Source organism: Epinephelus lanceolatus, chromosome 9 (assembly GCF_041903045.1).
Source record: "Epinephelus lanceolatus isolate andai-2023 chromosome 9, ASM4190304v1, whole genome shotgun sequence".
Classification (NCBI taxonomy): Eukaryota; Metazoa; Chordata; class Actinopteri; order Perciformes; family Serranidae; genus Epinephelus; species Epinephelus lanceolatus.
The window spans coordinates 8,861,670-8,933,758 of NC_135742.1; the positions used below are offsets into that span (position 1 = coordinate 8,861,670).

Sequence of the window (72,089 nt, forward strand, 5' to 3'; positions counted from 1 at the left end):
ACCAGAAGTGACCATACCTGGGCAAGAGATTGGTGTTGTGGAGAAACAAGGGGCTGATCTGACTGAGAAGCCAGGGACACTATCTACACACACCCTGTCACTCAAAGCAGCCGCCCTTAGTTATACTTAACTTTAAGCCTTAATAAAATGTAAATGGGTGATTTATACAAAAATTCACCCCCATACAGCTGCCATGAATGTTGATGTTCGCTATAGAGACCGAACTCATTTTTGTACCAGGCTGTAAATGTGTTTATTTCTGCTGTAAAGTTGGACATTTTACCATGGGGGTGTACACTTTTCGGCCGGCCACTTTATCAGGTACACCTGTTCAGCTGCATGTTAATGTTAATAGCTAATTAGCCAATCATGTGGCAGCCACTAGGCATGGTGAAGACGACCTGCTGAAGTTCAAACTGAGCATCAGAATGGGGAAGAAAGGTGATTTAAGTGACTCTGAACGTGGCATGGTTGTTGGTGCCAGACAGGCTGGTCTGAGTATTTCAGAAACTGCTGATCTACTGGGATTTTCACACACAATCTTGTTGATGCCAGAGGTCAGAGGAGAATGGCCAGACTGGTTCAAGATGATAGAAAGGCAACAGGAAGTCAAATAACCACTGGTTCGTACACGTCCAACCTTGAAGCAGATGGGCTACAGCAGCAGACGACCACACCAGATGCCACTCCTGTCAGCTAACAACAGGAAACTGAGGCTACAATTCACACAGGCTCACCAAAACTGGACAATAGAAGATTGGAGAAACGTTGCCTGGTCTGATGAGTCTGGATTTCTGCTGCCACATTCAGATGGTAGGGTCAGAATTTGGTGTAAACAACATGAGAGCATGGATCCATCCTGCCTTGTATCAACGGTTCAGGCTGCTGCTGGTGGTGTAATGGTGTGGGGGAGATTTTCTTAGTACCAACTGAGCATGGTTTAAACACCACAGCCTACCTGAGTATTGTTGTTTTGTTAAGGCTTAAAGTTACGCATATTTAAGGGCAGGGTCGCTTGAGTGACATGTCTGTGAGGTGTCGCTACAGTCTATAGGTCAGATCGACCCTCGCTTCTCCACAGCTCCATCCTCTTGAGCGAATAGTGTCACTTGTGGCTAAAAAAAAAAAACAGATGACAACAGCCGAAATGCTGAACTTCAAAACAGTCCACAAACCAACGGGCAGCGTCACAGTAGCTATGTCCAACATTTTATACAGTCTTTGGTGCAAACACACTACTAAAAACCTGCTTATCAGTGTGTCAACAGGTGGATGTTAGCATTTAGCTGAAAGCTCTGATGTGTTTTAGTGCAGCCTCACAGAGCCATTAGATGGCTCTAGCTCTTGTTTAGGCATCAAGGTTGCATGCTTCTGTTGTTAGGATCTGCTTCACAGTAATATATAGTCATTTAAATGCTGTTAAAACAATGTTATATGTAACCAAGATATCTCATAACCTCTCATCAGTTCATACTGAGACTTGTGGAGCGGGTATTTCACAACTTAAAAAATAAAGGATGTGGAAAAATTTACTGAAATTCCTTCCAGCACAGTGGGTCAACTACTTTTCCTGCCTTAACTGGAGAGGAGCCTCCTGTGGGCCACTGTTGTTTTCTCTTGGAACCAGACAAATGGACTAATTCATTTGGAAACAAGAACCAAGTCCTCCCACAGTCAAGATTTAACAAAACTTGCTGCATTTACCAGAATCTGCAGCCACAAACAAAGGAAACCAGGAAACCTACAATCACTAAATGAGACAGTTGAGAAATCTTATTAGTAATACAAAACAGAGAGTGAGTGGGCCGTGATGAATGGTATAATCGCAGACCACCTGAGAAGTAATGAGTTATGGCACTTTGGATTCCACAGCACAGATAAATTAACTATAAAAGTCAGGCTATTTGCTGACTCGTGTCAATGTCGTTTCACAGAGCCTGACTCTTTATATACCATGTGAATCCTGAGGCAATACTAGGAAAGACAGAATATGCACTTTCTTCAGCATATTCAGTTGCCTCTGGCTCTTCTCCCAGTTGGATGTACCCAGAAAAACTGCAAAGAGAGGTGGTCCAAGAAGGATCCTGATCAGATGCCCAAACCAAATCTGAGCTCTTTCTTGCCTGTGCTGCTCACCATGTCTCCAAGTGGCGTGCCCAGCCAAGCTACAAAGCAAACACATTCCACTGCTTTTCACCCTCACCTTTTTGTGTGTGTGGCTGTGAGGAGCATACTGAATCTGCAGCCATGCTAGCGGCATTGTAAAACTATACTTGGGGTCAGAGGTGCTTTGAGCTAAATGGCTCAGCAAGTCATTACGAAACATTGTTTTAGAACCATGAATCTCTCTAGGTACATTGAGTAGTTTTTATTAGTGCCCCACAAACGACAATAAGCACTTCACATAAAGTTACGTGGTTAATGTAAAGTTATGGAGATTAGGTTTAGGAAAAGGACGGCAGAGGAGATACCCGCACACCAATGCAACTGGGCTGGACAGCCACAAAAAGGGTTCACAAGCTGTGCATCATCAGTAGCACCGATGATATTCGAGGACTGAAATGTTTGCTGCTGTTTTTATTCACTTTTTGCTATTTTTTCTTTGAGCACCCTTCTTCTTGTGCATGAATGTTCATTTTTTTGCATTGATCTCAGCCTGTGAACCCTTTTTGTGGCTGTCCAGCCGAGTTGCATTGGTGTGCAGGTATCTCCTCTGCCGTCCTTTCTTGGTTGTCCATTGTACCCATGCACCCGTGATAAACTTTTTTGTTGCCTTAAGTGGGCGCAGTTTCAAAGCAGCCCTTTTGTAGGTGAAGGAAAAGAAACATGGTGAGGACGTCCCATAAAATGACTCAGAGTTCACTCAAAGTTCACACAGTTTCAAACACTGGTTTCCTGAGGAAATTCCTGTTTTTTAGGACCACCCGATCACTCCCCAAACATTGTCAAATGCAGCCTCCACCAATTCCACCTTCAGAAAAGGGTGTTTGGGATGCGGACACACTTTATTTGAAGTATGCTGAGACCTTAAAGCTAGAGTCCAGGACTTTTACACATTAATGATTGCATGTTACATTTGAGCCCCTATCAAGTGAATTCACATAATGCTGATTAAGCCTATTGCTCCCTGTATTTCTCAGTATACCAGAGTAGGAGTGTCAGGTGTCTTTAGTGATTTAATGTTACATTTGCTTTGTTTTCGTTGCCTCTTTCAGTTTGGCACTGTTTTTCATGCATGTGGTGTTTTAAATGTTTTCTTTGGATACTGTGTATGGTAAGAGTTTGAAATGAAAATTAAAAGGAAAAAGATCATAGCGACCGAATGGCAGCCCAGAGTTTGGCAGAAGAAATGGGAGAAAAGGTTTTGGAGTGGATCCCCCAGATAAAGAAAGGATTAGGTGCTTTCAGGCAGAGCATGATTTGCAGGTGAAGCACACCATTCTGCCTTTGTTTTTGAAGTTTGCCCTGACAAGTGAGAGCACTTTTTTCAGCTTGCGGCATCTTTTTTTGTTGTTGTTACTAAGCCACCACTGAATCACCTGTCCTTAGCTTAACTGCTGTTTTGCTGTGAGGCAAGCTCACAGATCTGTTTCTTAAAGCCCCTACAAGGAACTTTCATTTTGAATTGATTTTGGCGACCCTGTGGACAAAAGCAGTAGTGTTTTGCCGGAATGAAGCCTACATTTTCCATGAGCTCTAGCATCTCATATTGTTGTAAAGACGCTTACCTGGCTCGCGCATGTGTTTGTTTTGGGGATGAATGAAACAACAAGACGGGAAAACTTTGCCCCCGCTCCTATCAGGGATCCCAGCTCACCTCTGCCGCGCCCCAGCTCCACCTCTCCGACGTAAGCACCACTGCCGCCGGGGTAAACGCAGCGGTCGGCTGGTAAGGCTGAAGGCCTGTTTGGCGAGCACTTCCACGGCTTCTTGGACTATGGAGCGGTGCCTCGCCTCTTTATTTCTCAGCACTCGCTGGACCCTGTCGACGCCTGGCTGGTACCTGTCGTAGGCCCGGATGAGGTGTTCCAGCCCCTCGGCCCCTGCTCTCCTCGTCAGGGTGAATCTGCGCAACCTGCGGCCTCTGTGTGTGGCTCCCCAGACAGCTAACGCTGTGGACCCGCCGGTTCCTGCCAGGATTGGGCTGGTAAATACTAGATCGCTAGCGAACAAAATGTTTATCCTGAAGGATGTCCTGACTTCCCGAGGATTGGATTTTCTCTGTGCGACTGAGATATGGCTGACTGTTGGTGAATCCAGTGATTTCACAGAACTTTTACCCGATGATTGCTGCTATTTTGACTCCCCGCGGACGTCGGGTCGAGGAGGAGGAATAGCGACTATTTATAAGAGTCACTATAAATGTAAGCAGCTAGGTAAGATGACGTGTGCCATCTGAGTGCCGTAAATCGCTTCGTCCTGGAAGCGAGCTGCGGCGGACCCGGAGACAGTTTCCTAAAGGTATGGATATACACTATATAGAAATAGCTTATCTTCACACCGATGGTCTCATTTGCTGTTGTAGGTCACGCACAGACATCAGCAGAAATGAGAGACTTTTGCATATCCAATTAAAAGTTCCTTGTAGCGGCTTTAAAATCTGCATGAAAAATGGGCAGGCGGAGGGCACTTGCTCTGGCTCTTAATGAGGGTGAGAGGCTGTTACTAAATAGTATGTTTATCACAGGGCAACAGAGATCTGTTTGGGTACATGAGACCCTCAGAAAAAGGAGAAATCACAGGGAATACCACCAGCTGGTCCAGGGACTTCACCTTGAAGATGGTCGTTCAAGGCTTTTACAATAATTAGGGGACAGTTTGACAATCTGCTGTCAGTTGTCAGGCCTAATTACAGTTGGCAGAACATTAGAACGTAGTTGAGGTGACAATTTGTTTAGATATGTCTTGCAGCTTGCCGAGTCTGACAATAAAAGAAAATTAACTTTAGCTTCACTCAAACCATGTCTACTACTCCCTTTTGTCAACACCACCACAGAAGGCCTGCTTCTAAGTTCATCTGACTGGTCAACAGGAAAAGCTGCAGCTTCAAGATTGTCGCCAAACCAAGTGGCAACCTCCAGGGCTGAAAACTGAAGCCAACGCAGAAGTGCCAAAAACTGCAGTTCCTCAAATGTCCACTTGAAGCTGGTTCCAGAGGCAAGTAAATCTCTGTAGACCTCCATGTCAAAATGCCCAGCTTTACAGCAGAAATAAACATGTTTACAGCCTGGTACAAAAACACATTTGGTCTTGACAACTGGAAGGGGATGTTTTTTTTTAATTTAACTCAAAAGTTTACATTTTATTAAGGCTTAAACTTATGTGTATTTATTAAAGGGAGGGCTGCTAAATGACAGGCAATCTGCAAGGCAACGCTACACTCTGTGAGTCAGATCCACCCCTTGCTCCTTTGCAGCTCCACCTTCTTGGCCAAATATGGTCACTTCTGACTCCAGAAACCAAGATGGCGACAGCAGAAAAGCCAAACTCAAGGCTTCAAAGCAGGACTGTGTATTGTCAGGTACCATTACTTCCCCTTATCATGTAATTCTGCTGAATGTTGTGCTACATCAACACAAAAACTATTTGGCACTGCTGCACTTAGCATTATCATTAACTTCTTCAACTACTGTTTTAAACAAACTTATCAGTATCATATAACATTTTATTATACCCTGATAGCTGTGTGATTATTAAAGCAACAATTAACCTTTTGCTAAGCCCAGCCCCTATGTGATGGTCCAACAAGTCGGAGTAAACATGGAGCCCACACTGTAACTAACTGCACTCCCTGAAGAAATATTATCATATTTGTGGAAAATGAAAGAGTGATTCCAGAGAGAAGCAGACAGAGGGGTCTACAGTCTGTGTTTGAAGGATATATCCAGGATGTCAAATTGACTCAGCAGCAACAACAGGTTAAAAAGACAAAGATAGTTAGAAGCTAAAGCCGAACTATAGGCTACAGATCACAGTGTAAAAGTGAACCACCACATCACTGCTGATCGCCACACAAGACAATGAATATAAAGGGAAACTTTGCTGATATTGAACCAGCTGTGTGGCATCGCAGTGCGTGCAGATGAACCATGTTTGGTTTTGCCCCTGTGCCGCTGCCAGACAGACAGGAAGGCAAACAACGTTCATCTGCATGCACTGCGATGACACACAGCTGGTTCAATATCAGCAAAGTTTCCCTGCTTCCCTTCACTGGTTCCTGTACAGCAGGGTCAATGGCAGCTGTGTTGTTGTCGGACTCTTGTCTGAGTTGGCCCAATGCTACATTATGATTGGCCAGTCTGCATCCGGGAGTGGAACTTAGTGACAGGCTCAAGTGACTGATTTTTCTTTGTGGGTTTGTTTTTTTTTTCTGGCATGCTACAAATGACCTACATGAGAGGAAGGTGTGTAATCTTATCTCACCTACAATTTTACTGCGCAATCACATGCCTCAACACCACTTCACACTAAAGGCTGCAGTGTTGTATGGTAACCTATTAAACTCTAAAGATTAAACCCTTACTGTACTGTCAGCAACAGAAAAAGGGAGCGCTTTCATAAACATGCTGCAAGGACTGACTAATGCACATGAGTTTTTTTATTCTAATACTTTTACAACCCAGGCCTCTTTGAATCTGACTAAGTGTATTAAGTGATTAAATTTAAGCTGGGGGCCTTGTCCAGCTCTTATCAGGACTCATTTCTCCCTAATAGCAGCTGCATTAAAATCCTTTGTGAGCAACTAATCATTTCACTTGTTTAGCAATGACAAAGACAAAGACATTATTTCTTTATTGAGTCAAACTAAACATATTCACCAGGCCCGTTTTTTAAATTCAAAGGTTCAATTCAATTCAATTTTATTTTATTTATAAAGCCCAATATCACGAATCACAATTTGCCTCACAGGGCTTTACAGCATACGACATCCCTCTGTCCTTAGGACCCTCGCAGCGGATAAGGAAAAACTCCCCCAAAAAAACCCCTTTAATGGGGAAAAAATGGTAGAGAGAGAGAGAGAGAGAGAGAGAGAGAGAGAGAGAGAGAGAGAGAGATGCAGGACAGACGGTAATGACAGTAGCTTACAACAACATTAATGAAAGTAATAATATTATAATTATAATTACGGCTAGTAAGAGACACGTTGATGACTTAGAGAAATCGTGGAGAAGCAATCTAAATATATATTAGGTTTTACAGCTGTGTTTGAGGTTAGATAGGTACTATCTGAGGACAGGAGGTCATGAATTTTGCCTCTAACAGTTACAATTTTGTCATTAAAAAAGCTCATAAAATCATTACTGCTAAGGGCTAAAGGAATACAAGGCTCAATAGAGCTTTGACTCTCAGTCAGCCTGGCTACAGTGCTGAAAAGAAACCTGGGGTTGTTCTTGTTTTCTTCTATTAAAGCTGAGTAATTGTTTGCTCTGGCATTGCGGAGGCCCCTCTTATACGTTTTGAGACTGTCTGCCCAGACTAAACGAGATTCTTCCAGTTTGGTTAATCGCCAATCGCCGCCGATATTTGTTTTAACTTAACGTTACAGGTTTGAGAGTTATACCAAGGAGCGAACTTTCTTTGCTTTGCTAACTTCATTTTAAGAGGAGCTACAGAGTCGAGTGTTGTTCACAGCGAGCCTACGGCACTATCGACAAAATGATCAATTCGGGAGAGGTTAAAGTCGGTACGGGAAACCTCTGTTTGTAATGTTCTCTTTAGCTGTTAGTGTGTTTGTGTTAATTTCCTGTTTTATTTTGAAATCCTGTTGTTTTTGGTTGATGTCTAGTTTTACTTCCTGTCTTTGTTCTTTTCCCGCCTTTTGATCACTCACTTGTGACTGATTTGTAATCACCTTCACCTGTGTATATATACCATGTGTTTTCACCAGCCCTCTGCCAGATTACCATTGTCTCCCAGTGTGTTCATGCCTTCCAGCCCTGTGGGTCTAGTTTTGTTTGCCTGTTTTTTGGACTTTGAAGACTTTTGGTATGTTACTCTTGGAATTGCCTTCCTTTGGATTCTGCTTGAATTTTTGAGTAAAGAACTTTGACTTTCTGCATTTTTTTGTCCTGGGTTTTTTTCCTCTGCATCTGAGTCTTTTCTTCTGAAACGTGTCACTGTTACTGAGGGACTTGGTATTGAATTTAATGACGGAGTAATCCTTTACTTAAATTTTGCGACAGCACTATCTGATAAACATCTAGTATAGTAACTGTTGCTGAGTGGCGTGTAATCGAGTAAAAAAAAATCAAAAGTAATCAGATAATGATCCGATAGCGAGGGATTCTGTGGAAAGACTTTTAGGTTATCAATTTCAATTCCATACGTCAGAACTAGATCGAGGGTATGGTTAAAACAATGAGTGGGTTCATGTACACCCTGACTGAAGCCAATGGAGTCTAATAATGAGATAAACGCAGTAGCCAGGGAGTCATTATCAACGTCGACATGAATGTTAAAATCGCCTACAATAATAACTTTATCTGATTTAAGAACTAAACTGGATAAAAACTCTGAGAATTCAGAAACAAATTCAGAGTACGGGCCAGGAGCACGGTACACTATAACAAATAAAAGTGGCTGCGAGGTTTTCCAGGTCAGATGTAAAAGACTAAGGTCCCGTTTATACGCCAACGATTTCAACTGAAAACGGTAAACTTTAATTGCATTTTGGCCGATCGTTTACACAACAGCGGCGTTTTGGGTGCCTGAAAACACAACGTTTTGAAAACGGGTTCCAGAGTGCAACTTTTTGGAAACGGCAGTGTCTCCGTTGTCATGGAAACTTGCAATATGCAGTTCCTCTGAAAACGGAGACTTTTCGCACATGCGCATTACGGTTACAGTCACTAGGCACGCCGACCGTCACGACAACATGGCGAGCTCTGTTTGTGCTGCTCACCCTGTTGATTTGAAGTGAAGTGTAGATCTGTTACTGTAGCAACTCCACCTCGTCGTCCATCCAGACAAAGTTATCTGTGCATGCTTTCGCCAGTGTGTCTTCTTTGTTTTGGTTTGTAATCACCGCATTGAAGAGGAAGGCGCTTCAGCGCAGGCGCATGGCGTCACGCTGAGGTGTTGCTTTGCAAATTTACATTGCCACCCATTGGCCTGGCGTGTATACTACAGCGTTTCCAGTAGATTTTGCGGCTCCGTTTTAACGGGGATCGTTTCAATAACGTCGTCATATAAACGCAGAAGTTTTTTAAAACGCAAAGGACAGACTATTCCGTTTTTAAAGAAAGCGTTGTCGTCTAAACAGGGCCTAAGAACAAGGCTTTCAAATGAATTATAATCTAGTTTAGGTTTAGGGCTGATTAACAGACTAGAGTTAAAATGGCTGCAACTCCCCCTCCTCGGCCGCTGCCACGAGGAATGTGGGTATTATTATGACTGGGAGGAGTGGATTCATTTAGAATGACATATTCATCTTGACACAGCCAGGTTTCAGTGAAGCTGAGTAAATCAATATGATTATCTGATATTAACTCGTTTACTAACACTGCTGTAGATGATAGAAACCTGATATTTAACAGTCCGCATTTAATTCTCCTGTTTTGTCTTTCTGTCACAGAAGAGGATTTCATTTTTATGAAGTTGTTATGCACAACTCTTCTTTGTTTAATTTTAGATTTAGATCATTTAGGTGGTCAGGGGACAGACACTGTTTGTATAAAACTATGGGTGGGTAACTGCATTAGAAGCTCAGAGAAGCGTGTAAGAGGTTGTATTGTGAAATGATGCCCCCTCTATCACTGAAGAGGTGTGGTGGATGTATCTGCTTAGTTTTAGTGTCCCATTTCCACTTAACAATAAAAATACAAAGGATACAATAAATTCTTGAGACCCTGAATCACTAGTTTAGCTGCCTTTGTTTTTACTTTGACTCAACAGATCACAGTACTTAAATATTGGCCCGAGTTGACAGCTGTCAGAAATGCCAGAGCTCCACGCCTGAACACCACCTGCATCTATTGCCTCACCTTCATTCTATCAATCTCAAGACGGATAACCCTTTCTTACATGGACATGTCATCCAAGGCAACATGAGCAACACATTAGAACAGACACACGAATCCAGTAGGGATGTAGAAGCGCTGGAAGATTTCCAAAGGAGCTGTAAGAACATGCACAGAATGTTTTTTTTTTTCTGGTTATTTTTCTTGTGCATGTTGAATATCATTTCTTGTATGTCTGTTTGTCACACAGTGTAAAGGCTGGGACAACACACTGCTGTAAATAAAAAAAAAACACCATCAATGCCACCTGCCCCTTTTAAGGAGAGTTTTACTGCTAGAGGAATAATTAGAATATTTTAAGTGGCTATAATCTATGTTTTATTATAACGATGTATTAGATTATAATGCAACTGAAGAATGTGCCTCCATTGGACCAAAAGCGTGACTGTACTCAAATTCAGCAGTTGCATGACATGATAATTGCATGTGTTTTGGATATGCTCATATTTACAGCATATCTTGGTAGTATATCCCACTTCAAATGTATTTTTATGAGCATTTCATTATATATGACTACATAATCTACAGCATACACTTCCACAGTTTGGTTAATAAAAATCTTATGTTGATGTAAAACTGTACATGAATATAATATTGCATTTACACTACAATAAAACAAATTATGTCCTCCCAAAGATTCAACTTCTCTGCAAGTCCGGCATCAAAGCTTCCTAGCTTTCACAGTGAGCCATTTATTTGCCTCACAGAAACAGTCAGCTTGACCCCTCACTGTGCACTGTGCCCAAGTCTCCAAAGTTTCACGGCAGTTGGCAACAACAGGGGAGGCTTAATGTTGGTGCCAAAATAACAACAGTCTCTGAGTCATTGGCACTGCAGCTAGCTAGTATTGGCACAGTCACAGCAGCATTCAGGAAGGAACCCTTTTCATTTGCTGAAGTGTTTACTGGTTACCTTGTTTTTATCCTTTTAAACATTAAACACAGAATGCTGCGTTAACCCAGCTATGTGTTTACACAGACTTGTGCAGGTGTTTAGGGGTGTGTATGTACCGAGACTCACAAACATGGGATGCGGCGGTACACTATAAGAAGTTAGGGTACTCACATGGACTAAAATCAGAAGTGCTGGTAATCAGTACCAGTGAACACCGAAACAGACACAGTTAAAGTTAAAGTTGGTTACTTTTATTAAAATAACTTTGTGTCATATTATCTGAAACTTTATTCTGAACATGAGACAGATAGTCCGTGGAAAAAATCATGTCCCTCCTCCCCCCCTCCTACTGTCTTCAGCATTCACTAGAATCAGACCTCATGCGGCAGCAGCAACCAACAAGAGCCAAGGAGTCTCTGACGCAACTGTCCATCATGTCAGTTTCACTGTGAACTGCAGTCAGACTGTGAAACTGTGCAGCTCTGATCAAGTATCATCAAGATCAAGACTGTCAATGCGTCACCTGTTTCTCACCTCAAATGTTTTCAGAAACATATATTAGTGTACTGTTTAGCTGTAACATGAGAAAGGTGGTCCGGCTGGTGGGCTTGGTACTCCGTTTAACTGCGTGGTCGGCAGTGTTTACTGTCAACATCAACATTACAAATAGGTCTCAATGAGCGTTCATTAATGTGATTTACTACAAGGTGGCTTCTCTGCAGTTGGCTATCTTACTATATAATGACGAAAACTCTGTCTGTGTGTCTGTTCCATGTTTTTCTCCTCACTGACTTGGTCAATCCATGTGAAATTTGGCACAGTGGTAGAGGGTCATGGGAGGATGCCAATGAAGCAATATTACATCAATTGGCCAAAGGGGGGCGCTATAGCAACCCATTGAAATTGCAAACTTTGAATGGGCATATCTCATGCCCCGTATGTCGTAGAGACATGAAACTTTGCACAGAGATGCCTCTCCTCATGAGGAACACATTTGCCTCAAGAACCCATAACTTCCGGTTATATAGATTTTCTGCCATTTTGAATTTTTTGAAAAACACTTCAAATGGATCTCTTCCTAGGAAGTTTGAGCGATCTGCATGAAACTGGGTGAACATAATCTAGGGACCAATATCTAAAGTTCCCTCTTGGCAAAAGTTGGAAAACTTACTAAAACTGAGCTTCTATAAGGCAATGAATATTGCGGAGGGCGTGGCTCATCACATAAAGGTGTATAACATCTCAAGGGTTTCACCCATCACCACGCAACTTTGTAGGCATATGACCACACATAATCTGAGGGGACCCCTCCATTATTGACCCCATCAAACAAAATGGGGGCGCTAGAGAGCTAATTTCTTATCTAGGCCTAACCGCCATATGGATTTTTACTAAACTTGATAGATATGTAGAACAGGACACCTCAAGGTGACTGGAGAAATTTAACTCTAATTGGCAACTGGATGGCGCTATAACAACAGAAAAATGCTTTAAAATGGCTAAAATGCGACCGATCGCTGTGGCTCCACCTGTGAACCAATGTTGTTGGTTTTCTTCTAATTTGGTGTTGGGTCTTTTGGTTTGGACCTTGGTATGACTTAAGGCCCAAACATACTCGGGCGGAACGTACGCGGAGGTCCGCCCGGACTAAAAGCGGACGTCCGCAAGCCCTGTGCGCGCAAAGCTCAGATTTTACGACAGCGCGGACTCCACTCCAATTCAATTCAATTCAATTTTATTTATAAAGCCCAATATCACAAATCACAATTTGCCTCACAGGGCTTTACAGCATACGACATCCCTCTGTCCTTAAGACCCTCACAGCGGATAAGGAAAAACTCCCCAAAAAAAACCCCTTTAACGGGGGAAAAAAAAAACGGTAGAAACCTCAGGAAGAGCAACTGAGGAGGGATCCCTCTTCCAGGACGGACAGACGTGCAATAGATGTCGTACAGAACAGATCAGCATAATAAATTAACAGTAATCCATATGACACAATGAGACAGAGAGAGAGGGAGAGAGAGAGAGAGAGAGAGAGAGATGCAGGTAATGACAGTAGCTTACAACAACATTAATGAAAGTAATAATATTATAGTTATAGTTCTGGCTACTCTGGTACAATATGTTGAAAGTATGTATTAATATCAGACAGCATACTTGTGTGACAATAGTCATATGTGTATAATAACAGTAGAAGTATGACTAATGACTAATGATGGCAGCAGCAGCAGGAGGCATCTGGCAGGACCACGGCAGCAGCACAACCACACACGTCACACTGTCCAGGCACCGCTGCGGTATGAGTTATTCTGAGAGACAGTGGAGCACAAAGGCTCCGGAGAAGAAGCCGAGTTAGTGACATCCAGAATGGCCGAGTTAGCAAGATGCAGTAATAGGATGAGAGTGAGAGAGAGAGAGAGAGAGAGAGAGAGAGAGAGGGAGAGAGAGGGAGCCCGGTGTATTATAGGGGGTCCTCCGGCAGACTAGGCCTAAGTCAGCCTAACTAGGGGCTGGTACAGGGCAAGCCTGAGCCAGCCCTAACTATAAGCTTTATCAAAGAGGAAAGTCTTAAGTCTAGTCTTAAATGTGGAGACGGTGTCTGCCTCCCGGACCGTAACAGGAAGATGATTCCACAGGAGAGGAGCCTGATAGCTGAAGGCTCTGGCTCCTGATCTGCTTTTGGAGACTTTAGGGACCACGAGTAACCCTGCGTTCTCAGAGCGCAGTGTTCTGGTGGGATAATATGGCACTATGAGCTCTCTAAGATGTGACGGAGCTTGACCATTTAGAGCTTTATAAGTTAACAGTAGGATTTTAAATTCAATTCTGGATTTTACAGGGAGCCAGTGCAGAGAAGCTAAAACAGGAGAAATATGATCTCGTTTCTTAGTTCCTGTTAGTACACGAGCTGCTGCATTCTGAATTAGCTGGAGAGTTTTTAAGGACTTACTAGAGCTACCTGATAATAGAGAGTTACAGTAATCCAGCCTTGAGGTAACAAAAGCGTGGACCAATTTTTCTGCATCTTTTCGGGTCAGGATAGGCCTAATTTTCGCAATATTACGCAGATGAAAAAATGCAGTCCGTGAGGTTTGCTTTAAATGAGAATTAAAAGACAAATCTTGATCAAATATTACTCCGAGGTTTCTTACGGTAGTGCTAGAGGCCAGAGCAATGCCATCTGGAGAAACTATGTCATCAGATAAAGAGTCTCTGAGTTGTTTGGGGCCAAGAACAATAACTTCAGTTTTGTCTGAATTTAACATCAGGAAATTGGTGCTCATCCAATTTTTTATGTCTTTAAGGCAGTTATGGAGTTTAGTTAATTGATTACTTTCTTCTGGCTTCATCGATAAATACAACTGTGTATCATCCGCATAACAATGGAAATTTATAGAGTGATTTCTAATGATGTTACCTAAAGGAAGCATATATAGAGTAAATAGGATTGGTCCGAGCACAGAACCTTGCGGAACTCCAAAACAAACTTTGGTACGTAAGGATGCACTCCATGCACCAGTGTTACACAAAAGACTGCTCGGTGTGTATTTTTCACATTGAGGGGATTTTTCACAGACATTTTTAGAGGAAACTACAACGCGGAAGTGCGCTCGACTATGGAAGCCCGAATGACTGCGGACGTTCCTTGCGGAGTCTGCTCCACTTACAGTACACCCGAGTCTGTGAGAACCTTAAGTCATGGTATGGTATGCGGTACATAATCAGGGAAACTGTCAGTGTGTCATTCTGTCTGTCCCACGTTTTTCTACTCACTGACGTGGTCAATCTATGTGAAACTGCACATAGGCATTGAGGATTGGCATAGGTAGAAGGTGACAAAGCTACCAATGGGTATGGACTGGTTCATAATTATTTAATACTTTAATTTTACAGCGTTGGTGGTGAAAGCAATCCACACATTAAATCCTTCACTTCCTCTAAGACTTTTCCTTTTTCGTATTTGGAATCTGTAGCTAGCCTTGCTGGAGAGACTTCAGGCCAATGCTACTTAAATTCAGCAAAATCCTGAGGAAAAGGCACCAGGTTGTAGACGTTAATGATGATGACGTTAAAACATTTTTTAATACAATGTATAGGCTACACATTTTTACAGTTGTAGAATGCAATAATCACTCTAGGCTGAAAACACTCACAAATGAAAATCTGAATGTAAAAAAAAACAAAAAACATATTCATTTCCATATAATTTTATGTCCAAGGCACAGGTAGCCAATGGGGAGGGTCTAAAGGGCTACATGCTGTTTCAGTGCCACCGTTCGTTTACTGCAGAGTAAACATTCCTATAAGTCTTACATCGTGTGACTGGTGTGTCCCAGTTGTGCTGAGCACTATTATCCTCTAATAGTTTAAAGCTCTGATTTAGGCACTGGAACAGAAGAAGCCCAAATGTCTCAATCTGTTTCCATGTCTTTCCTCTAGGGTTGTCTACAGCCCCTCCCCTCACTAGCAGCTGAGCAGCTGGTGAGCAGCTGGTGTCGCCAGCATCAAACTAAAATATAACTTCTAACGTTAATGTGGGAGCTAAGCAGAAAACTTTATCAGTCATGCCTGTCTGTAACATTAATAGACAATGTTAGTTTAACAGGACAACACAATTATGTGTGTCTGAAAAGTTATGTTAACTGTAAAGTCACAGATTGAAGCTGAAAAAACGTTTGGTTTCTCCCGTAACCCCTGGTTCTCTGATCACATAGTGAGGTAGAAACAGGAGCATCCTGAGCCTATACTACCAACTCTATTTGATCAGCAACGAAAATATGGTGCCAATTCCCCAGAAGCACAGAAAATAAACAGGGCTGTAGATTAATACATTTGTATGGACAGATCTTGTTTCTGGTTGTTATTTATTTTGGGGGGATTTTTTGTTGTTATCATTGATGTAACTGTTCTGATCTTTATTTAAAAAATGACATGCCTCTTAATTTTTTGCTGCTGTATCGAAAATGGTATCGAGTATTGAATATTTTCCTGGGTATCGATATCGAGTTTGAAATTTTAGTATCGTGACAACCCTAGTTTCCTCAGCGTTGTATTAACACAAGCTGCTTTATTTAGTATTTATGTCTTCAGGTGGATAACCAAGTCATTATGTAGTATCTTATATAAGCTGATGTCTCAGTACATTTCAGTAGGAGCAATCATCACAGTTCAATATTGTTCCAAGATTATTTGACAAGATAATTAGTTAAGAACATTCTAAATCAATGTTCTGTTTTTGCTCCTGTTATTTACCCAGGATGGCTAATCCAGAGCTTTGGACACCTGGGAACAGAATATGAATGAATAGAGAGCCTGTAAAGGCCTTATAAACAAGCAGCAACCTGGAAGTCAGCTCTGAGGGCAACAGTTAACCAGCGCAGGTAGGTAAAAATGGGGCAAATGTGCTTGTACCTTGCAGCACTTTTGAGTAACTTGGCCATCTTTTGTAAACTGGACTGATCAATAAGGGGTGAGCATCTAGAAAATTGAAAAACTATCTAACCTTGGCAGTGCTCCTAGACTGCTGATGTCTGCCTTATATATTCCCTATGTGCTTTGCAGCCACAGACATCATCATCGTCATCAGTTTATCAGCATTTAACAATCAAAAACTTGCATGAAGTGTTTGTAAGAGTGATGTAATGGATGAGACACCTGATGGTTTTGGACAAATAAATCTCTATCGTCAGCGTAACAGTAAAAACAATAATGCAGTAACAACCCAATCGCCAGAATAAAAATTGGTATTGAACGATTCTGCAAAGCACTGATGTGTAACGTCTATATGTTATGTGGCAAATATGTTGAAACTTTATATTTCTTTGCATTTCAGCAACGCGATGCTTAAGGTGTGGTATGTTTAGGAACAAACAGAAGTTGGTTATGGTTAGGAAGAGATTATGTTTGGGCTTAAAGTACCCGGCTTTAGTGGCACACACAGCTGAAAATGCCGCCATTGTCTTGCTTAAAAACACCCACTTTTGGTGGCACAATTGTGGCTGCAAATATCGCAGATACTTGTTAAAATGGCCGGTTTTGGTGGCAAAATCGTGGCTGAGAATGCTGACGATATCTTGCTGAAATTCAACTGGTTTTAGTGGCACAATCATGGCTGTCAATGCCACCAATGTCTCATTTAAAAACACCCTCTTGCAGCTGTAAATGCTGCTGATGTCTTGCTAAAAATTGCTATTTTGTTGACAAAGTGGAGTCTGTCAGACAAGACATCAGTAAATGTTGTAACTTGAATCTTAATAAGGACTTGCTTGTTGCTCCTACTCACTCTGCTGTGTTCAACCAGTTTGACATGGTTTCTCTCTCCTTTCTAAGTAACATTGTTAAATCCTTAAAGCCTACAAATTGCCCAGTGGATATTGTCCCTCCCAAGGTGCTGAAAATGGTTTTTAACACTGTGGGGCCTAGTCTACTTTTTCTTATTAACAGTTGTCTTGGACTAGGAACTGTCCCAGCCTCCTTTAAACATGCTGTGGTCAGGCCCCTTCTTAAAAAGCCTAATCTTGACCCCTCAGTGATGTCAAATTTTAGACCTGTTTCCCATTTGCCCTTTCTTTCCAAGGTTTTAGAAAAAGTTGTTTTTAATCAATTACAGTCATTTCTGGAAAACAACTCAGTCCTTGAGAAGTTCCAGTCTGGGTTTAGGTCTCGTCACAGCACTGAGTCTGCGCTGTTAAAAGTACATAACGATATTGCACGGGCAGTGGATACCAAATCTCCGGTTGTGTTAGTGTTACTTGACCTCTCAGCTGCCTTTGACACGGTGGACCACTCAGTCCTCCTGTCACGCCTGTGTGATTATGTTGGCATTCGCGGTACAGCACTGAAGTGGTTTGAATCATACTTATCCGGCAGAACCTTCTCTATTATGGTTGGTGACTTGTCCTCGTCAAGTGCTCCTCTCTCCTGTGGGGTCCCACAGGGGTCTATTCTTGGCCCTATTCTTTTTTCTTTGTATATGTTGCCTCTTGGGTCAATTATAGCCAGGAACAACCTCTCCTTTCACTGTTATGCAGATGATCTGCAAATTTATCTGCCAGTGAAGCCAAACAGTCAAAGTGCGCAGAGTTCTTTGCTTTCCTGTGTGGCTGAAATTAAGCAGTGGTTGGCCCAGAATTTTCTTCACCTTAATGATGGTAAAACAGAGTGCATCATGTTTGGGGACACAGGGACGGCTGGCTTTGGAACCTTGTTTCCAACACTCAGTCAAAATGTCAGAAATCTGGGAGTGTTTCTTGACTCAGACCTTAAATTCCACAAACAAATAAACAGTGTTGTCCGAACTAGTTTTTTCCAGCTTCGTCTCCTGGCCAAAGTTAAAATGTTTTTAAGTCGCCGCAACCTCGAAATGGCCATCCATGCTCTTATAAGCTCTAGACTGGATTACTGTAATGCTCTCTATGTTGGTGTCTCCCAGGTTTCTCTTGGTCGCCTCCAGCTGGTGCAAAATGCTGCGGCCCGTCTTTTAACCAGCACTAACAGACGAGAGCACATCACTCCTGTTCTTAAATCCCTTCACTGGCTTCCCGTCCAGTATAGGATTGATTTTAAAATTTTACTGTTTGTTTTTAAAGCTCTTCATGGTCTCGCCCCAGTGTACTTAACTGAGCTTTTAACTGTTCGGGAACCTGGTAGAGCGCTAAGATCGTCAAACCAACTTTTGCTGGAAGTGCCCAGGTCGAAATACAAACACTGGGGTGATCAAGCCTTTTCCATCGCTGCTCCCAGGCTTTGGAATAAGCTCCCTGTTGAAATGCGCCTCATTTCTGACCTGGGCCTTTTCAAATCTAGACTGAAGACATATTTATTTAGGATGGCTTTTAATACCCAGTAGTGTGGTGACTCTTTTACTTTTACTCTGTTTTACTTTATTTTATTGTATTTTATTGCTCCTATTGCTTTTATTATTTTCATTGCTTTTATTGTTTTTATTGTTGTTATTGCCTCTATTTATTTTTAATTGTTTTTTGCACCTATTGTAAAGCACTTTGGTTCACCGAAAGGGTTGTTGTAAAGGGCTGTATAAATAAAGTTAAAGTTAAAGTTAAAGTTAAAAACCACCTGGTTTTTGGTGGCACAATAAAGGCTGGAAATTGCATCTATTTCTCGAAACAACCATTTTTGTTATTTGAAGGTCTCGCATTGTGGTCTGCAGCTTGGCAGCTGTCACACCATCCACCATCCTCTCCAACCCCTAACAAGAAACTCAGCTTATAAACATTTAATCAAAACTACGTCACTTTTGAAACATTGATATGATACGCATGAAACGTACAACTATAACGTATCCCTGGTTTGCAATACAGATTGCCATTTTGTTGGACTAATGTCAACAGACTACACGGGATGCATGGTCGCAACATGGTGTCTAAAATAGAAAATAATACATATATCCAGCATTTTCATAAAACACGGTGGTAACCTAAAAACTAAAATGCATACTGTCCAGTGTCAGTCGAGTTTGTGAGGCTGTATCTGCCCAAACCGTCTTGTTAAACCACCCTGCAGAATGCAGTTTTAGTAGCTCTGTCATCTTTGCTGTAGTTTGAATGTCTGAAAAGTTCAAGGACTGCAGCTTTAAATTCGTTGGCCAACTAAAAGTTTGATTAATTATGCCAGGAATGTTTGATTGCTCTTTGAACAGCATGTTTACTCTGGATAAATTCCAGGGATCTAATCCAACTCTTGCATAAGTTACCACAGCTACTTCTTTTCCAATGAATTAACTCAACCCAACTGGCAGATAGGACAGCATATTCCCCCCTTAGCTCTGGGTTTATCTGCAGATACTGTTGGTTTGATTTACTGAAGCTTAGCTCTCCAACAGAGTTGGAGCTTAGTTGGAACTGAGTAACAATGTGTTACTGTGGTGACAGAAATCTAAAATACCTCAAGACCTCAGCAAATAAAAACACTATAAAAACTATCTGTGTGACTGAAGACCAGGAGGGGGAAGTGGGGAAAACAGGTTTTTGGTAAAATGAGAAGTCTAATACTCAGTCCCCTCTTAGCTCCTGTGGTCTTTGCCAACTCCTGAGGGAAATATCTGTCTCTTTAGCTGCTAAATGCTCCACCATGCTCACCAGCTAGTGGTTAATTTAGTCTTTCTGGTGTTACAGTTGCTTTATCAGAGCTTTTTTGTCTAGTTGTTTGCAGTTGTGGGCTGCAAAATTCAAAACCATGAAGCTAAAGACTCCATAAACCTTTGTAGAGCTGAGGGGAACAGCAGAGTGTTAAAAATATAGACATGTATGTATGTATGTTTGTGTGCATCTTTCTCCCCTCTCTATAAATTAAAGAGCATGCTATAATTTGCTAATCAGCACTAAACACAGTGCAGCTGTGTCCAGTGGGTGAGCAGGGAAAGGGCCTAAATTCAGACTACCAGGCAGAAAGGCACACTTTCACGATTTATGGGAAAAGTGAACATACCTAAGCTTACTGGTCTAGGTAGCAAATCCAGAAAGAAGGAAATGGGAATCCATAGATGTAACTGGAATGAATCGGACAGGCAGAGACAGATCTCAGTCAGACTCAGTCAGAGGCTGGAAAGCAAAGGCATGATGCAATACTGAAGTATGTTGTGACAAGCTGAGGGTGATGAAATACTATTCCTCTGTGGCTTAGTGGCAAGTGAAGTGGAGGAAAGACATAGACAAGTGAATTTCCTCTACAAAGTATTTTACTGTGGAGAAGGTTTCCACAAGATAAAACAACAAACAGGGTCTTCATCAATTTTAAGCAATAAGCTGGAGCACAAGAAGATGTTTACATTACAATGTGGATTCTGCACCAGTTGAGGCTTGAATCCACAACCTCTGGAACCTAAGACAGTTATCTACTGCTCTGAGCTAATTGGCAAGTAGCAACTCAACAGCGGCTTCACAAATTGAGTAAGCCATTCACTGTTGTGTAGGAAAGCAGCCATCTGTGCATGGAAAGACAGATTTGAAACCACTGTAAAAAATTCAGTTATTAAGACAAAAATCTGAAAATAGACATATTGCATCTAGACAGCATGGAGATGTTGGTAATTTATTTTAACAATGATTGATTTGCTCCATAAGTGAGAAACTGATGTTTAAAATTGCCATTTTTACATTGACTCCAATTGTTCACATGAGAGCAAAATTCAAAATGCTGTCAAAAATTCAGTTTTTGAGATAAAATTCTGAAATTTGCCACACATCATCTACCATGACACTACGTTTCTGAGAAACGTAGTTTGATGAAAGTTGTGAAGTTGTAGCACGTATGGTTGATTTGTTATGAATTTTCAAAGTTTTGAACTTTAGACGCTTGCTGTAGCGCCACCATCAGGACTATTGGCTTGAGTTTACAGCTGAGGATATCTGGCATGAGACTGGACCTTTGTGCAAAGCTTGGTGAGTTTTCACCCATGGGAAGTATGATTTCCTCGGAAGAAGAAGAAGAACAAGAAGAAGAATACCTAGGATTACAATAGGGCAGCATAGCTGCCCGGACCCTAATTAATAATGGCTGTGTTTGTCAGCACCAGTGTAAAAATAAATTATGGAAATGTTCAGGTGTTGGGATGATACTACGATGATTTTGCACTTCTTTCAAACATTTAGGCTGGTGCACTGTTCGGAAAAACTCCCTAATGTGTTAAGGCCCCGATCACACAGAGGCGCACTGCAGTTCCTTTTTTAAAAAAATGAATGCCACTAGTAAAAACAAACCCGCTTGTGTCATCACCTCGTCGTGTCCTTACACTAACCTTCCTGTGTAATCACCAGCAGTTGGTCCAGGAGTTTTGCCTTGATGATGTACATTTCCAGGCATATTTTAGTGTGGCAGGACGGCACAGCCCGTCTCCACTCATGTTGTGTATGTGCTGGGTCAGGTGGATAGCTGTGTAGGCTCGCCCCTTTGCTCCCCGCCCATTGAGTGACACTGGGCTGGGAGCAATTATCCAATTTCACCAGCGTACTGGGCGAGGCCAGCCAAAGCTATATATGGGGGAGAGCTGCGCCTCTCAGATGTGCGTCCCCCCACCTTATCCGGAAACCTGAGCGTGTGTGTCGGCAGTGTGGTTTGGCGTGGCAGAATTTGATCCACGTGGCTGTCTTGAGACGCAGGTCGGCGCGTCTCCTCTGCTCACTTTGCCAGGTAGGCTCAGACACTATTATTGCGTCTCTGGCTCGTATTGGTGCCGTGTCTGATGCGCTTTCTGCTCTCCGGCAGAGTTGGCCTGTACTCTGGCCGGGGGTTGGGAGTGCGTGGCCTCGGAGCTGTGCGCAATAATCCGCGCACCGCGTTGGGAACCCTCAGGTAGGCTGGCTCGTGTGTGTCTGGCGTGTCTCATGCGCTCTGTCGGGCTGCACATTATGTGACTCTGGTCTCTGTTTGCTGTTAGCAGCTATAAAGGTGGTTGGTTGGTGGCTATCTCTCCTGTTGCCTGTGACGCTGCGCCCTCACTCACGGGTATGTATGCGTGATTGTTTTAATCCATCTAATTGCAAGTCACGTATTAATTTTAGTCTGTATCACAGCAGGTGGCTCCTCCTCTGACGTGGGCCGCTGCGCTGCTGCTGCTGTTCTGTCCACCTGTTCTGTCTCGGGTTCACCCCAGCAAGCTTATTGTTCTCTTACATTTGTGTTTATTGTTTTTCGTTGTTTTGTTTTTTTTGACATCATCATTGTGTGTGTGCGCGGGTGTTTGGAGTTTCGCACGCCTGGAGTAAGTCAATCTGGATGAAACTCAAGTGTTGGCTGAACTGTATGCAGTGCTGCTCATGTGGAGGAAATGAATGCAGCATAGGACTTAAAGCTACACCAAGAGGACTGATCCACGTCAGCAGTCTATTAGTATTGGTTGATTATTGTTTCTTTGTATTGTAATTAGATAATTATTTCGATCATTGGTGGATTTTGTGACCGTTGTTGTTTTCTGTAGATTTTTTTTGTGTTTAGTTATCTAGTTATTTTTGCATAGGTTTTGGTTTCCTATTTTTTTCCGTTTATTATTTGTTTGTTATATCAACACAAGCACAATCAACCTTGGTGGAGACCTCCTGGGCCCGGCATAGTGTGGTGTTGGGGCAGTTTCTGGCTTGGTTCTGTTTTTTTCTTGCCCCTTGCCTTGACTAATATCTGCCTCTTTTGTTGGACAGGAGCTGTTGGGCTGGTGTGGCGAGCGACTGACTGATTCCTGCGGTGGCGGTCCCCTCACTTCCTGTACAGTAGTGCACATGGGTGTCAGTTGATGGTGTGTGGTTTCTTTTTTTCTTCACGTGTGGTGTGCCTCATCAGGACCCTTCCCCTCCCCCTCAGTCGTCGCCGCCTGGTGAGCCCTCAGCCCCTTTACACAGCACATGCACTTTTTTTTTTTTTGGCAAACTTAACCAACCTGTCAAGAGGCCCCAGAGGATTGTGCAATAATTTGCCTTTTGTTATTATTATTGTAATCTTGCTTGCATCATCACTGAGATTGGTCAGCATTTTAAATTTTGAAATATTGTTAATAAACTTTCTCTTTTATATTTTATTTGGAATCCGTCAGTCTCTGTGTCTCTCGTACCTGTGTGACCTTGTTTACAGTATTAGAGAGGTGTTTCCCCTCTGATATATTTCCTGGGAGTGAAATTCCCCTAGGTGGCGTTGTCGGACACTTATTAACAGAAATAAATAAATCCAACCCTCGTAGCATTGCCACATTCTTGGCGTTGTCGGCAGGATGACACCTTGAAGACTGACGCGTAGTCCATTTTTTTCTGTTTTGGTGTTTTTTTACCTGTTAATAGCTTGCCTTTTATTGTATGTAAATGGTTTTGGAGACAGAACAGCAGTAGCAGTTTTGTAAAGACCTAATCAGCTCCATCAGTCAAATTTCTCAACTTTGTTCTCGTGAGTTTTGGTGCAGCTTGTCCTCTGGTGCCATGGAGGAGGAAATGCAACAGCTCAGAGACCTAATCGTGCAGCTGAAGGCGGATAATGAGCGGCTTCGTCAGGAGAGGGAAGCCTCGCAGGCCGGCCCTTGTGTTGACACTCCAGCCCCATCTGTTTCGGTGAGTACTGCCCCAGTAGCAGAGTCCAGCGCCACGGTAACCGAGCGGTTGGTTGTGGTACCAAGAGACCGTCGGTGTCCCATGTTCAATGGTAGGACTGGCATCAGTGTAACTGAGTGGGCAGAGGAAGCTCAGGCTTGTATGCGGGCCCGTCGCTTGTCAGCTATCGATCAGGCCCTGTTTTTGGTTGACCATCTAGAGGGAGAAGCCAGAAGGGAGATTAAGTACCGTACCAAGGCTGAGCAAACAGATCCTGCTCAGATCCTTGCTATTTTGAATGACTTGTATGGTTGTACACAGTCATACATAACCTTGCAGCAAGCCTTCTTCTCTCGGGTGCAGCAGGAAGGAGAGATTACAGGAGTTTTCCTTAGCTCTGATGGCCCTCATGGACCAGGTACAGCAGTGTGCACCTGATGGTCTTCTTAATGCCGCAGTCTTACTCCGTGACCAGTTTGTAGAACATGTTCTTGACAGTGCCCTCCGTAGAGAACTGAAGCAGTTGGTCCGTCGTCTGCCTCGGTCCACCTTGCTGGAGGTGCGTGCAGAAGCAATTCGTTGGGAAAGAGAGGGGCTTCCAGGGGGCGCCAGGGAGCGTAGCCATTCTCTCCCTTCCATGTATGGTCTGCAGTACGGGGTACAGAGCAGTCCCCATCCACCTCCCTTGGCCGCCTCCCAGGGCTCAGAACTGGGTGAGTTGAAGGAGCTCTTGAAGCGCCAACAGGAACAACTCAACCAGCTCACCCAGACGGTGGCATCTTTGCAGACCTCATCCTTTCAATCCCGCCCCAGTCGCTCTGGTTCTGTGATCTGTCGAAGGTGTCAGCAACCAGGTCATTTTGCCAGGGAATGTGATGGAGAACGGGCTCCTTCTCGTGCTCGTGCCACTTCTGCCCTTGGTCTTGCGAACAATGTGGTCAGGTCCTCTTCTTCCTCTCGCCAGCCGGAAAACTGAAACCCACTGAGTTGCCGAGCCACAGCTCAGATGGGGAGTCAATGGGCTCAAGGGAGGGGACCGTGGGTAAATTAATGTCATCTTGCCCTCACCTCAATCTCTCCATGGGCGGCGTCATGGTCCCATGCTTGGTGGACACTGGATCCATGGTGTCCACGATCACAGAAAGCTTCTTTTTGGAGCATTTTGCACCTTGGGGTGCCGATCGTCTCCAGTCTTGTCATTGGCTGCAACTTCGGGCAGCTAATGGGTTAGCAATCCCTTACATCGGCTATCTAGAGTTAGATGTGGCACTGTGTGGCAAAGTGTTTCGTGGTTGTGGCATACTGGTGGTGCGAGACCCTCCAGGTGCGTCATCTTCTGTTTCTGGAATCTTGGGGATGAATGTCATCCGCCGATGTTATCGTGACCTTTTTGGGGTACATGGTGCTGCACTGTTCAGCTTGCCTGTGGTGACTCAAGCTCCTGGTTCAGTCATTGAGGCCTTGCAACAATGTCACCAGTCCACCACCCAGCATCCAAAAGATCTGTTGGGTATCGTCAAGGTTCGAGGCCCGCGGGCAGTGCGAATACCCGGTGGGGTCATGCAGTTTGTTGCGAGCACCTGCCCCGAACAGTTTTCTGGTCAGGATGTGCTTTTTGAGCCCCCTCAGTCAGGGCTGCCGGCTGGGCTGCTTGCCTCCCCCTGTCTCGCCCAAGCTGTCCGTGGTACAGTCTACATCCCGGTAGTTAACGTAGGGACCACTGAAGTTCTCCTCTACCCACGCACCAGTTTGGGTGCCCTCAGTTGTGCCCACGTTGTGAGTCTACCCACTGGGGTCACCGAGGTGAGGTCTGCCACAGCTACAGTCTCCTCCCATGTGGCTGACAGTCCTGCACAGAGCGGTGTAGAACTGGTAGACCTGTCTGCCTTGGCACAACAAGACCAAGCCGAGGTGCGGTCCCTACTGCGGAAGTACAGCTGGTGACTTGGGTTGCACTGATCTCATTTCACACGACATTCCACTGCTTGACAACATTCCTGTGCGACAGCGATACCGGTGTATTCCTCCATCGGAGTACGAAGAGGCCAAGGCCCATATTAACCAGCTTCTGGAGGCTAAGGTCATCAGGGAGAGCAGTAGCCCATACGCCTCCCCCATCGTGTTGGTCAGGAAGAAAGATGGTAGTCTACGCATGTGTGTAGACTACCGCCTTCTCAACAGCAAGACGAGGAAAGATGCTTTTCCTCTCCCCCGTATTGAAGAGAGCCTGGATGCTCTTTCTGGTGCCTGTTGGTTTTCAACCTTGGATTTGGCCAGCAGCTATAACCAGGTTCCCGTGACCGAGCAGGACAAGCCTAAGACTGCCTTTTGCATGCCCTTTGGTCTTTTCGAATGGAACAGAATGCCATTCGGGCTGTGTAATGCCCCAAGCACCTTTCAGCGGTTGATGCAAAGGATGTTTGGGGACCAGCACTGTCAGTTTCTCCTCCTCTACCTTGACGACATTGTTGTGTTTTCTTCTTCTATCAGTCAGCATCTGCAGCGCTTGGAAGTTGTCTTGAGTCGGCTCCAGAAGGAGGCTTTAAAAGCCAAGCTGGAGAAGTGTGCTTTCTTTCAGAAAGAGGTCAGCTATCTTGGGCATGTCATCTCTGGGGAGGGTGTTTCCACAGACCCTGCCAAGATCGAGGCGGTCACCAGGTGGCAGCGCCCCCACCAGGTTTCAGAGCTGCGTTCTTTCTTGGGGTTTGCCAGCTACTACAGACGCTTTGTGGAGGGTTTTGCTAAGCTGGCAGGCCCTCTGCACAAGTTGGTGGCAAACATGACAGGCAGTCAGATCAAACGAGGCCAGAAACCAGATGTTGGTTCTGTATGGACACCCCAGTGTGAAGAGAGCTTTGAGGCCTTGAAGGCAAAGTTGGTCTCGGCCCCCGTCCTGGCATATGCAGACTTCTCCCGTCCCTTCATCCTGGAGACTGACGCTAGCCATAATGGTCTAGGAGCTGTCTTGTCCCAGGAGGTGGAGGGTAGGGTTAGACCAATAGCTTATGCTAGCCAAGGCCTGCGGCCAACTGAGCGTAACATGACCAATTACAGTTCTATGAAACTGGAATTTCTTGCCCTTAAGTGGGCCATGACGGAGAAGTTCCGTGACTATCTGTGGGGGCACAAGTGTGTTATCTTCACCAATAACAACCCATTAAGCCACCTCCAGTCTGCCAAACTGGGAGCCACAGAGCACCGGTGGGCAGCCCAACTTGCCGCCTTCGACTTTGAGGTCAAGTATCGATCTGGCCGCAGCAATAAAAACGCTGATGCCCTTTCTCGTCAGTACGTGTCAGGCTCTGGCTTGGTTGAGCAGGCCCTTCCTGGTACATCAGTTCCAGCTCTCCTTCAACAAGCTGCTCCCCCAGTCTCAGCGGTTCCAGTGACCCAGTCTATGGTGTCTGTCCTCCCGTTTCACTCTCCCTCTGACATTCGCTCATTGCAGGAGTCTGATCCCCTCCTGAAAGAGGTGTTGGTCTTTTGGAGAAGGCAGGTTCGGCCGACCCCAGATGAGAGGAGGCATGTGTCCAAACCAGCATTGGCGTTGTTGCGACAGTGGGATCGCCTGGTGGACAAAGATGGTGTACTCCATCGCAGAGTTTTCCGCTCAAATGGGGGAGAGGAGAACCTCCAGCTGCTCCTGCCAGCTCTCCTGAAACAGGAGACGTTGAAACTGCTCCACCACAAACACGGTCACCAGGGTATTGATCGGACTACTGAGCTGGTACGAGAGCGCTGTTACTGGCCAGGGATGTGCTCAGATATCAAGCAGTGGATCAGGGAATGTGAGCGCTGCCAGGTCGCAAAGGACTCTGGGCCCATTTCGCACAGCTTTATGGGCCACTTGCTCGCATCGAGGCCAAACCAGATTGTGGCCATTGATTTTACTGTGTTGGAGTCCTCCAGAAATGGGTGGGAGAATGTCCTTGTAATGACAGACGTGTTTAGTAAATACACTGTGGCTGTCCCAACTGGGGACCAGCGCGCTCCTACTGTTGCCCAGGTCTTGCTCAGTGAATGGTTCTTTAAGTTTGGTGTACCAAGCCGCATTCACTCCGACCAGGGCCGCAGTTTCGAGAGTGCCTTGATCCAGCAGCTCTGTTGTTTGTATGGAGTAGAGAAGTCCCGCACTACCCCATACCACCCGGCAGGAAACGGACAGTGTGAGCGGTTCAACCGAACGCTACACAACCTCCTGCGTACCCTGCCAACTTCTCGGAAACGAGAGTGGATCTCCTGCCTCCCACAGGTGTTCTTCTGCTACAACTCCACACCTCATCAGGTCACGGGAGAGTCTCCCTTCTTTTTAATGTTTGGTCGTGAGCCTAGGCTCCCTGTCGACTTTCTGTTGGGTCGAGTCCAGGATCCTGTCCCAGGGAAGGTACAGGATTGGATTTCTGAGCATCAAGTGCGACTCAGGACAGCTTTCGAGGGGGCTCATGATCGGTTGTTGGCAGCTGCTAGTCGCCGTAAGGAGCGGCATGACCAGCGTGTCCATGACGAGCCTCTGCAGGTTAACCAGCTTGTTTATCTCCGAGACCATAGTGCTAAGGGCCGGCATAAAATCAGTGACATTTGGAGTTCCGTGGTGTACCAGGTGTTAAGAGCCCCACGTGGTGACGGTGCGGTTTACACCATTGCTCCTGTGGACGACTTGGAGAAGGTGCGCAATGTGCATCGCAACATGTTGAAGGCCAAACTAGGGCCTGACTTGGCTGGTCCTCCTCCTGCTTCTCCTCCCGCTCCTCCGTTTACACCAACAGCACTCGAGGGTAACTCCTCTAGTGATGACGACCTCTGGGTGTTGGTCCCTGAAACCCCGTTGCCATCGGCCGCACCTGTAGCTGGCAGTGCTGATCGTAGGGGGTCCCTGGCAGCGACACCGCCGAGAGATCTTCCTGTCCTTGGTATGCCTCTGGCACGGGGAGATGCTCCTGTGTTGGGTTTTTCTCCCCCTATGGCAGGTTTAGGCAGCGTTAGTCAGCCCGCTGTAATCTTGCTTGCATCATCACTGAGATTGGTCAGCATTTTAAATTTTGAAATATTGTTAATAAACTTTCTCTTTTATATTTTATTTGGAATCCGTCAGTCTCTGTGTCTCTCGTACCTGTGTGACCTTGTTTACAGTATTAGAGAGGCGTTTCCCCTCTGATATATTTCCTGGGAGTGAAATTCCCCTAGGTGGCGTTGTCGGACACTTATTAACAGAAATAAATAAATCCAATCCTCGTAGCATTGCCACATTAGGATGACTCTGGGGCAGTTTGACAACCTGCTGTCCATCGTTGGGCTGTATAGCTCTGGGTATCCAGCAGCTGCTACCACCAGATTCTCCTCCATTGTTTACCAACTGTAAACTTGTTGTCGTATCCACCACAGAAGACCCGCCTCTTAAATCATCCCATTAGACTATGGGGGAAAAAAGATAATGATAAAACAGCTGACGTGGGCCGCTTTTCTGCTCTGAAGTAAAGTTTTTTAACTCGAGGAGTTCACAGTGCTCCGGCAAAAACGCCTGGCGCCTAGAGTGCAGAAACAGCAATGTTACACAAAAACAGCGAGCAAAAAGCTTCATTCTCTTTAAAAACAATTACAGAAAGCTTCCTCCAGCTGCTAAAATGCTTTCTGTGTGATCAGGGCCTTAAAAAGTAACTTTGGTATTCTTCAATCTGGCTTCTGTTTCGTGGCTCTGTGCCTAATGGAGACAACAGTTTTTACAATTGGTCTATTATTAAGGAGGCTGTAGCCGGCAGCTGGGAAACAGGCTGCAATGTAACTACTCCAAGGCATTTCTGCACCATCATTTATGTCCACTAAAGTTTTTGCCACTGACCAGCTCATGGGCCCAAAATCGCTATTGGTAAACTGTCCAGACTCCATTTAATTAAACCGCAATTTTAGTGTGGATAGAGCTAGCATATTTTCACATCTAACTGGGTGAATGAAGGTTTCAAACCAGAGCTGGTGATTGTCTGAACAATGCAGAGACAAACGAAGATGATTTTTGAGATTTTATTTTGTTTCTGTCAACTTTGAATATCCTCCTGAGACCCTGTGGCCTCATATGAGGACATCACATTTTGGGTTTACTTGATCTTACATTTCATTCTACTTTACTCAGACCTGTTGTCCTCGTTCGTGGACACTTTTTTGTGCCATCTAGTGGCAGTAAGAGCACAATACACTAATCCATGTAAAAACAAGATGGCAGCCATCTCTGCCAAGTCAGTCTGCATCTGATCCAGACACAAAAGTGAACAAGATCCAAAACCTGATCACAATGTATGGATAAAACTTGTTTATTTCTGATTAATAATGTTTGAAGTTTGCTATGGCAACAAATTTGACCAATTTTAACAGCAGTAACAAGCTGAGATACCGTTAATTAGTAAACACTCTTTTGAGGACATTGGGATTTTATTATCGTAGACAATATTTAATTTTTTATACTTATCAGGTCCTACTGATCCCAAATAGCTAGGAGAAATTAAAAAAAAGGTCTGTCTCTGTAGGGATCCTTTCCCTTATGTTGTCAGACGCTTATAACAACAATCTGAGCCTGTCATTGGCAAAAATAAGCACTTTAATGGACATTAATTGAAAGTGCACAATTGCCCCTTAACATTACATTGCAGCCTGTTTCGTGGCTGCTGGCTGCTGGCTGCTGGCTGCAGCAGTCTTGCTCGATAACGTTACCGTTTCAAAAACTTCTGTTTCCTTTATTCACTGACAGACAATAATATGAGAAAATGGGGTCTGTGTTCAAAAAATATGAACTTACCCTTTAATATTAGAAAGCTTAAATAACTTAACCTTGATGAACCAGAAAACTCACAAATTGAATATTTGGATACATTCAGTTACCAGTTTATTGGGTCTGTGTCGCCCCTCCCACTGTCTTGGAGGATGTTTCGGCCAGCCTCATCAGGCAGTTGATCAGTCTAGCATATGACACGTCCACCTAGCTAAAATAAAACAGGGTAACAAAACAGCTCTGCAATAACTCCTCTTATCATGAAGGTTTTGACTGATTCACGGCATGTTGATTTACATTTGCACTAAATATTGTAAATACCTTGCAGTATTGCTTTTTAAATCAATTTGTTTTATGTCTTTCACTACATGATTTTTTAATTTAAACTGTGTTTTTAATATATTAATGAACCTAATGACTTGAGTGAAATGAATACTCAAGTTACTGTAGTTTACAACCTGTAATTCCTGTTCTGTAATTCTTAGTCTGTCAGTTTGTTGTGTGTTTGTCCTGAAGTGACAACTGACAGCAGCAGAGAGGAGAACAGTTTTAAATTTGACAGCAATGATGTGATTGGTATAGGGAGACTGTGGTAAAATCTGGTTGGATTAACTCAGAGTGACCCCCATAGTCAGCTGATGGAGAAGAAGCTGGAGTGCGGCAGAGATGAATGAAATGAGAGGGTGAACTGAGTGACTGAATTTCTGCTGAAGTGACTGAAATTTCTCCTTAGTCATTAGTTCAAGGTCCACACTGTTTAATACATTCAGGATCATATGAAGTTGGACTCGTTTGCTGTCTTTGTTAAGTAGCTGTCTGTTAGTCTCTCACTCTACAGCAGAAAATGGCACTTCAAACTGAAAGCTCTGTGCCGGAAATTCACTGTACTTCAAAACACAGTTTTCTACAAACTTGGCACGTTTTAAATAGTTTTCCTCTTTTTTTGTCATTTGGAGCAGCTAGTCAGCAGGTGTCACTAATCGTTACCAAGGAAACATAGGTCTGAGCTAGGCAGTGGGCACGGTGGCTAACATGTTAGGCTTAAAATATCTGTTGTATTTCTTATTTTTGAGAAACTGTCTAACTTGCATGAGACCAATCCAACAGCAAAATGAAGGGATCTGTTACACCAGGCTGACAGTTGGTAAATGTCAGGCTGTCAGTGAGCGTCTATGAGCCCCAGTTTTTGTGGTGTCTCCCACACCAAAGACACTCGTCAGCACTTATCTCCTGTTTTTTGGCAGCATGTCAGAGCTGGAAGAGCCCGTCAGTGTCTTCGGCAGTTCAGCTCAGTGCATAAGAGAAATTGAGGAAGTGAGGAAATAAAGAGACTAAAGTCAGGAGGGCATGAGATCTAAGTAATCTTTTCATCTGAGGTCAGATTATTATTTTTTAGTCATTGAGCTCTTTAGTGGAAATGGTTTGTGTTATTGTTTGCTTGCACAAAGTGAAAATCATTTGTTCTTTCAACACAGAGTTGTGTTGTTAATGTGCTAACTGGCTAACAAGCATCTTAAATCCATTTAATGCGTCCTGTCAGTCTTCTGGTTTCACTTTTTGAATGATGAATACAGGTGGCATGAGGTGATGCAACAGTCGGCCGTTGCTGACACTAGCTCTTTGATGTTGGTTTGGTTCGTCTGGGCCTTAACTCTACAGATCAGTCTCAAATTTGACAGTGCGTGCCAACCACACTCTGTAAAGTCAACCACACTGTTACTACATTTCATTTTGCATCACTGACGCAAGATTAAATCTTGACATGGATGCGGGATGGCAAAAAAAAAAAAAAAAAAAAAATTGTTTTTAGCTGCCAGTAAATTTCTCTTTCAAGTCTAGGTTCTGTGGTTCTGTGATGGTGGTCCAAGTATTTGCTCCCATACAGGTACTACTGGTTACGCATCACTGAGTCTTTCAACTGACAAGTCGATTTTGATTTAAAAATGTCACTTACTCAATGCTACAAACCCAGGGACTCACGTTGCTCTACAGCTGTGTGATATCTTCATGGGAAAAATCCCTGTGTCTTGTGACAAAACTTCTGCAAAAAGTGATGCTGATAGATGGCAGAGTGGGAGAAGGTTACACAAAACTTAGTTTGTTGCTCACAAAGTGTAAAGGGAGTCAGAGCAGGAAGTGAGGGAGTAGGGGAGGAGAGAAAGATGCATTTCTACAGATATGGGTGCAGCATAATTCTTAAAAAAACTGTGTGACTGTCATACTGTACATTTTGTCCGGAGCACTGTTCTTACCCTGAAACACGTAATGAAAGCAGAATAAGCAGGACTTTCCCTCAAAGTACTTCTGTGGAAGGGAAGCTCTTTTGCCCTGAAAGCAGAAAAAGCTACAGTAAATCTTGTGTAATGGACAATTAAACTGAAGAATACAACACTCAACGGACTCTGTGGATTCCCACCTGATGCCCCAATGTTCAAAAACCAAACAAAATGCAACAAAAGTGCCGTCTTGGATCCCCCTATGGTAGATACATCATGATAAAGTGCCGGTTACAGTGGCTCAGTGCGTAAGAAAATATAATAAATCACCCTATGGAGTACCTTTCAGTGGAGAAAATGTGATACAGCCTTCCTCACATGAAAATGAGTTGGCTTCTACGTGTTCCTACATGTGAGACATTAAGCCGCCATGGGAGGTCTCTTCAGCGGAAACACCCGAGGCTCTGAGGTCCCTAAATCACTCAGAGCCCTCACACTCAGCTGCTTCCATCACTGAAGGTGAGATTAACAGGTTGTTTGATGCAAGCCGCCGCTTCTCTCCGCAGTCACTTGATCTCTGCTGCTGACATGTGGCATTCATGTGGTACTGCCACTCAGGCTAAGGTTTTAGATACATAAAATGGTGTAGGTGCAACAAAAAAGAGGTTACATACCGTTTATTTGCACTGAATTACTTAATGAATGCAATGCCTTGTTGTAAATTTGAAGGATATGCTGAAAAATTAGGCAGAATTTCTAAAGTGTATATGAATGGGCTGTAATATTTTGCACAGGAATGATGTGAGTTTCGCTGGGCTTTTTAGGAACTGTATGGCAATGTATGTGTAAATGTATGTGGTCGCATTTGTTTCTAAAATCTGAGGGATAATGATGCCCTGTTCTTTCATGCCTCCACACTGGCCATAGGCATTGGCAGAAGCATCATGTTTGTGGATTGTCCATCCATATGTGCATCTCAAGAACACCTTGTGGGATTTTTTCAAATTGGGAGCAAACATCCACTTGGACTTGACAATGAACTGATTAGATTTTGGTGGTCAAAGGTCACTGTGACCTCACAAAACATGTCTTTGGCCATAACTCAAGAATTCATATGCTAATTTCCACACAAACGTCTGACGATCAGGTGATGACATTTTATATCCAAAAGGTCAAAGGTTAACTCCCCTGTGACATCACAATGTTCTGCAAAAACACTTTTCTGGTCATTATTCAACGCCATAACTCAGGAACAGAAGGTGAGACACTTGGTCAGATACAGAATTAATGACGCTAAACTTGAAACTGTCTTGAGTGTATTTGTTAGATTTAGATTTAGATTTATTCATAAGGACAACGCACAATCAACATTTCTGTAAATGTGCCAGTGTTAGCAAGCTGGCTTATTTTCAGCTGCAGTCCTTTGGCAAGATGTTTTGAAACCAAATAAAAGGCTAAAACAAAATCACAGGACATTTCACAGGACAAAGACAGCATAAAGACACATAAAAAAGCCTGTTAGCACAGACTGTTGCATGAAGCACCAACACACAGCTTAGCATTACACTTAGCCATGCAGAGCAGCAATGGAAGAAAAAATAGATAAAACACATGTGAAGCATTCACATTTTAGAATGTGTTGCTTCTTTGCAGCAACATCCATATTTGAGGCATCGTCTGCTGTCATGGCTACGTATGAGTCTGGACTGACACGGATATTTAGATGATGCAGACACAAAACAAGTGAAAGACATGATGGACAACACTGTGGGAGACAAGACAGGTGTGAAATAACAACACAAAAGACAAACAGTCATATTGGTATTTGTGTTTTTGTTGGTGTGTGTTAATAATAATAATAATAATAATAATAATACATTAATTCGTAAAGTGCTTTCAATCAAAGTGCTGTACATCATTAAAAACCGAAAGGGTACTTAACCCTTTGAAACCTGCCCACGTGATTTTCTTTCATAACACGGAAAGAAGGCAATTAGAAATTCATGAAATGGCCCAAACATTGGCAAGATATTAAATAGTTTTAATTAAGTTTAGTAACTGAGATATTACCCCAAAAATAAGCAAAAAAAAAAAGAAAAATTAAAAAAACACCTGAGTATAAGCAAAGAAGAAAGATAAAAAACAAACAAGAAAATCCCCTAAAACTAAGCAAAAAGGGAAAAGTAATAAAAACAAGAAAATCTCTTAAAACTAAGCAAAAAAGGAAAAGTAATAAAAACAAGAAAATCTCTTAAAACTAAGCAAAAAAGGAATAGTAATAAAAACAAGAAAATCCCCTAAAACTAAGCAAAAAGGAAAAGTAATAAAAAACAAGAAAATCCCCTGAAACTAAGCAAAAAAGGAAAAGTAATAAAAAACAAGAAAATCCCCTAAAACTAAGCAAAAAGGAAAAGTAATAAAAAACAAGAAAATCCCCTAAAACTAAGCAAAAAGGAAAAGTAATAAAAAACAAGAAAATCCCCTGAAACTAAGCAAAAAAGGAAAAGTAATAAAAAACAAGAAAATCACCTAAAAACTAAGCAAAAAGGAAAAGTAATAAAAAACAAGAAAATTACCTGAAAATAAACAAAAAAGAAAAGTAATAAAAAAAACCAAGAAAATTACCTGAAAATAAACAAAAAAGAAAAGTAATAAAAAAACAAGAAAATTACCCAAAAATAAGCATAAAAGAAAGGTTAAAAAAACAAGAACATTTCTGAAAATAAGAAAAAGGAAAAGTAAAAAAAAAGAAAATGACAAGAATTTACCTGAAAATAGCAAAAAAGAAAAGTAAAAAAGAAAATTACCTGAAAAGATAGCTAAAAATTTAATTAAATAATATCTTAATCTATTTTCTGTAACATAAGTTTAAATACATATTTAAAACTTGTCATTGACACTTGTTTTGAAATCAAACCATTTTTTCAGGTTTTGATGGTTTAAATGCTTGTAAAAGGCACCAGGTTTAAAGGGTTAAAACAGTGAACAGTAAATAAAACACAGTAAAACAATGACAGACAACAACAAACAGATAAATCAAGACACAACAGTGAACAAATGGGTCTTTAGCTTTGCTTTAAATACATCAACTGACCTGAGCCTGTCTAATACCAATACGTAGATTGTTCCACAAGGTCGAAAAAGCACGCAACCATCTTTCTGCAGACCTTAGGGACACTCAGTGTCACTCAGAGTCTTGACAAGTACTGTGGTGCAATGCCATTCACTTCAATTCAATTTTATATGTAAGCAACAGCACTTTAAAGTCTGCTCTGACCTCTGCCAGAAGCCAGTGGAGCCAGTCGAGCTGCTGCGTTCTGTACCATCTGAAGACCCTGAAAACTCTTCTTTGGCAAACCTGACAGAAGGGCATTACAGTAATCTGGTCGTGATGTAACAAAAGCATGAATAAGGATCTCAGCATCCTTGAAATAAAGGATAGGTCGAATCTTAGTAATGTTTCTTAGGTGAAAAAAGGCCACTATTCAGCTGTCATGCCAGAAATGCACAGAGGACTGAATTGATACTGAGTAAGAAAGAGACGGAGGATGAAATGTCGAGATACAGGGAGCAAAAGAGAAAAGACAGAAAGACACTGAAGAGCATTGTGTGCGTGCATCACATTGTGGTGATCATTTCCTTCATTCATGCATGGGATTGGGATGACGCTGTGTGATGTGCGTAGAAAATGTTGTTTGCCTGAGCGTGCAGCAGAGAGCGTTGCTCACACATGGCAACATGGGCTAAAAATAGCCCAGAAGCCCCTTATTCACCACTATAGGATATTTGCTGGGCAGGCGTGGGATCGCCGGCTGCTCCGGTCCAGATTCGATGTTTGCGATCTTCTCCGTTACCTCACATTTTTCTCCATCGTCTTCCTCACCCCTCCTCTTATCATCAGCTCTGTTCTCTCTGACCTATTTCTTGTTCTCGTCACCTCTCTACTGTTTTCTGCCTCCCTTTTACACTTTTGCAAACCAGCTGCCGATGGATTCTTTCAGGCAGATGAAGCAGGAAACACAGCAGGAGAGAAAACCCTTCCACCAGCTCACAGAGTCACAACTCTCACTCCTACTTACGCTCACACACTCTGCACAAACGTGGGAGTCTTTCTCTTTTATTGAATTACTCCTTTGGAAGTCACTTTGCCGATGATTCACTTTCCTGTGTATAAAAATTACCCACATATGTCATCAGTTTGTGCTGATTTTTCCTAAATCTCTTTATTCATCATTTGATGTTCTGGTGAAAATTGATCCTGCTTACGATTGCGTATTTGTCAAACTGATCACAGATGCTTTTTGGGTATGTTCGACTAAACCTTGTGACAACAACCTCTGATGCTCATGATTCTGTGATTATACGGGATGGATGAGATGCGGAAGATTTTCATGCTTATGACTTGTGAGAGGTTCAGGACGGTTATATGAGTGCTCAGTTGGTCCATGAGGGTTAAAGACACTGTTAAAGACACAATTTAGCACTTGGCTGCTGTGACTAAATTTTAATCTGTTGGGAACAAGCAGCAACATCCTGTCGCAACAGTTTGACACGGGAGGACATCACATGTTAAGGTTGAATGAACTTTTCTTCTTAAACAGTTAACTGCATGCTGGGTCATGAAACTTTCATCAAAGTTCATAAGAAAATGAACATCTGGTGCTGGTTGTGTTTCATGTCACTCCCTTGCTTTGTAAGCAGTGAATCACTTGAAGTCTGTCTTACTGTCGCACTCTGCCTCTCTGTCCCTCCTTCCAGCCACAACCCACTTCCCATAATCTGTTCATTTACATTCTCTGCCTCACCTCCTGATGCCCTCAGGCTTTTGCTCTTGTCATCTGACTCCCTCATCTACCTGCTCACCTGTTTCCACTTTCCTTTTGTCCAGCGCCATTGGCAGAATAAATATTGGCATTGCACGTTTCTTCTTTGTACGTTTACATTTCTCCACATTTTAACAACACTGTGGTTAACATGAAATTAGATTTAGCTACAAAAACCACTTGGTCATGGTTAGAGAGATCATGTTTTGGCTTAAAATACCCGGTTTTGGTGGCACAATCCTGGCTGGAATTGCAGCAATGTGCGGGTAAAAAACAACTACTCTTTGTGGCACTATTCCAGCTAGAAAAAGAGCAATGTCCTGGTAAAAAACAACCGCTCTTGGTTGCACTATCATGGCCGGATACGCAACGATGGCCTGGTGAAAAACAACCATTTTCGGTAGTACTATCCTGGCTGGAAAGAGAGCAATGTCCCAGTAAAAAACAGTCTGCTTTTTGTGGCACTCTTCTGACTGGAAATGCAGCAATGTGTGGGTAAAAACAACCATTTTCTGTGACTCTATCCTGACCAAGAAGAGAGCAATGTCCCCGTTTGAAAGAGCTGCATTTTGTTGCACTATCGCATCTGGATATGCAGCGATGGCATGGTGAAAAACAACCACTTTCTGTGGTACTATTCAGTCCAGAAACGGAGAGATATCCTAGTGAAACAATCAGCCACTCTTTGTGGCACTATTCCAGCTAGGAAGAGAGCAATGTCCTGGTAAAAAACAACTATCAGTGCTGGATATGCAGTGATGGTATAGTGGAAAAGCAACCACTTTCTGTGGTATTATCCTGTCTGAAAATGGAAAGATGTCCTTGTAAAAAAGGAACCCTTTTTTTGGCACTATCCTGGCCAGAAAGAGAACAATGTCCCGGTTAAAAACAGTTGCTTTTTGTGGTGCTATCCGGGCTGTAAATGCAGCGATGTGTGGGTAAAAATCAACCACTTTCTGTGGTACTATCCTGGCCGGAAAGAGAACAATGTCCCGGAAAAAAACAGCTGCTTTTTGTTGCACTATCATGGCCAGATATGCAGCGAAGGCATGGTGAAATACAACCACTTTCTGTGGTACTATCCCAGCCAGAAAGAAAGCGATGTCCTGGTAAAAAAGAACCATTTTTTGTTGCTCTATCACAGCTGAATATGCAGTGATGGCCTGGTGAAAAACAGCCACTCTTTGTGGCACTATCCCAGCAAGATAGAGAGCAATATCCTGGTCAAAAAAAATCACCGCTTTTCCTTGCACTATTGCGGCCGGATATACAGCGATGGCATGGTGAAAAACAACCACTTTCTGCGGCACTGTCATGGCCTAAAAGAGAGCAATGTCCCGGTACAGCTGCTTTTTGTGGTGCTATCCTGGTTGTCTCCTTTTGTTGCACTTCCTGCTTCTGAAGAGTGCAGACGCTTTCTTGCTTGCTCCAGCCTGCTCCCTTCTTTACTCTGCTTTTTAATCATTTTACTCCTTCTACAAATCCTGGAAAATCTCTATATCCACCATTTCATGAATTATTTTAAGTAAACCAAGACTCTGAAGAACATTTTTATATTTTTAACCGATCTGACGAGCCAGCAGCATGTCCGGGGGAAGAAACCAAACAAATTCCTTCTGTGAAAGCTGTCGGAGATATCAACAAGAAATTAATGAGCTACGAGCACGGATTTTTGCTTTAGAATCTGAAAAAGGACTTCACAAGACGCTCCCAGTGACATCCGGTGGTAAGAAGCCCACAGTTACTTTCAGTAAAAAGAGTGAAAAACCTGCTACTTTCATCTTAAACGTGAGTGATACTGTGTCTTTTCCAAAACTCTGTAAAGACCAAAATGCCTCATCCTGGAGAGAACTTGGTGCTAAGCCAAAGCAGCACAAAGTGATGAGAGACAATGTTAATATCTATGTAACATCACCCAAAATACAGCTTACAAACAGATTTTTGCCACTGTCAGAGACTGAATTTAATGTTTGTAATGAACAAAGAGAAAATGGATTATCTTCACGAAACTGGAGCCATAAAGTCGGCAAAAGACAGCAGGCAGACAGACAATCTGGACCAAACGTCAAGGTCAGAGATACACTGCTGATAGGAGACAGTGCTATCAATGGCATAAACCACGGAAGAATTCAAACATGCTGCTGTCCCAGTGCCACTGTCTCTGAGGTAACAACACTCCTCCCAAAAGTTTTGTCTACACACCGAGGAGTCAAACAGCTGATCGTGCACGTGGGTGCAGTGGACATCAGAAAGGAACAGACTGAAGTCTTGAAAAGGGATTTCACTAAGTTCTTCAAGGAGCTTGATAAAGTGGAGGTCAAGGCATTCATTAGTGGACCTCTTCCAAACATAGACAGGAAGATAAACAAGTTCAGCCGGCTGCTTCAGCTGAACACATGGCTGTCCAAAGAGTGTGCGCACAGAGGATTGCACTACATTGAGAACTTTTATCTGTTCTGGAAACGAGAGGACCTGTTCAAGGGAAAGGGCCCACACCTGTGCAGAGGTGGGAGGAGAATGCTGACGGAACACCTCCTCCACGCTCTGAGGCATCAAAATGGGCCGGGACAGGGTCCTGAGCGACCAGTGAGAGAAAAGAGGAACGAGAGAAGCATCTCTGTCGCAGAAGCCAGAGACCGAGCCAGTGTTTCAGCACCAGCTGCACCACAACAGCCTCCACTGCCCCCAGCAAAGGATTCAGCTCCAGCACCACAACAGCCTCCACTGCCCCCAGTGAAGGATTCAGGCCCGCCATCGGTTCCACCTCCCCCCGGGCCCTCATCACAGGCCTTGGACTCGTCTGTGACGGCCCCAGCAGAAGTTTCAGACCTGGCAGCACCCCCATTACCTCCTCTACCCACAGACCAGCCCTGGGCCCCCCCCCCCCCCCCCCCCCTCTAGAGACTTGTCCCTCTCCTTTTCATCCCCACCTTCCCCCATGGGCCTTCCCAACCATCTTGAAAGCCTGATCAAATCAGGGATTAAGATGGTTCCCCTCACCCCTAATATAGCAAGGTCAAGACTTCTATCACCAACTATGCTGAACTCTCCCCTGTATAAAACTGTGCCCCTCAAGTCACACAGGAGCTTCAACTCTCCTGCTTCACAAACTAAAGCTCCCCCAGCTCCTCCCCCTTGGTTTTCATCTGGTCCATCACCCAAACTTCCCCCTGCTCATCCTCCCCTGCCTGCCCCCAGAGCTGGTATCCCTAAGAGCTAGGATGCACAGGGCCTCTGCTGTCCTAGGACTTACAGCCATGATAAAGGTAATATCAAGCTGGGGCCCTGTGAGACAATATTCTCCCCTAGTGCTATATCTACAGCCACACCACATAGACTAGATTACAGAAGGACAGTTAGACTGTCCAATCAGAGAAATTTAATCCATATCCCTTGTAAGAAGATAATGTCCAGTCCTACTGAAACTAATCTGAAACTTGCTGTGCTTAATGTCAGATCCTTGTCTAACAAATCATTTTTAATTAATAATTTGATCTCTTCGTATAATCTTGATTTTATGTTTTTAACTGAAACATGGCTTGACAAAAACACAGGTAATGCTGTTCTAACGGAATCAGCTCCACCCAACTACAAATTTGAATCTGAAACACGAGAAAACAAAAAGGGTGGAGGTGTCTGTGCAATATTTAGAGATCATATGGTTATGCACAGGTTGTCATTTGGGGTGTTTTCATCATTTGAGTATGTATCCTTTAAAATGGAGCTAAAACAATCTCCGTCCATACTCTATGTAGTTATATACAAGCCTCCCCAGCATCGTCAAAGTTTTATTGATGATTTTACCAGGATGCTTTCAATTGTATGCACAGACTTTGATGGTTTGGTCATTACAGGTGATTTTAATGTACATGTGGATAATGTCTGTGACAGAAATGCTAAAGAGCTCAGTGCTGTCCTTGAAACCTTTGGCCTGACTCAGCATGTGTGTGAGCCCACCCACAGCAGAGCGCAGCACACTCTGGACCTGCTCATTACAAAGGGGGTTAATATTTCAAATGTCAATGTGGTTGATGTTGCTCTGTCTGATCATTTCTGTGTCTTCTTTGACCTGTCTGTTTCTCCCAAACCACCGGCTGGTCCTGCAGTTGTTCGGAGGAGACACATAAATAACAGCACAGGTGCTCTGTTCATGGAAATGATAAACTTTGAAAATGCCTCATGTTCTAATGTTGATGAGTTGTTGAACTCTGTTACTTAGAGTGTTTTGAATGTTCTGGACACCATTGCCCCTGTGAAGGTTAAAATGGTTAAAAATAAGCAGAAGGCACCATGGAGGAATGACGACTCGGTCAGGGCACAGAAAAGGGAGTGCCGGAGGGCTGAGCGGAAATGGCGCAAGTCAAAGCTTCATGTTCATTATGAAATTTATAAAGAAAAGTTGTATGTGTTCAACCAGATCTTACATAGAACAAGGGAGAGGTACTTTGCTGAAATTATTGGAAACTCACGTGTCTTAATTGCAACAGTGAACAGATTAACAAACCCTCCAGCTCAACTGCCGTTGGAACTGATCTCCACATCTAAGTGTAATGAGTTTGCAGTATTCTTTTGCAACAAGGTTCAGACCATTAAAAATGCCATCAATTCCACAACACCAATAACAACCCTGCAGCCACCTAGACACTTAGAGCTGACTCATTTTGCACCTGTAACTGACAAAACTGTCCAAGAGATCATCGCCAGTCTGAGATCATCTACATGCTGCCTCGATGTGTTACCCACTAGATTTCTAAAGTCTGTGCTGAGCAGTTTGTTACCACCACTCGCTCACATAGTTAACATGTCACTACAATCTGGAACATTCCCAAAGGCCTTGAAAACTGCGGTCATAAAGCCTCTCCTAAAGAAGAGCAGTCTTGATGCCACAGTACTGAACAACTACCGGCCCATTTCAAATCTGCCGTTTTTAGGTTAAGTCCTTGAGAAAGTTGTTTACCAACAGCTTACTGACTTTCTCCTAATGAACAACTCGTTTCATGTTTTCCGGTCAGGTTTTAGACCCCATCACAGCACTGAGACCGCTCTTATTAAGGTGACAAATGACATCCGCCTGAACACTGACGCAGGCAAAGTCTCAGTTTTAGTCCTGCTAGATCTGAGTGCTGCTTTTGACACTGTCGATCATGAGATCCTTTCACAGAGACTAGAGGACTGGGTGGGCATCTCTGGCACTGCCCTAAATTGGCTGAAGTCCTATCTAGAAGACAGGAAGTACTTTGTTGAAATTGGTAACTGTGTCCACACATGGCCTTGACCTGTGGGGTGCCCCAAGGGTCAATCCTGGGACCCCTTCTGTTCAATCTCTACATGCTGCCTTTAGGCCAGTTAATACAAAGTAATAATGTGTCCTACCACAATTATCCAGACGACACTCAGATCTATGTCACACTGACAGCAGGTGAATATGGACCAGTGGATTCACTCTGTCACTGCATCCAACAGGTCAGTGTGTGGATGCAAAACAACTTTCTCCAGCTAAATTCAGACAAGACTGAAGTCATCGTATTTGGTCCACAGAAACAAAAAGAAAGTGTCAGCAGTCACCTCCAGTCTCTCTCTCTAAAACCTACAAATCAGGTTAGAAATCTCAGGGTAATAATGGACTCAGACTTGAACTTTAACAGCCACATCAAATCAATAACATCAGCAGCTTTTTACCATCTAAAAAACATTGCCAAAATCAAAGGTATAGTGTCTAAACCTGACCTGGAGAGACTTATCCATGCATTTGTCTCTAGTAGGTTAGAATACTGCAACGGCCTGCTCACTGGCCTCTCCAAACGGGCCGTAAGACAGCTGCAGTACATCCAGAATGCTGCTGCTCGGGTCCTGACCAGAACCAGGAAGTACGAGCACATTAGTCCTGTGCTCAGGTCTCTAAACTGGCTTCCTGTGGCTCAGAGAATAGACTTTAAAGCAGTTCTGCTTGTGTACAAGTCTCTCCACGGCCTAGCACCAAAGTACATCTCTGACATGTTAGTGCCATATGAACCATCTCGGACTCTGAGGACCTCAGGGACCGGCCTTGTGCTGGTGCCCAGAGTCAGGACTAAACATAGGGAATCAGGATTCCAGTTTTATGCAGCTAAAATCTGGAACAGTCTTTCTGAAGATGTGAGACAGGCCTCTACTCTGACAATGTTCAAATCTAGGCTCAAAACAGCTCTATTTCACTGTGCATATGACTGAAAGGATCTTATCTGCACTCTTCTCTTTTAAAGTTCATTTTATAATGATTATTTATGTTTTGATTTTGTATTGTGATTTTAATGCATTTTCTTGCTCTGCAAAGCACTTTGAATTACTTTGTGTACGAATTGTGCTCTACAAATAAACTTGCCTTGCCTTGCCTTGCCTTACGAAACCACCGCTTTTTTGGCACTATTCTGGCTGGAAATGCAGCGATGCGCATGCACCATTCCAGTCCAGAAGAGAACAATGTCCCAGTAAAAAACACGATAGTATGGTAGAACAAAACCCCTTTCTGTGGCACTATCCTGGCCAGGAAGAGAGCAATGTCCCGGTAAAAAACAGCTGAATTTTGCTGCACTATCGCAGCCAGGTATGTAGCAATGACAACTTGTTTTGTTGGCTTCGAACAATGGTCCTCAGCTTGGCAGGCATCTTGCATATATGATCCACCATCCCCTCCACCTCCTGATGATAAAGTCATCTCATATACCACATCACTTTAGAGAGTTTGCCATGACACATATGAAACAACTATGACTGTGTGCCCTCTAACACAGGATATCCGTGAGAAATATGAACATGACTGCACTGGATTGAGCTCATTCTTCGTGGGCACTAATAAAAGAATCTTAGTCATGTAACATGCATGTCTTGCAGTACTTGAGCACCAGCAGGCCTCTACTGAATGATGGGGCTCTTTCTTTCATGAGGTCCAGCTTTACTGTAGTGTGATGATCAATGTGTTGTTGCAGTTTAAAACAAAGAGACTGGATGGTTGGTTCTATTCACTTGTTCATTTACCGTACCCCCTAACATCTTGTGTCTTCATGCATTACTGATGGGCAGCATGGATGCATTTAGCTAAGTGTGTGGCATTGAGCACCATTCAACACTCCACTGCCTCACAGAGATCCAATCCTCAGCCTTCACTACCTCTCACTCCTCACCTGCTCAGAGTGATGGATGGGCAGCTTAGCGTGGCCATCAGGACACCAGGGCCATGTGAAATAATCCCTTCTTTCACTGGCACCCGGCTCAGCGTGGTATTATGTGCCCTTGAGCTGTCCTCTCTCCACACACTCTCTTTATCACTCAGCACTCAAACAGGTCACAGAGGCTCTATGTAACGGGGGGGGGGGGTTTATGTGAATGAAAATGTGTGTGCGTGCATGTGCACATTAGGGAGAAATGAGCAGCATTTGTACGGGTGAATCACGAGGCTAAATAGAGGAAGTGGAAAGAGGAGTACGCAGCAGAGGATTTAGCATCATGCTTACAGGGCACCATCGACCACAGAAAGCACTGATGAAATGATCAAGCGTCACACAGACAATAAGCCTTTTTAAATGGTGCCAGGAATTCCTCAGAGAAACAGTCATGTTATCAGCTCGCCTGGAGCTACGGGCTCAAAGATTCATATTGTAGCTTTATTGCAAGGATAACACTTGCAGATGAGTCTTGAAGGTCATTCTGCTGCTCTGTGTTTTCTGTCGATGCCGTGTTAAAGGGACAGTTCACCCCAAAGTCAAAAATTCATATTTTTCCTCTTACGTGTAGTGTTGTTTATCAGGTAGATTGTTTTGGTGTGAGTCGCAGAGTGTTGGAGATAAGAGGCCTGTGCTCGTGACAACGCAAGATGAAAACATTTATGGCGTCCTCCTCGGCTGAGCTGTAACATTAGCTAGCTCAGTGATGCTTTGTGAGCCAGCTGTAGATGCATACTTCCCTCTGCATGGTGACAGGGTTAGCAGGTATAGTTTAGTAATGATAATAAGAATAATAATGATAATAAATATTATTTATATAGAACATTTCATACAAGAAATGCAGCACAATGTGCTTGACAATAAGGGCAGTGTAAGCAGTGAGTGCTTCACATGAAAATAAACATAATGGAGATATAACGGACAGGGCAATTCAATCAGGAAGTCAGCGCCAGTGACAGGCTAAAGTGAACAGATACGTTTTTAGCTTTCTTTTTAAAATATTTAGTGAGCTAGCTTCCCTGATATCTAAAGGTAGTGGGTCTCATTCATGAAACGTGAGCAGAAGGAATTTGTGTGTAAACTGTTCGCAGATGGAAATTTACATGCATGTCCGCATTCATCAATATTTTAGTAGCTCCGATCTTTTCGTAGCTACTAACAAAATCTACTCCTGCTCCTGACCACTCGTAGTGCTTGTGTAAATGTAGTAAAGCACATAAATACTGCTTGTCACTATTGGAAATTACAATTTTAATTCATATTGCGCTCTGTTATGTACACAATACACAGATGCCTTTGAAACACGTAATCTAAACATGACAAAATATTAAAAATATAACACATTTAGTTACATTAGTTGGCAATTAGCAGGTTTAAGATTCAGATTAGATTCATGATTGTGAATTATCTATGTAAATCGACTCAGTAGATTACACGTTCTTTCTACATGTTGAATGATGATAATAAAAATATCCATAAGGACAGCCAGATCACAGCCTCTTCGGCCTCGGTGCCTGGGTTCAGCAGGAGCAGCTGAAAGAATTATTTGAGACAACACGTGTTTTTGTTTTGTTTTGTTTTTTTGTGGCTTTTTGATCATTTGAATGAATAAATCTGATTTGAAAATGTTTAATTTACGTTGTATAAAACAGAGCTTTAGGCTATTAAGATTCAAATAATTTGAAGACGATGCATACAAACTGCTGTAGGCTATATGTTATCTGTATCATTTGTTAAAATAAATGTTAAATAGCTCTACATTCCGACAGCCATCACTGATTTAGAGTTTATCCATTACGCACAAAACATCTCTGCTTTCCCGTTCCCACTTCATTCAAAACCCCACAAATGAATCTTCTGTTTGTTTGGTGTCTATGGCTATAACACATTACAGTCTGGGTTTGACGTTGACTCCAGTGGAGGCATGGCGCTGTCTCTCCCCAGTTATGCCAGCGATGCGCTCGTCTGCAGCAGATAGTTGTGACTGTGAGCCTCCTCCTCCTGTGGCTGCTGTATTTTTGTGTGTGTGCTTATGCGTTTCTTTGCCTCCAGTTTCATATCAAACCATTTACGCTTCACCTCTGACATGGTTCTTTGTACTACAGAGACAACATTAACAGCATGTGTTACCTCCCTCCAGGCCTTCGCTTTGCCTGTCCCTGTCACACCACTACTAACTGAAGAAAATAAAATGTTTTTTCTTAAGTCCACTTCACCCAAAATTATTTCGATCTCCGCTTCGGAAAAATTCTTTTTTCTTTCTCTCTCTTTCTTTGTTTGCGCCATGACTGACAGGTCGACTGGATGCACCTACACCTTCTTATATGGTGGTTATTGGCTATTCATGGGCGGGGATTTATGCTAATTGCTGATTACCAGGAGCACGCAGTCACTTTACGATGGATTGGCATTCATGATCATACACACGTGTTTACGATCAAATCTGAGTTTCCTGCAGCGTTCCTGAATCCGGAGTAGGTTTTTAGTAGAGCAGGCTTTTATGTGCAAATCTACACACAGATTTACTCACTTTTCATTAATGAGACCCATTGTTCCACAGCTTTGGGGCGTAGTTGACAAAGGCTGCATCCCCGATCTTCTTCAAGCTGTTGCTGTGAACCTCCAATAAACCAGCAGCAGGTGACTGCAGTGTTCTTGGAGGAAAATAGTTAACAAGGGAGTTAGCGATGTAGCTTCGTCCGAGCCCATGTAGAGCTTTGTATACAAGGAGGAGGTCACAACAAGGTCTGTGAATTATCTTGAGTAACCTGGTCATGATTTCTGCAAAGAGATATTACTGTTGAGTTTTTCAAATGTATTGTTTTGGCACTTTGAGCACCACAAGCTGAGTATTTGCAAACCCAAGATACATTACATTTGTATGTTATTATGTTGTGGATACATTGAAACGTTATGTTAACGCTGTGGTTAACTTGAGGCTAAGTTTAGACACAAAAGCCACTTTATTAAGGCACTTTGGGCCCTTTGCTATGCGACAGTCAGACGCTGCTGGGACACAGTTTCATTATGTTTCACTCAGGAGCAGCTGCTAAGTCAAGCACTATGCTAAAATTTTGGTCCGGGCTTGTGTTTGGCTTAATATTAAAATGTTGTTTCCCTCCCATTAATGCCTAGTGCCCCACCTGGTGGTTAGGGTTAGGCCAAAGGGTTTGGGTAAGGCTTAGGTTGGGGGGTTGACGGGGAACCAGACTTCAACACAGCACTAGTTTGAAAATGTTCACACCAGCCCATATTTAAAACCGAGTGCCGTCTAGTACCATTATATTTCATAGAGGATAGACAGCTCTATGGCCGCCATCTTCAACACTCACCAAAATAATCTAGAGTGACAAGCAGCACTACAGGTAAGAGAAAAAGTGCATATTTTGGATTTTGGGGTGAACTGTCCCTTTAAGAGATTTCCCAAAAACCTCAATGAAAGCACGTCCTCGCTTGTGTGCATTGCAAAAAGTGTGTTTCTCATCATTCTACATGGGATTGTGAAATTGTGGGGAGGCTCACCGTTCACTTTCCAGATTGCTCTGCCGTCATGTCAGCCATGATCTTTCCTGTCTGGGTCACTACACACAGCTCATGACAAATACAGATGTTTTGAAACCAGTTCAGATGTACTCCTCTGAGGCCTCAGCAGACGTCTTTTCTGCACAAAACTGTATTGTGAAACTGTGTGAAAGTGTACGATGGTGTTTCATTGTTTGCATGTTACAAAAGCACAGCATTTATCTGACCACAACTCTGTTTTACTACCGCTCTGCCACATTAGTATCACCCAGCAGTGGAAGGTCACTAAGCACATTTACTCAAGTACTGTAACTAAGTAAAAATTTAAGGTACTTGCACTTTACTTGAGTATTTCTATTTTTATACTTCTACTCAGCTACATTGTAGAGGCAATATGAACTTTTTATTCCATTAAAGCCTGAGTTAGCGGTTTTGTAGATTCAGATTATCAAAACAAAACATACTCAACTAATAAATTATGATGTATTTTAATCAACTACTCAGCAGTATATAGAGTAGTTTAAATTAGCTCCACCTTTACCAGCTGCAACATTAAAATGATGAACACATGAAGGACTCTCATCTGGTGGCACTGTGGTTGGCATTGTCGCCTCAAATCCAGGGTGGGGGAGCCCTTCTGTGTGGAGTTTGCATGTTCTCCCTGTGTCAGTGTGGGTTTTCTCCAGGTGCTCCAGCTTCCTCCCACAGTCCAAAGACATGCAGGTTAATTGGTGACTCTAAAGGCTAGTTCACATTACACAATTTTCACCCCGATTTTGCGTCATGGAGACTATCGTAATCTTTTGAGTGTTCATACCTGGCGACGTAAGTTTCTATCATCGGGAGTCTCGCCAACTGCGTAACGACCTGTGTGTGCACACCACAAGATTTCTCCACCAAGCCCTCGCCGACAGAGCCCCAGATAACGCGGTGACGCCACCAAACTATGTTTTTCAACTTGGAGACGACACATTGTAAAGGCATGGGTATTCTTCCCAGTGTTGAATCAGATCTGTCTCCAGGGCCTGGGTCCAAACACAACGCGCTCCCCGTGATCCTGTGGACGCCGCCATTGTTGTTGTTGCTTGCCAGCTTGTCAGTGTTGCCAGATCTTGGGAGAGAAACAAGCAACCAGGGCTATGGAAACAAGCCCTAAAGAAGCGACGGATATATATAGAGAAAGGCGACGTTTAGAGAGCAAGCCCAAATAAGCAACTCCACTTTAGAAACAAGCCCCCCCCCCCCCAAAAAAAAACGCAACCCCCGACTACCAATATTTGTAAGTGACTCAAAAAAAACAAGCCCAAAGTCACGGCTAATAAGCGGACCTGGCAACCCTGCGGCTCATCCTCACATTTCTTCCGTCCTCCTGCGTGCTGGCGTGGGACGTATCCCGCCTCTCACTGGCTGATGCTCTTTGTCAGTCGTCTCGTGTCACACTTCTCCAGTTTTCTAGCATGCCAGATATCCAGTCCCAGTCGCAGGCGAGGGGGCGACTTGCTCGTAGGCTTGTTCACACATGAGGACTTGTCGTGGCAGACTATCTGCCGACTCACCTCAGACCCAAGGTGGCTCTCAAGATCCTCTGTGACGTCAAAATTGCGATGAAAATCGTGTAAAGTGAACTAGGCTTTAATTGTCTGTAAGTGTGAATGTGAGTGTGAATGGTTGTCTGTCTCTATGTGTCGGCCCTGTGATAGTCTGGCGACCTGTCCAGGGTGTACCCTGCCTCTTGCCCAGTGTCAGCTGGGATAGGCTCCAGCCCCCCTGCGACCCCTACTAGGATAAGAAAATGAGTGAATGAATTAATGTAAATGTGGCGACTGACAGCAGCCAGGGGACTGTTCTGAGTATATGTTTCAAAACTGAAGGTCTAATACCCCATGACATCACAAGTTTGAGACTAACTTCTGTTGTTCCTGTATTTAAGAGAGAGTAGCGTAACAGGGTAGACCTGTATCAATTATTTTTACATACAGTGCGTGTGTGTGTGTGTGTGTGTGTGTGTGTGTGTGCGTGTGTGTGTGTTTGGGTGAAGGAACTTTTCATTTGGTGTGAGCCACTGGCTGTGAATCAGAATCTGATTGAAGGCAGGTGTGTCTGAGTGTGTCTCCTGCACTGTGTTGTTTATTTAAACATGTGCAGCAACACTGCTGTCTCTCATCCCTCTTGAATTCCTCTCCGAGCAGGCCTGGGTCAGCTCAAAGTGGTGTCGTCAGAAGGCACAGTTCGGGCTTCCTGAAGGTTGAAGTGTTGCCAGCCTTATCCATGGTGTTCGCTCAAAGAGGGCTGCCAACAAGTATGTGAAGTTAACTAATATTGGTTATACATTTTATTTATGAGGCGCTTTTGGGGGCTCAAAGACACAAAAGACGAGTTTTGATGAGTGGTTTGAACCGGGAGAGGTCAGTGCCGTCTCAAATGTGTTTGGGGAGATTGTTCCAGAGGGAGGGGCAGCTATGGAGAAGGCTCTGTCACCCCAGGTCCAGCTTGGTCCTGAGTGCAGGTTCGCAGAAGAATGGCGGTGGAGCAGGTCAGTGAGGGAGAAGGGGGCCTGGTTATGGAGGGCTTTATGAGTGAGGAGAAGGACTTTGAATTGGATGTGTTGTGAGACAGGAAGCCAGTGGAGATTCTGAAGGGGTGAGCAGAGTTCTGGATGTATTGGAGTTTATTTAGGACTTTGGGTGGTGTACCATGAAGAATGCTGTTGCAGTAGTCAATTCTGGATGTGATGGAGGCATGGATGAGAGTCTTGGCAGCACAGAGGAGAGTGATGGGTGGAGGCATGCTATGTTTTTAGGTGGAAGAAGGCAGTACTGGTGATTTGATTGACATGTTTTTTGAAGGAGAGGAAAATAACTCTTTCACATTGCAGATGTGTGGGGAGGAATGCAGAGTGGAATTATTAGTGGTAAGGCAGAAGTTGTGAGAGGTTTTGGTGAAAGCGCTGCTGGCCTCTGGCCCTGGACTGTCCTCCCTCCTTCCCCTGCCAGTAGAACACTGACACTGACTTTTTATAGTGCAAAGATTAGAGGATCTCAGGAGCCCAGATGTTTTTAAGTCCTGTCTCCTTTGATTTTCACATTTTTATATGACAAAAACCTTTGGCCACTGCAAAGTACCGTCGTGGTTGTGCTATAGCAGCTCATGTCCATCCATCCATCCATTATCATCCACTTATCAGGGGCAGCAGGACAAGCAAAGCACCCCAGACGTCCCTCTCTCCAGCAACATTTTCCAGCTCCTCCTGGGGGACCCCAAGGTGTCCCCAGGCCACATGAGATATGTAATCCCTCCAGTGTGTTCTGGATCTGCCCCGGGGCCTCCTACCAGTATCACGGTAGCTTAATATGTTCAAAGATAAGTCATTTATCCAGCAAACTCATACCCCTCACCTTGTGTCGCCTCATCCCTGATCCACAATGCACTCACAATCACTCACATCCCAGATCATTCACTCCACCAGTGCTTTATCCCCCATCCTCCTGGACACACGTATTGACCACCCGTGTGCAAAAGGGCCCGTACGAGCTCTAAATAAGTAAACCTCCTTTTGTTTTGAAATTCAGTCTGTGGTGTGTTGAATGCCAATCAGTGTTTTGTCTCTTAAGTATGGATTCTGTATGTCTTATGTGACTGTGATATGCATTCTGTATGTCTTACTTGTTTGTATGCACCTGCTGTGGAAAAGAGGACAAAAACATCCCCTTGTCTTTCTATCTGTCTGTACTGACTGAACTTTTCTAGGCCATGGGAAAAACATTTGAATTCTGACTCTAGGTTTTGTTCCCTCTTTAAGGGTGTGATGGTCACGTGGTGGATAAGGAGACTCGGGCACGTTCAATCTGAAAACAGTGTGTGCCATTTTGCTGCGGCTTCTGGGTTGAACGATGTGTCTTTCAAACGGTGTGCAACTGGCTCTGAGGTACGTTTTCTCTAATTTGGTGGGTGTGTCAGAGGTGTCACCCGATCAGCATGTATGTAAGTACGCAAATGTCTTGTAAATTTAGCTATTGTAAGCACTTTTTTTATATATTTCAAACTAATTTTGGCAGTGTAAACATGTTTACATGCAAATAAAGTTCTTTGAGGGGCGTTGGTGGCTTAGTGGATAGAGCAGGTGCCCCATGTACAAGGCTGTTGCTGCAGTGGCCCAGGCTCGAGTCCAACCTGTGGCCCTTTGCCGCATGTCATCCCCCCTCTCTCTCCCCCACTTGGCTGTCCTGTCCATTAAAGGCAAAATGCCCAAAAAATATCTTAATTAATAAGATTAATAAAGCCCTTTGAGCCGAATTGAATTAAACCCCACCTTAATAATAACACATTTTATTTGGAGGCGCCTTTCACGTCACCCAATGTCACCTTACAGAGCATAAAGGATAAAAGACATCATTAAAACAAAACATCAACGTAAAACAAATGTAGTGCACAGTGTCCAGTTAGAGTGAATATGCCAGTTTGAACAGGTGGGTTTTGAGTTGGGATTTGAATGATGTGATGGAGTCTGACTGTCTTATGTGTGGGGGGAGGGAGTTCCAGAGTCTGGGTGCCGAGCAGCTGAAGGCTCGGGCACCCATGGTACTGAGGCGTGAGGTGGGGATGGTGAGGAGTCCAGCAGAGGTTGAGCGGAGGGTGCGAGAGGGGGTGTATTCCTGAAGGAGGTCACAGAGGTGAGTGGGGGCTAGGTTGTGGAGAGCTTTGTAGGTGAGGAGAAGGTTTTTGTAGTGGATGCGGTATTGTACAGGGAGCCAGTGAAGTTGGATGAGAGCAGGGATGATGTGGTCAGATGATTTGGTGCAGGTGGTGATCCGGGCGGCCGAGTTCTGAATGATGAGTTTGGTGGGGAGGCCAGTGAGGACCTTACTAAAAGACAGTGCGCTTGCGTAACACCACAACAGACATTTTGCTACGTTTCATCGGGCCTGAATGCAGCCTGGGATTTGTGTTCTGTTACAGACATACCAATTAAAGCTCACCTTTTTGTTAACCATAACCACAGTCACTCCCTACCCTTAACCAAAATGTAGGTGCAATACACAAGTGTTGAAGAAAGTAAGAAAACACGGCACCCCATCCAAATCTGTGCAGAATCATTGAACATGGACGTGATTCCAAATCAGAGGTAAAAGTTAAGATTTGTATCCATCAGGTAGATGTAGGCTCCTCCTAATGTTGCTAGTAAGTTAGCTATAGCTTGAAAATTAGCACAACTTGAAATAACAAAAGTTTTTGAAGACTTTGCTGCTGTGAGTTTGTTCTGCCCCCTGGTGGGGCATACATGCCCCACCAGGGGGCAGATCACATATAGCCTAAACAGTATGGACAGTCGTAGAGATGCAGTGTAGACAGTATAAATACATATGAGAGCATAAAATAGCAGCTCAAATAATAATTTCACGTTTCTGTAATGCTGCAGGGTCATCTGGAGTGCACTATGAAATAATGTGCCAATGTCATCACCTGAAGTCATTGTCTGAACTGAGCCAATTTTCCTGTGAATCATTCTTCCTCCGTGTGGTGGGGGGGTGGGGGGTGGGGGTTGACAGACTGCAGACAGCTGGGTAACTTCCAGTATCTCTAAAATAAAACTGCACAGTGGAACCCGCCTTGTCGGGCCTTTCACATGGTGCCCTGCTGACCTGCACCACGTAGGCCTGTTCACCGCGGGGTATTTTTAGACCCTGCTTCCTGGTTGTTTCGTTTAACGTCGGGATGTAGCAACAGGTGTTACATAAGTGTGACTCCTCGTCTTCAGTTTAAGACAAGTGTAAGATTGCCAGCTGGCTGTAGCACTACTACAGAGTAAATAAAGTAAATGACCTGCATTCAAAATCTTATTTAAGTAAATGTATTAGCATAAAAATATACTTAAACTATTGAAAGTAAAAGTACTTATAATGCAGAGTGGCCCATTTCATTATAATTGTCTCATGGTGTCACTCCGAAGTCTCCAAAATCGTACGCTTGGGCAGTGACTTGCGGCATCAGGAACCAATGAAAAAAGGCGTTCTTTAATGTCGGCACAATATGCAGCTGGGCGCCTGGCAGTGTCAGGGGGAAATGCAATGGGACAAGGACGAAACTTAAGGTGGCGAAAGTCTGGGTGGGGCTAGTGGGAGGGCTGGTGGATGGGTCCAACAAACTTTCACCTTTTTCCCAAACTACCCACGTGTGTTTGTGCGTATATTTTGAAAGAGACTGTATGTAAATGTTAGATTTTCTGTGAAAACAGAAGTGTATTTTGAAAGAGGACAATGCATGTAACAGGCAGAACTTGACACAGCGTCCCAGGACGTCACCAACCAACACACCCAGGGTACCTTTCACATCATACGTGGACGTGGAAAGTCCATGACCCAAACATCGATATGTGACGAGGTCGGATTGAGAATGTGTTGTGCAGAACAGTGATGACGGTTCCCAAAGCCACAAGCGTTAACTCTTAATGTTAGTACAGTAAACACAGCAATAAATGAAGTCATTGCAGACATAGAGTTAATAACAACAATTAGAAAAGAACAAGAGTATGCAGACGTTTTCTAGATTCCGATTCCGATCCCTGAACCTTAGGTATCTGCCGATACTGAGTACCGCTCCGATACCAGCACGTAAAATTAAAATGGATGGGATATGAATTGTTGTTGTTGTATGTCTCAACTCCTAAAACTCTTTCGTTTGCCTGTAGTGTGCGTATGCGTAATGACGTGAGGCATTATGTGGTATCGGATCGGTCATAGGCTGTTCACCGATACCGCATTTTAGGCAGTATCAGAGTCATTTCCAATACTGGTACCGGTATCGGTACAACTCTAATGTTTTTGACGTTCTACAAAATATAGAAAATCTGTAGTTAGCTTTCACTTTTAGTGGCATTACTGGTTACAAACGGTAGCCAACAATTCCTGCATAGTATACCTTTAACATACCTTTTCTGAGTGTGTGAGGGCCAAAATAGATGTTGCAGATAATGCTGATGCCACTCTACATTGAGTTAATCAGAAGGGTGTCTTTGTAAAACAAAACCATCTTGGATGTAGTCTTATAAAGGGTCACAGAGGGCCACTGAAAATATTACACCTCCATTTGATCTGTAGCTCCTATCTTTCACTTGCAGGAGACTGTTAGGTTTATACACCTGCCGCTTTCAAAGTCAACCTTGTGTAAAGCGCTAAACACATCATGCCTGTGTAAACTGTCTTTGCAATAAAAAAAGATGTCCAAGTCGTAAAAGAAATACGATCTACTCTCACAGTCTGACAGTAGTTTGACAAATATATTTACTCATGTGGTTGAAAGCTCCAGAAAAAGCCAGTATGTGAAGTTGTCTTTTTCATTTTATCAAACTACTTTGACAGAAAGTAACTAAGTACATTTACTCAAGTGTTTTACTTAAGCGGGAAGTGCTGGTACTTCATGTGAGTATTTCCATTTTAGCCCAAGACATTTCAGATAAAATGATTTAGGTTTTACTCTGCTGCCTTTATTAACTATGGAAGCGTATTGCATTCACTTGACAAATAAAAAAAGCCCTGTTTTTCTGAGTAATTTTTTCTGTTTTTCAGAGTAATTTATTTATTTTTCTGTTTTTTCCTGGTAATTTTTTCTGTTTTTCGGGGTATTTTCTTTCTTCTGTTTTTTTGTGGTATCGCTCAATGTAACAGGTTAGGTTAGTAACAGGTTGTAACAACTTTAGCTGACAAACATGTATGGGCATGATTTCAGCTGTCAGATAACGTTAAGCTAACATTTTTTTTCCATCACGCTGGACATTGTTACTCATCACAAATTTGTCAGCTAAAGTTGTTACAACCTGTTACTAACCTAACCTGTTACACTGAGCAATAGGCCTACACTAGAAGGATGCAGTGGAAAACATAGCTAGATTATCATACCCTGTGTGCAACTAATTACGTGCCTTACCCTTATTGATCCTGTAGTTGAAACTGTGGAGCAGGAGCATGGATGCAAAATACATCCATGAGCAGGAGTCACCATGGATGCAGGGGTCACTTGCAGGTGCCAGGTGGGAGCTTCTCGCGAGATTTTGAAGTATCTCATCTTCTCGTTCAGGAAAAAAAACTGCCACGAAAAACAGAAAAAAATACTCAGAAAAACGGGGCTTTTTTTATTTGTCAAGTGAATGCAATACGCTTCCGTAATTAACAGCTGTAGACCATTTAAAATTAAACAACATAAACATTGTGAATAGTCCAAATGTGTGTTAATGCAGTAACAAGTAAAGATAGCAGGACAAGTTGATGAAGCTACATATGTAATATTAATATAGTTTTTTTGTAAGGTAAAGACAGTTAAATATATATATATATATATATATATATATATATATATACTACTCTGTCTGTCTGTCTGCTTGTTTGTATGTTCATGTCTTTTTTTACACATTTGAAATAAATATCAAATAATAAAATAATAATAAAAGCTACCAAGGAAACTATAAAAGTTTATATTTTATTTAGTTTCTTTGGTAGATTACAGGACTTAAACTGGGACCGAAGCTGTTAATGTAGCAAGAGAATAGCAATGAAACCGTTTTATAGTTCCTACTTTTCATATTGAGACTTTACATTTTTAAAAAGCTTATCAAAGACAATGATTGATGATGATTAAACCAGGGACTCACAGCTGTCTTGTGTCCAGCTGCGGCTCCTTGTTATGTTTCAGATGTCGGAGTTGTTGAAGTTACACTAAAGACAGATTTCCCCTGTACACTTCTCAGATGTTTTCATTCATATAACTGTTTAAGACCAAAGGAGCTGAAAGGTAAATAAAAAAATAATGTATAGACTCATACAGATGTAATCCCTCTCAGTCATCACTTACAACCCACTCAAAGTGTGTGGCGGTGTATTTATCTGCAGAGACTCTGCCCTCGGTTTGTATGTACTTGCTTTCTGTGCTCTGTAAGTTTACAGGTGTGTATCCCCACAGTGTCAGGTGAGGTCGGGGCTTCATAAAAAGGTAGAGACCAGACCGTAAGCAGCAATCTGGGGCTGGTTTTTATTTTCACAGTATACCTTTAAAGTGTCCAATATTTCACAAAATGACACAGAAGTCCAAAGCATGAGAACAAATTTGTGAATCTGACCTTTAGTTAAGAACCACTAAACTAAAACAGGCTACCTAACTGTATACATAGTAGTTAGAAGTTGCTCCACCTCAGGCAGCTACAACGGCAGAATTATATTTGTGCATGTAAGCTGCATCAGTATTAACAGTGTAAAAATATGTATTTAATCATGACTCACAGGAGGCAACGTCAAGCAGGGAAAGCATTCTCACTTTTTACACCTTACGCACTTTTTTCTGACAACACCTCTGTGCTTTTATGATTGTGAATGCAGGACTTTAACTTGTGATGGAGTATTTTTACATTGTTGTACTGGTACTTTTACTTCCTCTGCTGCTGCTACTTACAGGGAAGGACCTGGTACATGCAGTAATACAAGTGGTCAGTAATACCAGTCTTCTCTGAGGCCCTTGTTGCAAAATAAAGCCACTAAAACACTGTTATTTTGCATCTGACAGATACCAATGAGTAACTGATATAGAGCTGAAAACCTCAGTCGACTAACATCACCATCAATCACCGGAATCTGCAACAAATTTGATTATTGGTTTATCATTGTAAAGCTAAAATGCCAAATGGTTACTCACTCCAGCTTCTCAAAATGTAAATATCTGCCAGGTTTTCTCACCGTTCTACAATCATAAACTGACTGTATTTGTGTTTGGGACTACTGGTCAGACGAATCAAGCAATATAAAGATGTCTCCTTGAACTCTGTGATGAGCATTTTTCACACCTGTCCATTTGAAGGACAACATATTTTTTTCAGTTACTTGCAAAAATGACCTGCCGGTTAATCGTTGATTAGAATAAACTATTACTGAAACATTAACAAGAAAAATCACAACACCTTTTGTTGACAGAGTGACCTTGTCCCTGAAGAGGGAGGATAAAAAGACCACACCTCTCCTGAGCAAAAACCTTTTTTATTTCTCGTTGAAAGGAACTTGGTAGATTATTACAGCAGAACACACATGACTGAAACAGCTGCCATTTCACGTAACACAGTACAGGAAGAAGGATGTAGTTCAATCTCATGTGTAATATTATATATAGTATATTTATATCAATAGAAAAGAAAAAAACTATTGCTCCCATGTGTTTTATTTATTTTTTCATATGGCATTTCTCTGCTGTGTTGAAGTGGGTAAAGTAAAATTCAACGAGAGGTTTACACACCAAAGGAAGTGGGACAATGAAAGTGACATTCCCCAAAGCACGGGAACTTTGTGGCTTTTTTTTTTATTAGGCTAAGAAGTAAACTTTTTTTTTCCATTGCAAGAAATAAAACTTGAAACCGCTCTCAAAAAAAATGGATAAATACCATCGTACAGCAATCAGAATATGCAAAAGAAAAGAACACAAGGCAGCTCCGCGTAAGAGCACGCATGCAAAAATTATCATATTTTTTAAAAGGAGCACTAAAGACAAAATGTCGATGATTGCAGGTGTTTATGTTTGCGTCGTATGGCAACTGATGGAAAGCCAATTTGTGACAAAACATGGTAAAACGGGTGGACTGAAACGAGGGGACAACTCGATGCTATGTAAAGTGAACTGGAGTGCTGAGTGTTTGCTGACAAACTACTTCAATGAAGTTGTTTCTAGAAATTGCTATAACATACTTTGTTATCATTTTGTTGTACTCTTCTTAATTTCCTCTAAGGAATAAAAGAAATGTTAGGAAAAAAGCAGGTATGAAATATCACCCTGGACAGTTGCATCCAAGTTTAGTGTTTTAAATAAGCCACTTTAGGCAGCATTATCTAATAAATGTCTCATATTTCTAAGACATATTTCAATATATCTCTTTTTTGAAAAATATTTCTATCTATAGTTGATCTTTTTAGTAAGTAAATCTCTTCCAGTATATATATTTTTTTATTTTTTATTTTTTTTCCCGCAAGGTACAGCACCCCCACTGTGGGTTTTGTTTTCCAAAAGCACCTAATTTTTTTTCTTACAATCAGACTGAATGTTGCTTCAGTCGTTAATGGTCTGAGTTCAAGATTAAAGGATCCAAATGGCGCACCCCAAATAAGTCAACAAGGTCGATTCCCTTGAGACCATAGCTCAAGCCCGGCAATATTAAGCTTTAACTCGAAAAAATCGTGACCAGTGCTGGAGGCCTGAGCTCACTGTGTCTCCGTTGACAAAAAGGTCACAGGGGTCAAACGTGGCCCTGCATCATATGAGACGACATCAGTTGCCACAGATGTCTCTACTGCAGCAACTGGCTGACCAGGACTGCACCCAGAACCTCTTGAGGATGATGCACAGGCACAGGTAATGCTGATATACCCCAAAATACAGATGGGACTTGCCGGCCCTGAGACAAAACAAGCCACGTGTGACCACGTTTCAGCTATCGGAGCAGGGGGGGTCAGCACCTGAGCGACACCCAGGAGGGAGAGGGAGGGAGGGGAGGAAGAGGGCGAGGAGGGTCATTTGGACTCATTTGGATCGTCCAGAGAATCCAAATGAGTCGTGTGCTTGTAACAGATCACCTTATGGGACCTCGCTGGGCTTAGTGGATGTCCTGCGGTGCCAGGGACGCCCCCTATAGCTGAGACCGTGGCTCTTGGTGTTGTGGGTCTGTCTGGGCGAGCCGCTCAATACAGATCATTTTAGACAAAAACACACACAGCCATGGTGAGTAATGCAGGTGCTCTGTCTCACTCCCACTCTGCACCTGCTGGTATGAGTATGTCACACGTTTCACACTTCCTTATTATCATCACACAGACTACAGGTCAGCGCCAGGTGAGCTCTTACCATTGGATATCAAGCAGGAAGTGAGTCTGGTAACCTACTGGTGTATCTTGAGCTTTGTCAAACTTAATTTGCTGGGCTACATGTGAGGTTATCAAATAGAAAATCAATATATATTTATATATATATATATATATATATAGATGTATATAGATATATATTTAAAAATTTATATCAGTGGGGAATCTCATACAGGAGCTGGCTACTGCAGTCCGCACTCATTTAGCTATAACATCCACCTAAACTTTAGGACATGATTCTCTTATATAGACAGATAATTTCTCAGTCAAATATACTTTTTTTTTTTTTTAAACTCCGTTGTTTTAGCTTTTTAAAAGTTCGATTCATCATGCACAGAATAGTCGCTCCTCTCTCTCTGTTTATCGCCAGGCTTTGCATCATGTTGTCAGCTTTATCACAAGTAACGTTTGCCACCTCTCCATCAATCGTCGTCCACGTCGTCGCCCTCCGACTCCTCTCCGGCTCTCCTCTCGTACATCTTATCCCGGTGCCGCTCCTGGATCTCTTTCATTTCCTCGGCGTAGCGGCTGAACGCTCCCCCGAACTTGCTCCACGCCTTGAAGGGGATTGTTATAGAGTTTCTGTAACTGGGCTTCACTTCGCTCACCCGTAAGAAAACTCCGTACTTGTTGGACCCCACGTCAAAGAAGAACCGCTTGGAGTCCACCATAATCGAGGTGCCCTCCGGAAGCTCGCTGTAGCCCCCGGCCCCTCCGCCGCCGGCCAGCTCCTCCTCGTCTCCCCCGTAGTCGTCTATCAACTTGGCCAAGGCGTCGCGGAACTCTATTAAGCCTTGGGCCGGGAGTGCGATGGTTTGTCCGGCCTGCAGGCCAGCCCCGGGGATGCCACCCACTCCGACTCCGAAACCGGGGCCTCGGTTGACGGTCTGCCGGATCCGGAGAAACCGACCCCGCTGGTTCTCCTTTAGATCGAGGTAGTATTTTCGGTTCTCACGCACCAGGAACTCACTCTTCAAGGCCCGTCTAGGCCCGGTGTCATCCCCACCGGATGATTGAGCGATCTGCTCCGGGGTGCTAGGCCCAAGCTGGGCGTAGTGCTCTATGAAATCCCCCAGGTAGTCGCGGAACTCTGCCGCAACTGACATCGAGAGGGTCAGCCGACTTTTCGAGCCCCCGGCGCCGACCTCGGCGATTTTGATGAACCGGCCTTTGGCGTTCTGCTTTACATCCAGGTAGAAGCGTTTGTTCTGAATGTCCAGTCGCTTCGACGCCAGCTCCTGGGTCTCCGGTTCCCGCTGGTAATGCTGAAATCCGCCGCCTCCTCCCCCTCCGCCACCGCTGCTGCCACCGCGCTCACTGCCACTGTCCCCATCCGCCATCTTCGCCACCAGCAGCCCGTTTCTCTGCGTATCTTTGACCCCCACCCCCCCTTGCTTGCCGAGCTCGCTGAGGAAACCGGACGCTGCTTGCTGGGCTCTGATTGGCCACTTCTGCTGCCAATCACAACATCTGACAGGAAGCTTGCGTTTCTATTGGCTAACAAATCTGCCTGTCATTTAAACGTCCCCGCCTCCTGGATGACATTCAAGTACATATATTTCAGTTCATTACAGCTCTCCATGTTCTAAAGGATACTTATTTTACTTTATAATTTTAGCATTTAATTTCCCAGCTAAAGATGTATTGGAAAGATTCAAGATAAATATAGAATATATATGTGCTTTTTGTAATTCAGATACAGAAACAATAATTCATTTATTCTTTCACTGCAATCATTCAAGTTCATTTTGGACAGATATGCAACAATTTATAGACAGGAAAATGGACACTAATATACATATTAAAGTATTAAATGTGTTATGTGATGTGATGTTATATTTTATGTTCCATGGGGTGGATAGCAATATTACCTCTATTCAGCTTCTGATCATTCTTGGCAAATTCAATATCCACAAATAGAAATGATCTGACACCAAAACCCTGCTTTAACGGGTTTATTGTTGAGCTCGAGCACTATTGCACCTTGTTAGAGGATGTGAGGAACAAATAAGCTACAAAGACTTTCAATATTTTGAAGGATGTGTATTTTATTTGATCACTAAAAGAACTTAATATGATGGACTTTTATTATTATAGGCTTGATTTTTTTCTTGTATGATTACTGTTGTATGCCTTTAGTTATTAGTAAAGTGTTTTGGAATAAAAAAGGCAGCTCTCCATGCCAATATTTAAGTTATGTGTATTTACATCGGATAATTTATCTGATAGTGGATTTAATGTTGGCATAACCACTTTTGTAACGTGCATAACTGTGATTTTAATAAGTTTAAAGTGTCCTTGTGCTGAAACGAATTAGTTAAATCCAATTAGAGCCTCCTAGTTGTGTATTTTGTACATTTTTGGGATGGATGCCCCTGGAAGGACACTCCACACACACACACTGTCCCGCCTACTTGTTGGTTCCGTGCGCAAAGGCAGGCACGATGATCTTAGGGTGGGGGATGGGTGAGTGCTCTGCAAGCTGCTCGGCGATTGGTCGAAACAGAGATTCGAAGTAACAACACACACCCTGATTGGCTGTCCAGACTCCCACGAGGGGTCGCATGCAAAAGATTTGCGAAAGGGTTTATTGTTTCTTTGCTTTCGGGAGCCGAAATTGTTTGCTATCTGCTCAGTTCTACAATCAAATAACGACACGGAAAAATGGTATGTGCGCCTCGGTTAGTGCAGAATGCGTTAGCCGGGATGTCGGTGCATTTGTACCGTAATTAATGAGCAACTGTAGAAAGTGCCGTTTTGAATTTGAACTGAGGAAATTCGACCAGAAGGTGTGTGGTTAAAAAAGCTTGATAAAGAGCTAACTGTCAGCTAACGCGTTAGCATTAACGCTAGCTTGAGAAGTCCGAGTTTTGTTGCGTTTCTGGTTAATGTGACATTACATTTGCTGCGTGTCGGATAGTCCTTCTGATGGAGAAGTGGAGTGGTTAATTGAAAGTTTGAGCTGGGGTTCACAGCGGAGTGATTTTTCCCTCCTGTGTAACGTTAGCTTCTCTGAACGGTGGATTAGCAACCATTAGCATGCCAAGTTTAGCTATTTCATTAGCTCAACGGTTGGTTAGCTGTTAGTAGTTGACCACAAGACTTCCAAAGTAAATTTAGAAATAATAAGATTGGGGTAAAATCAACTGTGTGATTTCTCTGAGCTGGGTGACTTCGTGAGGCAAACTTTTTATCCCTGTTGATTTTGTGAATGAAAACTTAAACGCTGACCGTCTTAAAGCGGCGCGTCTGTTTAGTGTTTGTCGCGGGTTCAATGGCAGCACCCCGCCGAGAGCTTCTTGTGTTTTTGTCTGAATGGTTTTGGATTAGTTTTCTCACTTTATGCAGCCAATCTTTATCTTTGTTATGTGTGTAATAGTCAGACCCCATTAACGGTATCGCCTTTGATTTGCAAACGTTATATTTCAATTGTGATTGGCGGGAAAGCATTATCAGTTTAACCGGGCGTCTTTAAGGTGCGTTTAATGACTGTTTACTTTTCTTCTTATTATCTAACCACCTCATGCGCTTGTATTTGGTTTTATAAACGTCATTGTCTGCTAACTTGAATAGATGAAGTGCTGTTGAAGTGTTTTTGCAACACTAATTGCACAAAATTTAAACATTACAGCCTCCCACATATTTTAATCATCTGTCATACCAGTTTTGCCTCTCGTGTCGGATTTCAATTTCCTGTTGAAACTTTCCTGCAGGCTGGTGGCAAGGCAGGAAAAGACAGTGGCAAAGCCAAGGCGAAAGCAGTGTCTCGCTCCCAGAGGGCTGGGCTGCAGGTAAATGTCTTTCAGTCATTGTCATGTCAGCTTTATGTGCACAGCTCAACATCACAAATCAGAAATTGCCTCCAGGGACTTTCTTGTGTGGCAGTTTGTGGCTTTATTTCATGTGTTTTGTGCCACCCATCCTGGCTGCTGAGAGATTGCCCCCTCCCCCCTTTTTTTTTAAAACCCAAACCACTGTTTTGTGCCTGTTTCCTGCCAGTTCCCAGTGGGTCGTATCCACAGGCACTTGAAGACTCGCACAACCAGCCACGGGCGCGTAGGAGCCACAGCAGCTGTGTACAGTGCAGCTATCCTTGAGTACCTCACTGCTGAAGTAAGCCTTCCCCATTTTGTGCATGTTTGTGATTAACAGCGGCATTGGATATCAGGTCATGCAGTGTTTCTGTGTGAGATGGTGCTGTTTGCATTCATGTCTGTTCCTGTTCTGGTTTCAGGTACTAGAGTTGGCGGGTAATGCCTCCAAAGACTTGAAGGTGAAGCGTATCACTCCCCGTCACTTGCAGCTGGCCATCCGTGGTGACGAGGAGTTGGACTCCCTTATCAAGGCAACAATTGCCGGAGGAGGTGCGCTGACAGCCTCAGAAAGACATATATTGTGTTTATTTTTGTCCCATGTTGTATCAAGATGTTGTGTCTTGATTGAATTGACATCACACTTGCATGGCTGTGTATTCTATCCCACTCACCCTGTAGAAATATTTACGACTATCTGTGCATTAGTCATTTGACCTCACCAATGTTTCTGTTGCTGTTGTCAGGTGTCATTCCCCATATCCACAAATCCCTCATTGGGAAGAAGGGCCAGCAGAAGACTGCATAGACGCCATGTTGACCAGAAATTTCGGGGCTTGGGCTTTGATCGGACCAGGAGTTCACATTTGTTCTTTTTTATTATTAATATTATAGCAAACGAAGAGTGATTGTTAGGATTTGTGTTGTAATATTTTCCCATAACTAGAAAAAAAAGTACAGAAAACCCCTTAACGACAAAAAAAAAAAAACAACTTTGTATGTTATTGTAGAACGTTTGACTGGGGAGTTCATTATTCTTTCAAATGGTGACCGTGGATTTGTTTGATTGGCCTGGGACTCTGTAATGTTTTATACTGAAAGAAATTGTTAAAACCGTTTTTTATATAAAAGAAACTTGTTTTGTGGTTATTTTCTTGAAGTTATGATGTTTACTATAATACAAGTTTTTAAGGAGACGTTTCTTTTTGGACAGCAAATTAGGTAACGAGAGCTAAATGTGAGATGGTGCTTTTTTTCCATTTTGACTTGCTGTAACATTTTGAACTGCACACAGATGGTAATGTAATAAAAGTTGAATTTTTTTACATCAAAATGAAAAGTCATTGAAAACAAGTTATTGCACGCCAACAAATGTGTTAAACTTTAAATGTTGTGATCAGATGACACTGATCCTGCAGTTTCTGCCTCACTGTGGAGCCGCCTGTCAAGCTCATATCACTACTACATAGCTGTTACACGGATATATGGAGAAGGTGGTTTTTAAGTTTGAACATCTGGCAGATCTGAACCGTATCAGTGCTTAAGAAATGTACCTACATGTATGAACAAACTGAAATGTGCCGACCTGAAGTCCATTAATTTTTTTCAAGTAAAATACAAAGAGTTTTTAAAAGCTGTGTGTTCAGGGAAATGACGTATTTTATCTTTGAATAAATACTCGTTGCATGTTGTCCTTGGCTTGGTTTGAAACAACTACTTGAAATTATTTTTGCAGTTTGGAGTATCATAAGTCTTGTATGTAAAGTGCTACGACTGTCCAAAAATACATGAACAAAACTTCCATCTGGATTTGTGTTTGGTTTTTAAGGAAATATTTACAGTTTAGATATTACAGGACATAATTCAGCAGGAGAAGTTATTTAATTTGGAACAACTGCAGTGAGTTGCTGCATTTGCAGTGTTGAAGAGTAAACGTGTGTATATCTACATTTCTTTTGTCGAGTTTAATTTTGATAGTAGCTTATATATAGTTGACAAAGCAAATCATAATTTAGACTGATTATTTTCAGCTGTGCCTCCACAGCATATGTCGTGCAAGTTTACATCCTGCCAGCAGGGGGAGCCACTGGCATTCACAATAACATCTGTCTTTCCAAGATTGACCAATAGGTACTTTGAGCATTGACATATGCAGTATAATATATACGGTATATATATGTGTGTATATATATATATATATGTATGTATGTATGTGTGCATATATATATATATATATATATATATATATATATATATTTATTTATTTTTTATTTTTTTTTTGGGGGTGGGGGGGGGGCAACCAGATGTACACCACAAGTGTGCCAAGGTGCAAACATGAAATTTTTTAATTTTTTATTTTCTTAATGGAAATATTGCGGGAATAGAGGAGGTTTAAAGTCAACTGTAATACAGTAAATCTACAACAGAGTGTAAAACTTAATGGAGGCTGTATCACCAGTATTATGGTAATGGCAATTTTTGGGGGAGAAAAATCCTTGTGAGCATGTTCGAATTCCCTGTGGCATTAGGGTTTTTTTGACGCTGCAAAAAAATAAATAAAAATAAAATAAAAAATACAAAAAAAGATGGATATAAGATATTTTGTACTTGTGGAATTTAAATGTAACACAGAATGAGGTCAGGGTTAGGATGTTACTTAACCACATCTTGATGTTAACAATATTCCAATACCTGTATCTGTCTCTTTAACACTTTGGTGAAGCTAGAGAACACTTACACACAATAAATTTTGACTGAAGTCAACTCTAAGTTACAATCCATGATGCCAAATTTAATACCCTATTTCATAAAAAATATGGTGTTTTTAAAACATATTTTTGTGTGTATTTCTGTTAATAAGGATGACTCCATGATTTAAAAACAGCTAAAATGACTGGGCTTTAAAGGAGCAGTGTGTAAGATTTAGGAGGCATTTTAAGGGCATCTCATGGTGAGGAGTGCAGATTGCAACCAGCTGAAAGTTATCCAAATCCTGAATTATCTGCAGGGGTCTCTTCCTCTCTGAGGCAAACAGACCAGGTGATTTAAACCAGTAAAAAGACTGAATAAAGCAGTTTCATGTTACAAATCAGTGCTTGGCATTTTAGAGACAGGCTGCTAGCCTCGCACCTGCTCATCTGTGCCCACCTTCCCTCCTCTGATAACTTAACGTGTGTTCACTTTATTTCTGATCCAGATGTTGAGCAGGTTTTTACTGTAAGCTGAATTAAAACAAACAGGCCAGATGATTTAAACTGCTAAAAACACTCAAGAAAGCAATTTCACATTTTTAACCCTCCGGTCCTCCTCGGATGGAAAACGTCCTTTTCAGTCATTTTTCAGTTTTTATTTTTTGATAACTTTGGCTGTGTTCATGCATATAGCATGACTTTTGGTCAGAAACCTTATTTTTGGTGATATTTTGAAATTTTAAAGCCGCTCCTAAATCCGGCCTAAAATACACAAATGGTAACCTTTTACGACACCTCGCCCCCTCGGACGAAAACCGTCCCCATTGAAACCCATTAAAACGACATTTTTTGATTCCGCTTCAATTTACATAAAAAACATGTTTTTTTTCTATCTCTGGCAGTCAGGTTGGTTAGAGAGACCCAAGAATGGTTAAAAAAAAACAACAGATGGGGCCAATTTCCATTTTTGGGGCCCTGCTGTCTTTTCAATACAATTCCTGGTTTTGCCACTTGCAGCACTATAGGCCCCAAACAGGGAGGGCAAATGCAGAGTAGATCAAAAAATGGTCTTGCTGTGCTCATAAGGATGTGACAGTGTGGTCTGTATAAAAATATTGCACTATTAGTTTGTGTGTGTGTACATGGACTCAAAATACACAATGTCAAATCCCTATGTGAAAATATAGCTAAATGTAAAACCATAAATTCCGTATTTCTTCATCACATCCTCATGGCAACTTAGAAACATGAATTTGATGATATTAGTCATGCATTCCAGAGTTAGAGGATGAAAATGGAAGTTTTTAGTAAAACCAGCTGAATCATACATTTTCTCCTGCTTCCCCAGCAGAGCAAACACACACTAAATAATAAGCAGTAAAATTGCCTGTATTTTTCTCCTATTTTTTCATTAGAGGTTTGGGAACCATTGCTGCAAAAAAAAAAAAATTAAAATAAATGCTAGGTTAGTGTTGATATGGATGTCTGGGGGCTGTGGCTTTATAGATACTAAAAAATATTGTGTGTTTGTGTGTAGGTGTTCATTTGCATGCGTGTAATTGTGTAGTTAAGAATTGCACATTATGAGCTGCAGGTTGCTGCAAGGTTACATTAATGTTTTCTCCATCTCTCTCTCTCTCTCTCTCTCTCTCTCTCTCTCTCTCTCATACAGACACACACACACACACACACACACACACAATGAATACTTGTATAATCCGAGTAGGAGTTGGTTAAAAGATTTAAGCAAAAAAAAGTAGAAAAAATATTAATATTTAATATGTTTATGGTTGTTTTTCAACAAGGACGAAAAACATCCCAAAGGGGACAGGTGTCAGTGTTTACTGAAAAATTGAAACTGCACGAAAAATAATAATGCATCAAACTTGGTGTTGTTATTAATCATTCACATATCCCAGACTGTGATAATTAGAAAAAAAAATCCATCCAACATTTATTAAATAGAAAATAATTCATAATTCATGTTTTTTTTCATAAAAGTAACAGTGACTTCATGTAAAGAAAATGGCATATAAAGGGTAAAAAATCCTCAGAATGAATGAATATTTGATATGTATAATCTGAGTAGGAGTTGGTTAAAAGATTTAAGCAAAATTGTGATTTTATATAAGGGGAACTGGAGGGTTAGACATCAGTGTTTTTCAGATGCTCCTGTCGAGGAGGGCCTGCTAATTATGGTAGCTGATGTGAAAATGGGAATGGCCCTATCTAGAGCCAGTCTTTGCTTTGTCCATTCTAGGCTACTGTAGAAACATGGCGATCTCTGTAGTCGAGGACCAGCTCCCTATGCCAATATAAACATCTCATTCTGCGGTAAGAAACACAACATTTCTTATTTTTAGCTGATTATACACTAAAGAAAACTGTTATACTGTATTCCATTTCTGCCAATATTTCCCCCTAAATCAGGGCTGAATAGGTCTATATGAGCATTCAAATACATGTATTACCACAAGATGGCTCCTCTGCAGTGGGCTCTTCATGAGGACTGTGGCCACCATGATTATTACCCAATCAAGAAACAGTTCAGCACATAACCAGCATAAAAGCACATGTTGCCATTTGTACACCTTGTTTCGATTAAACAAACAACATATGACATTTGATTGAGCTTTGGAGATGTTGGTGGGCTTATTTTGTTTTTAGCCAGGCTAGTTCTGTCTTCCTGTTTCTAGTTCATAAGCTAAGCTAAGATAAGCAGCTTCAACCAGTCATGGTATCAATCCTCTCGTCTAACTTTTAGTAGGAAAGTGAATACGAATGTTTCTCAAAAATGTTGAGCAATTCCTTAAAAAAAAAGCCAACTTTGAAGAAACCTTGAAAAACAAACAGCCCTGGTTTACCTCATGTCACAAAAATACTGTTTTTACTTGAATAGATGTTTATTTTGCCAACTCTTCGCTCTTCACTGTCTGCAGCCGTCACAGAGCTTGTATCTGTGAAGAAGTGCAAAGGAAAGGATTTCAATTTTTCCTCCACACATACCGACTAAATGTTATATTGTATGAATGTTGTCCTTTTGTTGAGCTGTGTTGTCTGTCAAGGTTAGAGCTCAGGTTTCCACAAACACTTGAAAGCACCTTTCAGAAAAATCCTTATTACTGACACAAATGCAGCAAAAGGAATGATAAAGAGCAAAGAGCAACAACACAGCAGACATATTTCAGCCTTGGACAGTAGACATGGGGAATAAACATAATGTGCGTCACATGATTCTCTCAACAAGCTGCTGAACTGTCCTTGGTCATTTAGGTAAAACTGCAATCAGATGCCAGAGGAAGTTTTTCAGGTGACTGCAGTCTCTGTTAGGTGAGGCCTTTTCTGTAGAGTTTAGTATCAAAACTGTAGATCACTTCATGAAAACTATGGAGCAACAGCACCCGAGTCTCCACAGCACAGTTTGTAACAGCCTGCATCAAATTCAGACAATCACAATTTATTTGTCTTTGTATAGCCCTTTTTAAATAGGAATTGTGTAAATTTGCAGGAAAGCCCAATCAGTCTTTTTTCAGCATTGGCAATATAAAAACAAAATCGAGGAGTGCAGTAAAATGCCGCCTGCCTACTTTTGTTTATACAGAATGCGCCTTTTTCGGGGCAATGAGGGGCGTGAGCAAGTAACAAAACATGTAGCTCAGGGTGTGACGTAAACAGTGACGTACTCCAAGTGTAACAGTCGAATATATGAAATGTGCCTTTAACATGGTGTATACTGTGTCGCCTAGCAGCAACGTCATCAAGCAGCACCTGTTATGACCTGTTTTTCCTTTATCTCTCAACACAACAGTGATGGTAATAAGTACGTGTGGCGACTATTCTGTTCATGTATGAAAATATAGTAGCCGTACAACTGGGCTTGGTAAGGTTGGAGTGTTTTTAAGTTGATGTAAAAATAAATGACGAGCATTTGTGAAATCCCACACTCGTGTGGACGTGAGTTTCTGCCTGTCGTCTCACTCCAAAGAGCTACACGGACCCAAAACCATCACACAAGGGAAGCCACAGCTGGTCAGTCCTTCGGCGATTCTTTCTTAAGTCGTCCCGTCCTTCACCGTCCCCGTCATCTGACGGTTAATGGCCTCTTTGTTTGCGAGGGCAAGGAGGGCGCGCAATTCCTTGTCTCCTCAGTTGCTCATCTTTACAGTGTCTGTCAGGTTTGCGTTTCCCTCTTGCTACTAGCTGCTCGCTAATTCCTGCTATCAGCTGTTTGCTGTTAGTCCACCACCAGTGGGTCTCACGTGCGGCGTCATCAGCAGCTCCTCCCACAAGTCTTCAACAGCCTCTCCCATGACGGAAGGCCGCCTCGTTCTTTTTAAACCAAGAAGGTTCCGCCAATATGTCTACCCTACGAGGCGGAAAATTGGATCCCGCGGAGGGATGGGCCAACTTTTGGTTTTGTTACTTGCTCACGCCCCTCATTGCCCCCAGAAAAGGCACATTCTGTATGAACAAAAGTAGGCAGGCAGCATTTTGCTGCACTCCCCGATTTTGTTTTTATACTGCCAATGCTGAAAAAAGACTGATTGGGCTTTCCTTCAAATTTGCACAATTCCTATCTAAAAAGGGCTAAAGAGAGGGCCCCCCCCAAACCAATTCACTTAGGGCCCCCGAAGGTATAGGCCCACCCCTGATTTAAGGAGTGTCTTTGGTTATTGTGCTTCACACTTCATATCATAAGTGTCATGCAGTGTGGGACTTGCACTGATCTGGTCTTGATTTAGGTGACGACAACACCAATCAGCGAGAACGCAAAAATATCTCCCAAAATGTCAAACTACTTCTTAAAGGCTAAAACAATTAGCAAGCATACTCAAGCTTCTCTTTTTTTTTTAAAAAAAAAAAGTATCTTTAAAAACCTCAACCTAACAATTCTTCATTTTCATAATCACTCATGAGAAGCCTAATTAACTTTTGTTCCCTGGCAGAAACTTAGAGGAGCCTAATTATGGGTCTCTCCTTTGTACCCCAGCAACACCTCAGCGTCATGCTCATCTCATTATTTCCTTTTCAGTTCCCACTGGCTGAAGTGTCACAAAAACTCTTTATTATATGAGCTGCAAATGATGTGGAAGAGATGAGTGATGATACTGCAGAAGAACAAGCAGCTCTGACGCCGACAGGAACAAAAAACTGTGGTTTATTTAAAAAAAAATCTATAAAAAAATCATGACTACTTCTGAAGTTTTGTTTACTTATGACTGACTCAGTAGTGAAATGACTCTGAAATGATAT

At 42.7% G+C, this 72,089-nt stretch overlaps 2 protein-coding genes and 1 long non-coding RNA gene across 8 annotated transcripts; 2 read left to right on the forward strand and 1 right to left on the reverse strand.

The window, feature by feature from the left end:
• The first annotated feature begins 21,748 nt into the window (after nucleotides 1–21,748).
• On the forward strand, nucleotides 21,749–52,375 carry LOC144464243 (uncharacterized). 6 transcript variants are annotated; one of them, XR_013491996.1, is made up of 6 exons: nucleotides 21,749–22,061; nucleotides 22,137–22,223; nucleotides 22,312–22,376; nucleotides 22,445–23,238; nucleotides 23,815–23,959; nucleotides 52,255–52,375. It is a non-coding gene; the product is annotated as an uncharacterized LOC144464243 (long non-coding RNA). The 6 variants fall into 6 exon arrangements; XR_013491995.1 differs by lacking the exons at nucleotides 23,815–23,959; nucleotides 52,255–52,375 and having other exon boundaries at nucleotides 22,309–22,376; nucleotides 22,445–23,573; XR_013491998.1 differs by lacking the exons at nucleotides 23,815–23,959; nucleotides 52,255–52,375 and having other exon boundaries at nucleotides 22,309–22,376; nucleotides 22,448–23,573.
• A 6,074-nt stretch (nucleotides 52,376–58,449) lies between these two features.
• LOC117252418 (transcriptional regulator protein Pur-beta) lies at nucleotides 58,450–61,716 on the reverse strand. Its single transcript, XM_033619281.2, has one exon. The coding sequence runs from the start codon at nucleotides 61,672–61,674 to the stop codon at nucleotides 60,757–60,759; it is 918 nt and encodes a 305-aa protein (XP_033475172.1). The 5' UTR covers nucleotides 61,675–61,716; the 3' UTR covers nucleotides 58,450–60,756.
• Nucleotides 61,717–62,868: 1,152 nt separating this feature from the next.
• Nucleotides 62,869–65,479, forward strand: h2az2a (H2A.Z variant histone 2a). Its single transcript, XM_033619283.2, has 5 exons — nucleotides 62,869–63,001; nucleotides 64,048–64,125; nucleotides 64,334–64,447; nucleotides 64,569–64,698; nucleotides 64,893–65,479. Exons 1-5 carry the CDS (start codon nucleotides 62,999–63,001, stop codon nucleotides 64,952–64,954), a joined length of 387 nt encoding a protein of 128 aa, XP_033475174.1. The 5' UTR covers nucleotides 62,869–62,998; the 3' UTR covers nucleotides 64,955–65,479.
• Nucleotides 65,480–72,089: the final 6,610 nt, after the last annotated feature.

Excerpts from the sequence above, each read along its gene's own strand:
- LOC117252418 (XM_033619281.2), bottom strand. The coding sequence starts at position 61,674 with ATGGCGGATGGGGACAGTGGCAGTGAGCGCGGTGGCAGCAGCGGTGGC.
- h2az2a (XM_033619283.2), top strand. Across the intron at positions 64,126-64,333 it reads CCCAGAGGGCTGGGCTGCAG|TTCCCAGTGGGTCGTATCCA; the intron begins GTAAATGTCTTT and ends GTTTCCTGCCAG. Across the intron at positions 64,448-64,568 it reads TTGAGTACCTCACTGCTGAA|GTACTAGAGTTGGCGGGTAA; the intron begins GTAAGCCTTCCC and ends TTCTGGTTTCAG.